The 60,948-nt window shown below is 36.4% G+C and overlaps 2 protein-coding genes across 2 annotated transcripts; both read right to left on the reverse strand.

Annotated features, from left to right (window-relative positions):
• Nucleotides 1-15,280: 15,280 nt before the first annotated feature.
• On the reverse strand, nt 15,281-25,089 carry LOC120776163 (protein yellow-like). The gene is made up of 2 exons (XM_040106769.1): nt 24,707-25,089; nt 15,281-16,705 (listed from the first exon to the last, which is right to left on the reverse strand). Exons 1-2 carry the CDS (start codon nt 24,951-24,953, stop codon nt 15,471-15,473), a joined length of 1,482 nt encoding a protein of 493 aa, XP_039962703.1. The 5' UTR covers nt 24,954-25,089; the 3' UTR covers nt 15,281-15,470.
• A 3,755-nt stretch (nt 25,090-28,844) lies between these two features.
• LOC120776162 (protein yellow-like) lies at nt 28,845-47,509 on the reverse strand. Its single transcript, XM_040106768.1, has 2 exons — nt 47,063-47,509; nt 28,845-30,259 (listed from the first exon to the last, which is right to left on the reverse strand). The coding sequence occupies exons 1-2, from the start codon at nt 47,307-47,309 to the stop codon at nt 28,845-28,847; spliced, it is 1,662 nt and encodes a 553-aa protein (XP_039962702.1). The 5' UTR covers nt 47,310-47,509.
• Between the last annotated feature and the right edge of the window lie 13,439 nt (nt 47,510-60,948).

Genomic DNA, 60,948 nt, shown 5'->3' on the forward strand with positions numbered 1-60,948 from the left:
AGGATTTATATATTTTGTAAGTCAGGGTCTGGACAGATAGATTTTAATCTACTATAGCATGGGACCACGTAACTTGTGGTCCACTCTCTGTGTGTCTTAAGGCCTGAGTAGGTCTTAAGATGGCTCCATCCATAGCATGTATTACAACTGATCGAGGTGAAGTTTGGATGGAGCTCTTTGGCTCAAACGCAGTATAAAAATTCCTCCGGTCCTGGGTTGGACTCAATGCCAGCACGAGTCATATGAATACGGAGTTGCTCCAGTGACGACAAGCTTAAACTAAGACTTACCGATCTTAACGGGGTTTACCATCAGACAATACATCGACCAGACTTCTGATGCAACAAACTTCCGACAAGTACTCCGTTCTAGTGAGTGGTGTACTCGGAGTCAAACCACCACCCATTGCAGACGAAGAGAACGAGTTGTCCTAGTTAGCCAGAATAGACCCCGGCATATGCAATATATGTCCTTCGTGTAATGACTCTCCACATGACACTGGCCACCTCTTTGCATGCTCCACCAACCCCACTCATCTGACACCCCTCTCCTTTGTCCAACCCCGTCGAAACAACACGTTTCTTGGGCCTTCCATTGGATGACGTCGACGACAACTTAACTAATCCTTACCATCCTAACGGGGGCTAGATAGCCGCTAAAACAGCAACAACAACATCTGATGTGCCAAGGTTACGAAGTTTCGATAAAAAAAATCTGCGGAAGATTTGTGGTCCTTTGCGCATTGGCAACGGCGAAAGTCGCAGTCGATGGAACAATGAACTGTACGAGATATACGACGACATTGATAGAAAACACTCCAGCTCTGAGAATATTCAACGCAGTGCCCGCCGGAGGAAGCAGAGGAAGACCTCCACTCCGATTGAAAGATCAGATGTAGAAAGATCTACACTTAGAATCTCCAACTGGCGCAAAACAGCGAAAAGGAAGAACTGGCGCGCTGTCGGCAATCAGTTGAAAATTCCGCTTGATAAAAAATTTATGCAGTCTTTTGAAAGTATTTCACACGCCATTTATCGGTACAAAGTGTTAGAGTATATGCTAATTGACTGTAACTTGATTTAGCCCTTTCTAAACTATTTGTCTACTCTTTGCTATTTTTTTTGTTGTTTTTTTTTTGTTATTTTTTTATTGAACCGGATCTAGCATCGAGACTGAATGGGCGACTTTGCAATAGAACTTTTACTTAATAGATTCTAGTAGTTAGCACCACACCATTAATAGACGCAAATTGTTCTAGTTCCAGTTTTGAGATTCTAAAACGATTCAATTAAATTAATGCACTTTTTATTGTGTCACACATTTTTGCGCAAGTGTAGCGCCAAAGGGCCTTAAAGTGACTTTTGAGTGCCAACCGCACTTAAGGTGAGGCGTCGACACGACTTTAGCCACTTTGCCACGCAGCCATCAACGGCTATCGCAATTTCAGCACTTTGCCGCTGAAAGCCATTTCATTTGCTTTATTATATAATGAAATTTACATATCAGCTGCAGTAGCAGCAGCCGCCGAACTTGTTTTACACTCATTTTTAATGCTATATGTACTCGTATGTATATATATTTATAAGCATATGTATGTGCTTATGTATTTATATACGCTTTTATTATATCGCTTGATAAATGAATTTCCTCTCCTCTCTCATTGCAGTGTCTTTCGGTCGGGCGCGTGCAACAATAATATTATATCGGCAAACGGAAATCCACTTTACAACCCGCTATGTCCGACAAGAATTAATCAAATCCTTAATTGATTTCAACACAGAATGCGTGATTTCAATTTGCATAGTCAATCGCGCTCGAAATGTGTTTGTTTGTGCCGCGTAAGATCACGCATCAGCATAAAATTCGCTCGCGAACTGCCACATTGCGTCCAGCAAACGGTTTAACCGTTGCCGCGGCGATAAAAACAAAAACAAGTGCTATAATTTTCACTGCCGTCGTAACATTTCAAGTTTGACTGCCCGACATTTCCCATCGTTCGCGACGCACGCAAGACGCATCTTTCATTTCGGGAGCCACAGAAGCCGCCTAAATGCGCCTGTCACAGACATTTACGTAAGTGCGCTTTCAGTTAATTTATTTATTTGTTATTTACTCAACGTTTAGGTATGTTATGTAGGCATATAATTTATATAGTACATACATATACATATATATGTGTGACTCAAAGCTTTGGTTGCGTGCTGCAATATTCCTCTTGGTGTGAAAATTCTACTTTGCTTGTTAGCTTATATAATATATAGTAATACCTGGGGTAGTCGAAAAAGTCTTTCGCATTTCTAATCAAACTTCAAATTATTTTTTTTTATATTAATAATGAACTTTAATGAACCAAATATGTACCATTTCGGTTGTAAGTCATTTTCACTGGCTTCTCTTGAAGCCAACTTAACTCCATTAAGGGAGTTCTGCATTGACCAAAACAAATGGTAGTCCAATGGTACAAGGTCAGGGCTATAGGCTATGTGGTGGATGCATCAAAACTTCCCAGCCATGCACTCCCAGTTTTTTCCGAGCCATCAAAGATATGTGTGGTCTAGCATTGTCCTAATGGAAGACGAAACCCTTTTTGTTGAAGAGGTCTGGCCGTTTTTTCGATTGTTTGCTTCAATATCAGCAGTTGACAGTATAATGTAGAATCAGACTGGAGCAGCACATAATGGATGATTACTTTTCAATCCCACTAAACACTCAGCATAACCTTTCGAGGCGTCATGATCTTTTTCAGGACACTATTGTCGTATTTGATCCACTCTTTATCTCCTGTTACCATTCGCTTGAGAAATGGTTCGATTTCGTTTCAGAAAAGAATCGCAGATGTTAATTCAGTTCATTAAATTTTTCACAGACAATTTATGTGGTACCCAAACATCGAGCTTCTTTTTGTAGGCAGCCCATTTTAAATGGTTCAAAGCCGTTTGATGATGAATGTTGGCTGCCTTAGCGAAGTCCTGGATACTTATGTGACGGTTCTGGTCAACCTTTTCCATAATTTCATCGGCTTTTTCACCAAATCTGGTGAATACAGTGGTTGATCGATGGTATTTTCATTGCGTTTTTGGTTTTAAATTCGGTCACAATCATAGCTCGATGCGATGGTGCATTATCACCGTGTAAATCCATGAATTTTTCTTCCACAATTCCGGCCGTTTTCGAGGGTTCTCACGCAAATACCTCAATAGGGTCAAATAGAACTCCTTATTGACCATCTGTCCCTCCAGAACAAATTCATGATGCACAAAACCTCGAATATCGAAAAAATTCGATGAGCATAAACCTTGATTTTTGAGCGGCTTTAGCGTGATTTTGTAATTCTGACACTTTGCATGAGCAGTAACCATCCGCTTAATAAAAAGCTCGATTTTTTTTTTTAATTCAACAACAACTCTCAAATATAGAAATGAGGATCTTTTTCGTTAACTCTTGCGATCGATCTTCATTTTGTATGTAGCATTATTTAATGGCTCCAAACGGTTTTTCTGTAAGGCTGCTGGACAATGAGAGCAATACTCACTTGGCGTCCATTATTTTATCGATAGTTTCAAGCGTTTATTTTCCAGAGCACGGTGCATTTCTGACATTAAAACTGCCGGAACCAAATCGAGGAATCAAAAATTAGACACTTCACTTGCCTTTATAGGAGAAAAACTGAAAATGTTGCCTATTTGTTCATAAGTAGTTTTTTTGGTATTATTAAGTATCATCCGTTGTTAGCGCCATTTAACGCAACCGAATCGGCCTTATACAATGCGAGATACAGATTACTTAAGCCCCCTATTGAGAGAAAATAACGGCTTTCTTTTTACTAGACCTTAGGAGCTATTCTCCTGGTATCACAAAGCGGTCCAAATGCTATCCCCACCATATTGAGGATCAGTCAAAAAAGCACATCATCATATTTAGACTGTTTTATATAGTCCTTTGTGAAGCCAGACGAAAATCTCTTGTATCTGGATATCAGTTGCCAGCAAGAATGGCCTGAACCCATCACAAATAGGCTGAAATGTTTTATTTATATTTCGAAGTTGCGACTGCACAGCAGCTGGTAGTTGACCAGCGCTTGCTAATTTGATCTGAGGCTCAATGGTTTAGTAGTAAACCAAACCAGAAGCCAAAGGATTTCCTAATCTTTTCCATTCCACAGTTATTGAGACTGAAGTAACTGTCCCAGCAAGCTCATCAGGCATTAAAACCAATCTTACCGTAAAATCATTGCTTAAATATCGGCATTAATCAAAAAATCTATGAAACACTAAAAAAAAATCCAACAAATATTTATTGCGTTTTCAGCAGTCCTTTTAAAGCTCACTTAAAACGACTCTTTACGTAATTTATGAGTCTTATAAATTTTAATTATTACAAGCATGTAATAAGTTGAAGCCATAAAGTTTTATGAATGGCAAGATAAACGATTTCAGCGTAAACTGGGAGCATATATTACTTGACTAAAGGCTTAGCAAGCAAGTACAAAGCTTTCGAAAAAAATCTGAAAGTAATATTTATTCGGAAATATTTTAAAAGTTTAGTTTTAAAATTAAAAATAATTTAAATTAAATTTATAAATCATCAAAGAATACTAGATTATTTCAACTAGTTACATTTTTTTTATACATTTTTAGTGTTTAATAAAAATTCTATGTACTTAGCAACTTGAAATATCGAAAAATGTAAGTCACTATTACTCGCCACTTACATATAAAGCACTGAAACAATTAAATTCTATTTAAATTATGACAGTATCTAATCGTTTAACGCTTTCATCCGCCAAAGCTCAAAATCTTCACGTTCATTCTTGCCGTCAAATCGCGCTCCAATTTTGCCAATGCTTTTAGTTATGTTCAAAACTCGTACTAAGGTAATAACGTGAGCGAGAATACAGTTACTGCAATGAATTCGCAGTTTCCAACTCCGTATGCAGCGCCCTCAACTTCCACTGCGCCACCAGTAGAGCTTTTCCACCAATCAAGTATTAGTGCTGATAATATTCCGGAAACCCGCAGCGGTTTTATAATGCTTAGTTGCTGGGGAGTGCTGATTGTGCTCTCAATGTTATTTTTATTCTTTTTATTTTTACTTACCTCCTGTAAGGGATGCCCTTCCTTTCCTGTTGGAGTTATAATATGGCGAGTTTGAAATAAAAGTCTAAGACATGTAGACCGATACTTCAGCAGTCGATAATTTAATACTTGTGTCTGTTTTATAATGTCATTACCGTTACACATCATGAACAAATTCATGCCAAATCTCAATACTATCAGAAGTGTTAGTCAAAAAACTTTCAAACATTTTATGTTTTATAATTCAAACGATTAATCTTTTGATCATTTATGTTCTCAACAAAAATTAATTCAGCAAATCCGTGGTATTTGTCTCGCATTGTCAAGTTTACACTATAGTTATGATACACTTAAGGAGATATTCAGGTTGAAACTCGCGTCAAGCACAGGCATCGTAAAGGATGACTACTCTTTGTGAACCTAGTAACTGAACTCCATCTACCAAAACTGGACTACAGGTATGTGGCCTACCAGACGATTAATCGGCCGAATATCGTGGTCAAAAATCAAGGCTATGTTGGCAGTTTTCTTCAATTAGCGAGGTGTGGCGCACTCCGAATTCTTTCCGATCGACCAAACTATCAACAAGGAATGCATACTAAGTGGTTATAAAACGGTTATATATTGGTTATCATACACTCTTATTGAAAGAAAATTTGAGTTATATATTGGTTATTATATAAGACAACGATTTTAATTTTTTTTTGTTGATACGTTGTTTTGCATTTTAAGTATTGTTCGTCCTTTGCGCGAAGATATTTGAAAAACGAGACCAAAATTATGGGATGACAACTCTTGGTTGATCGCATACTGCATTGATTCTTCGTGAGTTTATCGCCAAACTTTCATTCAATATCGTGCCGCAATCAACGTAAACGCCTGATTTAGCTCCTCTTATTCAGCAACCTCAAACCGCTCTGTGGGTCTGTATTGAGCCATTTGAAGACATAGAACGTTTATCGCTAAGCGGATTGAAGGCTAATCCGAAGACTGACTTTAAAAACTGTTTCGAGGATTGGAAAAAATGTTGGCACAAAGATATCGGGGCCAAGCGGGACTCCTTTGAGTGGGACGATAGAGCTTTTGATATAGGCACTTATCATGCCAAATAACATAACATCATTTTTAATAAGCTTACAGGCGAAAGACGACCCACTCACATTAAAACAAAATTTGAGTTTTGGTTATAAAGTGGTTATAAAACGGTTATATATTGGTTATCATACACTCTTATTGAAAGAAAATTTGAGTTATATATTGGTTATTATATAAGACAACGATTTTAATTTTTTTTTTGTTGATACGTTGTTTTGCATTTTAGATGAAAATATGTAAATTTGTGTTTCTCTGTGAACTAACTTTGTCTTTTTCCTCACGAAGTAACATATACTGAAAAAAAAAGTTTATAAACATTATTTGAGGTGTAATATCAGATTGCTTACTAATTACGGGTGCATATTCATGTCAATATACTAATTTTTAAGCTTCTCAAAATATGCTAAAAGAGATTGAGCTAGTCTAGGCGTTAAGGTGAAGGGTTACATAAATGGTGATTTTTTAAACAAGTGAATATGTGCAGAAGTTGGATTTTGTAAGCGCAAACCAAGATCCTTTCGCAAATCTGCCATAAAATGGATGGACTCAACTCTAATTGTTGCACGCGATGGCGGAAGGACTCATTCGGTTATTCTTCGATACTCTGCTCCATAACAGCGCTCCTTTTACACAAGTATTTGTAATTATCCACATGTATGTGGCAGAATATAACTTATGGGGCCCATTGGCTTGGCACAGAAATCACTTAAAGCTAAATTATTGAATAACGATTGTGGCTCACGTACTCGCTCAGCGCTTGCAACGCGCGCCGTCCAGCTGTTTAAAGCTATTTGCGCCAACTTCTAAAACGCACTTAATTAGCACAGACTACAAGCAACAGCCGCTACTAGCCACTACTACTACTATTGCAACAGCACTAGCTGCAACATGCCATAAACTTCGCTACTCCTACTTACAACTCAATTTCGATACTTTCGAACTTCGTGCCGCCACTTGGCCACTACGCACTGCGAACACCCGCTGCCTTTGGAATAGCGCTAGTGGCTTTATTTTATTGACCGTTATAAGTAGTTGCTGCACATATTTCACTTACGTGAAGTGGTAATTTGGCGCTCGCCTTGTGGCGAGTAAAATATTTGACGACGCACGCAGTGGGCGACTGCAACGCGCCGAATGAACACATTAACAATAACTCGCAATTACAAAGCGCTGCGATGATATGCATTCGTGCATGTGTTGCCGTACTTTTTGCCATAAATGTGATGCCATACTGTTTCGCCGCAGTCGCTGACAGCTTATTGAAGCCGTTTACATGGCTGTCTTAAGCGCGTGTGTTTAGTTATTAAAGATAAAATTGCTTGCAGATTATAATATATGAGTGTGTAAAGTGGACTGTAATAATTAATGTCGTATTACAAGGTCAAGGCAACGTGGAAGGTTTAGTAAAATATCCGTTGATTTGGATTAAATTGAGGGTTTTATTTAAATTAGTTAGAATTGTTAAATCCAGTTAAAAATGCACCGTTTTATTCGATAACTTCTTGCCATTTTGAAAATAATTTCATAATCTCACTGGCATAGAAATATTTGTTCTTGTTGGCAAAAAACTGGCACTGCCGATCCTCCCAAGCTTCTATTGAGTCTAAATTTGCATCTGCGTAATCATTTGCCTTTGACAGCAACAAGTAGTAATCACTTGGTGTCAGTTTCGGACTATAGGGTGAATGCATTAACAGTTCCCAGCCAAGCTGTCAGAGCCTCGAGCGAGTCCCTATCGATGAGCGTAACCTGCTGCTGTCCTGATGAGATACAATTCCTCTTCTATAAACCAAAACTGGCGACCGTTTTCTTTAGACGTTCCAATTATTGAAAGCAACGTTCCGAATATAAAGTTTGGAGTTTGGTCATAGAGGAAGTGCTTATAGTAGATGTTTCCACCAAAGACATAGAAAAACCCTCCTGGCCGTCAATCTTAGTTTGAGCAGCGTTTGCGCCTGCTGACCGCGATTCCACCTGGATTCCACCTCGATCTCCTCCCACTTTTCATTCACTGAAACCCAACATTGATAGATTTTGTTGGAAGTCGCAGAAGAAAATTCGGTTCATGAGGTCCCAGTGCTGAAAAGTTCTTCTACCATTATTATCACTGTTCCAAACGACCAATGAAAAAAGCATTAGTCAGTGACATTATTTTTTAAACAAAGTTGTCATGTGTATGAATATTGATTTGAATACTTGCTTCATCTAAAGACTCCCCCATTAAGCTACGTGCAATTTATTTAACAATTGCTTAGTGGTGCTACCATTGTTATCGAACTCTCTTATCATCTCTCTAACACTTGCCTGACGATTTTTAAGCACCGTATCTTTCATTTTTAAATGATTTTTATCAGTTGAAGAGGTCGAGGGTCGTCCAGCATGAGTCATATCTTTAACGATCTCTCGGATTTTTTAGTGGTGTCACCATTGTTGTAGTAGTCTAATGCATCAGTATAATAACTTGTGGGTCAATAAAAGACTTTTAGGACTCGGATCATGCCAAGACATCAAAGATTATTAGGACCACTGCTGGTTTGAAATGAATTGCTTAATTAGCGGAATAGTTTGAGGCTTGCCTGATTGTGGTTTTCTTACCTTAACAGTTAACTCTCACTAGGATGAGATTTACTGCAGCTTATGTATAAAAAATAACCTGTTATATATCTCCATTTTCTCTGTCAGCTCACCCTTGACAGGTATGATCTCAAAGGTTCAAAGATGGCCGTTGCTTACCAACCCATTTTGCTTTCGAAAAAATCCAAAATAAAATGTCTAGACCGTACTTTTGCTTGCGATAATTACCACACCTACTAAGCCACATTTTTCAAAAACACACAGGTTGGTTTATCTTGTTAAAACCATGCACAACGACTTTATAAAGATTATATATGTTACTACTAAATTTGATAACGTCTTTTACGGCTGCCAATCTTTCAATTTAAAATATGTTGGACACCTAGGGTGAAAAAGCTCAGGTTTTTATATGGGTTTAATTGGTTACTTTAGAACAAACTCGGTCCAATGTTGGCTTAAGTGCGATAATCTCGTCTTCCTTTACACACAACCTAACAAAGGTTCATTAACCACATACAAATTATTGTCAGAGATGTCAAATTTATGAAAGAGATGGCATTTATTAGAAGCATGTGGACTATTTGAAAATGATGCAACTGTTATGACACGCCGACATTAAGGAAATTTTTTCGAATATCATAAACTATTTAATCGACTGGTCCTTCTCCACTTGGTCTTTCCAACGGAGTAGAAATCTTGCTTTTCCGCTGCTTTCCTCAACGGGTACTGCGTCGAATGCTCTTAGAGCTGGAGTGTTTTCATCCATTCGGACGACATGACCTAGTCCTTCGAACACTCCTGAGCCGACTCATAAGATGACGTTATTGTTCTTGTCTTCGCACTATATAGCAAGACGAGAATGTTATAGGAATTTCCGAGTTGGATCTAGAACTGCTCGGAGGGGTTCCTCCTGACCTAGAGGAAGCTTTTGATGTTGTCTAAATTCAGATTTTTTTTCGTGCCGTTGAATGCGCCTTTAAAATTGTATGTGTCGAACTTCTTTTCAAGAGAATTTTCCAAGATTTAGCGCAGGATTAATATCTGATCAATAGTAGATTTTCCTGGTCTAAAGTCACATTGATAATGTAGAATCAGTTTGTTGACGATGAGCTTTAATCTTTCACACACTACGCTCAATAGGTCCTTATATTCGATATGAAGGAGTCTATCCCACGGTTATTGATTATTGGTTCCCGGACCATATCCTGCAAAGCAGATGATGCCTGCACCTTGCCAGTTCTTCGCCGCAATATTTGAATAGTTCGGCCCTTGCCATTCTTGTTGTTCTTCAGGCGGGTGATTGCCATTATATTTCACCGTCATCACTTGGGGAATCGGGTTCGCCATCTCCTGATGTTGCACCTTCACTGCCGTTCCGCAGGTTTCAGAAGTGTTCCCCTCATAAATTCAATTTGCTCCGGACATCAGCCACTAGATCATCTCTTTGGGTCCTAGAGATAAAAGATAACTTCTGTGAATCGCACGATCTTTTCATAGAAAACACCGGGCATTCGGATGTATGCGTTTAAAACGTATTCCTTAATAAGTTTGCAGTGGTCGGCATCAAAAGTGTAGTCTTTCATCCGACGTTGTTGTCAATTTTTCATTGCAGGTAATTTCAACTTGGCGAGTGCCAAACGTAGCGTATAACCTCGCTAGGCGAGTAGTATAGAGTTTTGAGCAGATTTACCTATAGCGAATCGCTTGCGTCAAGATTGACGCCCGCTCGCAGCCGCATCTCAAGTGAACAGACGCTGCCATTAGTCTTCAGCAATCACTTAAAAATTATTGCTAATGCATGTTTTATCATGTTTTTCTCGGTTATCCTATAAAATACATATATATATACATATATACATCGGTATACACTCAGAATAGTCTCTCAGTTTTTGATGTATCAGTCTCAAATTATGCGATCGTATTTTGCTATTCAGGGAACTGCTTATTTTTCAAAGCCTTTGATATCAGACTATAGTTGACATTTAATGTGACCGATCCAAATTAAATATTTGCATATAACATTTTTTTGTTTGGCAAGATATCTTCACGAAATTCGGCATGGATTATGTTCGACGCTGAACAAATAGTTGAAATAGGACCACTTTATCATAAATCAAAATAATACTCTTTTAATTTCCTTTTAAGCTTTTGTTCGCACAATTTTAAAAACAATTTTCAAGCTTTTTTCTTTTCAAAATACCAAGAAAGCCAGGCTCTTCTAGTTTGAATCCACAAAAAAAAATGTGGTTACAAAAATCATAAGAAAAAATTAATTAAAATAATTATGTGAATCTTTACTTCAGCGATTTATTCAATTTTCTGCAATTAGTTTTGAAACTTGCAACAACAACGCAAACAAACAACACTTTATAATAAACTACAAAGAAGTTCGTTTCTTAAGTCTTTCGTTTCGTCTGCAACAAACTTTCAGCGCACAGTCTATCAACACTTGCCCTTAATTTCATTGTCACTTTTGGCAGTTGAAATCTTAATATAAAACCAACAACAAATCAACACGCAGCAAATTGGCCACTTTACAGCCATAAAGCGACTAGCAAAGCCACAATGATTAGCGACAGGATAACGCTTCTTAGAGCCGTTGCAGACTTACGCAGCATCCGTTTGCGCCCTCATTTGGCATGAAGCTAATTTAGTGCTAGTGTTAGGTAGTAGCGCTTACATTTATTGTATTCAAATGCGTCAGGCGCTTGGCAGCCCAGAAGGGTCAACAACCAACCGGTGCGAGGGCATAAACCATAAAACCAAAAAAAATCAACTAAAATTGCTGCGAACCACTAATGATGGGGCTAAGCTACGCATCAGATTAGAATGTGCCAGTTTTGCGGCACAAACTCATCGCTCTTAACGCCACGCAGCCGCACAGCGTATCCTTTTCTGCCACAAAAGTGAAAATCTCTATAATTTGCTGCAATCCAAAGCGAAGGGCGGCGGCGTTGAATTTCTGTTTATTTATTTCAAAGCTAAGCTGTAGTTGATTTAAGCGCAGCAGACGCGCTTGATTTGCATGTAAGCCATTCGGCAACCGCAAATTAGCGCATGGCTCTTGTTTACTTGCAACAAACATGTCTACATAATGTTGTACGTGCGGCTCGTTGCAGTGCAAACAAAAGCAAACAAATTTGCCGAGTATTTACTTTAACAATAGCGAGTTGCCAGCAACTGTGCGTTGTTGTTGTTGTTGTTTCCGCAGCGCTAAAATATGTTGCAATAAATTTTAAGCAGCCGCTGACCACCAGCAGCCGGCTAAGCGTGCGATGAGCGGTTTGAAGGGCAGGCGGCGGGCGTGCGCAGGTTGCTGTCGGCTGGCGGCCGGTTGGCCCAAAAAATTGTTTGCGGTTAATTTGGTTGATTTGTTTGTTTTTCGCTTCATTATTTATTTTTATTTCTTTTTTGGCTCTTTGACGCAGCGCTTAAATTATAGCGATTGTTGTTGCAGCTACTGTTGGCTGCCGGCTGCCTGGCTACCTGCTGCCAGTTGCCACCGCGCTGGCGTTGAAGTGTTGCCTCCGCCACTTGTGGCGTTAAATTTTGCATCTCCTTGATTAGGTGTTATGTGTTGTGGTTGCGGCCGACGCGGCGGTTGAGGAGTGCTCAAGTGGAAGTGGGCAGCGACGGCCAGCGACGTGCTACAGCAACCGACGAAAGGCTGCTGCCGTTGCTCGTTTGCCTTTTTATTTCTTTGCTTATTGTTATTGTTTTTAACAGTTCATTAAAAATGCCCGCTTGCGCCAGTTAAGCAAACAATTTGAACCTTAATAAGCGCAGACACACAAACATGCGCACTAACTGCTGCTTAACTTTCGCCTTTGTTTGCCTTACGAAAGTACGTACATGGTTACGCCCACTTTGGCGTGTAAACTTTTTCGCCTGTTACTTTGATATAAATCACAAAGCGTGTATTGTGTTGTGGCAAGTATTGATTGAAAAGCCAAAACAAATAATAAAATGCGTGAAATAAACGCCAGCAACGCAGCGTTTTGCAAGTGATCGTTAACTTGCAGATTTTTGGAAAATATTCCCCTCATGCTTTGCCGCCTACCCACGCGACTGGCGTTGGCTATGCTGCTGGTTAATTTGGCAGGCAACGCTTGATTTTATCAGCTTCGGCCTGTAGATGTTGCAGGGCTGATAGCAAGCAATTTGCACATAATTTAGTGTGAAACTTGACAGTTACGTGTGTAATAAATTGGAAGTGAAAGGGAAATGGGGTCAAAAATATATAATGGGGAAAATAAAGCGAAATGTTATGTACTTACATATATTTTCTCTACTAAGTATTTCATATTCTATATTCCTTAAGTCATTTTTTTTTTGTTTATGAAACAAAATTATTAGATGGCAGTCAGCAAATCCATTCTATCAATTAAACCTATATAGACTTATCTAAGTGTCCTGCTTTTACTACTATACATACATATAGTTACGTATTATGTTCTTATAAATTTTGAGTTCATCGGTAAGCAGCAATGATCTTAAAAACGACGCCTAAAAGCTCACAAAAAAATTACTCATTACACATCTTTCAAGTTTTATCTCAACTACGAGCGCCTAAGGGTATGCAATATTTCTATGTTACCCTGTGCAACTTTTTCTTTATATTAGGTGGTTACCAGATGACCAAATTGGGTATAAATATGCAGTAATAAATATGTATATAATCTCGCAGAAATGTACGAATACTCCCAATCGCATCAATCAAGGATAATATGATTTCTTAGTGTTGTTTCGGTAATTTTTAATATGTCATGTTTTGTAATTATTTGTTCATTATATTCAGTAATGTTAACAATTTCATCATGGAAAAATATATGGAAGAATTATTTAATTCTGTTCAATCTTGCTACATAAATACCGATGCGGCTCGTTGCAGTGCAAACATAAATACCGATGGGACCGTGTCTCTTATGAGCATGGAAAAGTAAGCGAAGAGTTCCCTAGACCTCTTCCGATTTACCACAGATCAGAAGGATCTTGTGACTGCACAGCTGGTGGGAGTTAACCAGCGCTTGCTAAGCTCGCCTGAGTTCCCGATAATGTACTTCTCAACCAACCCTCCTATAAGCTTTGATCCGTCCGTAAACAAGCTCACCGCCCCTCTTCTACAGCGAGTTCAACTCTCCTTTCCTCCCTTGAATGTATGTGAGCAGAAAAATGACGGTCAGTGCTTGGTTCTGTAGCATGTTAGTCCTTAAAAGATATCGAAGTCAGTCATCTAAGTACGCAGCTTCTCTGAACTTGAGGGCAGATGTAGTGGCCATACATCTTGAGCTATATCCACCGGTGCTATGTGCAGCTTGGCGGTAAGTGCTATGATTGTTGGGGCTCGTAAAGCTCCGCATGTACTTATGAGAGCAGCACGTTCATGCGCCTCTAGGATTTTGTATTCCTAGTGAATAAAACCAGTTCGGTTTTACTAGGGTGACCGGTTTCATCAACTGAGCTGCTTACGATGTTAAGGTACCTGGGAGTTACCCTGCACAGGGTATTCTAAAATTTTGTCTCAACCATGAGAACTACACCGACGGCATAGTCAATCATCCGGCAATTCCCCAAACTTTTCAAGAAGATTTTAACCAAGATCCAGAGAAGTGGCGAGAGAACCCCCTTTGAGGGGCCCCGCACGGCCCCACTCTGCCACTATAGTTCTGTTTGATTCTTCGCCAAATCTATTTGCAGTTACAATCACCGCTTTCGGCAAAATATTGTTGAATGCTCCCTCGATACTAAGGAATGTCGGTTCGGCAAACTGTTTGTTCCTTATGCTGGTTCCGTTGCAGTTGCGCTGGTATAATAGCATCCGGCCCAGGGGAAAGTCCAGCAGCGTTCCCACCCTTTAAGTACCTCAAGGATATGGTGTTCCTTACGAAGATGCGTCTGAACCTTAAATATTCATAACAGCGTTCTATCTTTCTGCAGAAGGCCTTCCGTGAAGACCTCATGGTCATCCTTATTTCGGACTTATAGATTGTGAGCCCAGTCTTACACACCGCACAGTCGTTAGTTGCCCCACTTTTCAGGGCCTTCTTAAAGAATCGTCTGTCCATAATTCGGATTTCCGAGAGTTCCAATGTTCACCAGAGGGGTTTCTCTCTGCCGCTCGGTGAAGTAACAATATATTCCGCGCGTTTGCTACAGAACCAATGATAACACCGGTTTCTCTTAGCCGTGCTTCCTCTAGGGACTTTCACAGCACCATGGAAGGTGGTTCCACCTCATTCGTGCGGCATATAGTCCGAGATCAATAAGAAACTTCCTTATTTGTCGACTACTTTGGTGGTGATGATGTCAAGGCAAAAGAAAAACTTTTAGCATGTTCCGTACTAGCAAGCAAGCTCTCATTCTAATTGAAGACGGTTTCGCCAATTGACAATACGCCTTCATCGCTGGTTAAATTGGATCGGACCGAGTGTACCTCCATGGACCCTAGGACTTCTTCGTTATTTTCCTCTATCGCACTAAGGCATTGAAATATTACTATCTTCATATGCTTGGAAATCATTTGCAAAACGATCATCTTAATAGCTAAAACATTGACTCTTTACCGTATATTTACTTGCATGAATGTGAAAATAATAAGAATGAGTATTTATTTACAAGATTATAACATAAATTGCACTAGATGAACTAATCTGTAAGAGAAGAAGGATCCGTGGTTGGAATTGGCAGATGAGAAGAGAAAACACAATGACTTGAAGCAACCACAGCTCAGTGACGCACCCACCAGTCAGAATTACGTGTGGTAACAGAATTCTTCAAACTCTCCGAATGTCGTGGGAATAGATGTGGACCACCACTACCGATCTCATAAGACATACCATTGTTGAATACATAAGCCTTGGCTGGATCGGTTCCACTATAACCGGTACCCACAACTGGTGTTAAATAATTGCGGCTTGACGGCGCAACATGTGGCACATCTGCTTGACGGAAGAGGGGCGGACTATAAGCATTGTTACGTATATCGCAGACTGTGTTCTCAATCAAAGTACTTAATGCTGCAGTATAGATACGGAAGTTCACATCATTGTAGTTCAGCTTGGAGAACAAAAAGATCGGCATGCGATCGGATAGTACCCAAACATCCCTATTCTCATCGATCTTCACATCGACGGGAAACACCAAACCAACATCATCACGATCCACAACACCATGAAATTGTGGCTGATACGGCATGGACGAGTGCCAACAGCCGACCGCATTCTGATCTATCAAATTGAACAGCTCAATGCCATCATCGCTCATAACGTGTGCTGTCGTATGCGAGTTGGGGCCACGTTCATCCAGCGCCACAAAATCGTGGAAGCTATTCTCAACGCGACTCTCATCACGCAGAATACGTGTCGACACCGCAAACTGGCGATGACTTGCCAGTGGACTGAAGAACATGGTACGATAACCATCCGAACGTATGGGTGAGAGTGACATACCAAAAACACCCTCATTACTCCATTGGTAGTTCACGCCGCCAATGTTGAAGTCACCACGCAGTGGATCGGGAAAGAAATATGAGTGTCCCGAAAAACGCCACGATTTATTTTGCTCCCACGAGTATACAATTAAACCATAGCCCAGTTCATCGGTAAAATAGGCGAATGCATCATCACATGATTTGCCAATATCAACGGCAATGTTGACAATAAACGTATTCGCATTAATGTCATCCGAACGCAGCTCATAACGGCGTATGCGCCTGTTCGTTTGCAAGTCAAAGACATTCACGGCATATGGGCATGGATAGGTGGTGGTGTTGAGGAGACCAAGAGTTCCGGCGTCAAGCACCCACAGGCGACCGCACTCATCCGCTTTGATGCGGTACGCCGTGGTGATGCTGTTCGCACAATCGCCAGCTGTGTTGCTGCGCCAGTTAGGGTATGGTATCAGCTCTGGAGAACCCGTCGGAGTATGATCCATATTGATATAAGTCAATGTAGCCGGTATACCTGAAAGGAGTTAAATAAATGAACTAATTAGTTGTTCTTATATTGGTTGTCAAATATCTTCCTTCCGCCTTTTGGCTTTTGAATTTCGCGGCTATGTATAAAGCGCTACAGAGCTCGAATCCGGCAATACTATACATCTTGACATAACCTACAAAACGACGCTATGTATGATTAGGCTGGATATTGCGTTCAACAGTTAAAGATGTGTAAACATGGAGTTCACTAACGCCGAAATTCGCGCTAATTTAAAGTTTTCCTTTGTTAAAGGCAAATCCGCTAGAGAAACGTTCCGTGAGATTAATGGTGTTTTGGGGGATGGTACTCTATCACTTTGAACTGCGGAGGAATGGTTTCGACGATTCAGAGCGGGTGAAAACGACACCATGGATAAGCCAGCCGGCGGAAGACCTGTGACGACGAATACCGATCAAAACAAGGAAAACATGAGTTAGACCGGCATGTGGCATCTTGTGACATCGCCCAGAAGATGGGAGTTAGTTTGAAACCATCTGCAGAAGGCTGGATACACAAAAAAGCTTGGTGTTTGGGTGCCGCATGATTTGACGCAAAGAAACGAACTCGACCCATTTTTGAAGCGTATGGTGACTGGCGACGAAAAATGGATCACATACGACAATATCAGGTGAAAACGGTCGTGCTAGAAGGCCGGTAAATCGTCCCAAACACTGGCCAAGCCGTTATTGACGGCTAGGAAGGTTTTGCTGTGTGTTTGGTGGGATTGGAAGGGAATCTTCCACTATGAGCTGCTCCCATATGGCCAGACTCTTAATTCTACCATCTACTGCGAACAACTGGATCGCTTAAAGCAGGCGATCGACCAGAAGCGTCCAGAATTAGCCAACAGGAAGGGTGTAGTGTTCCACCAGGGCAGCGCCAGACCACACACTTCGTTGATGACTCGTCAGAAGCTACGAGAGCTCGGATGGGAAGTTTTATCGTATCCACTATGTAGGCCGGGCATAACATTATCAACTGTTCCTGTACATGGCGAACGCCCTTATTAGTGTAAAGTTGAACTCAAAAGAGTCTTGTGAAAAGTGACTGTCCGAGTTCTTCGCAAATAAGGAGGGGGGCTTCTACGAAGGGGGGTATTATGAAGTTGCCGTCTGGATGGAAAGAGATTATCGAACGAAACGGCGCATATTTGAACTAAATCCGATCACTGTAACACTTTTTATAAAGCATTGAATAAAGAGCAAAAAAGCGGAAGGGAGATATTTGACAACCTTACTTTTGCCAATCCATGAAATATCTTACATATATCATGTTCTTACTATTAGTGCGACAAAACGACTGAATTTTGTCCCATATTTTCGTGGTCATACATTTGTTTAATGAAAGATCCCGCCCAAGTACAAAATCTTAAAGGGATCTCTGTAAATGATTCCTTTCAATCTTGTATTTTATCGAGAAATATTTATTCCATTCAGTTCATATCTTTTATGGTTGGTTCACATGACCCCTGGGTATGAAGAGGTCCTACATAGTTTAGTCCGCCTCAAAATCCTTATGCAGTTTACAAAATATTTTTAAGTATTATATGTCGGAAGTAGAATTGAAAATCCGACCTTGAGTGCTTGAAAAAACGTTATCTATCATTGTATGTTTTTATCGCGTTAGACATGGTTCGGAGTTAAATGGAACCAGTTTGCTTTGACAAGGCGCTAGCACCTTAAATTCTTCTACGAATTTCGTTCTTTTTTATTGAGTTGTTGGGAGACAGGACCACTTAGATTGGGATTAACTAAAGTATCCAAATTTTTGTAATTTTCAAAATCATTTCTTTTCTGAATTTAACGTTCTTATTAAAAAATTTTTGGTTTCCTTATAACTCATTAATATAAGAGATCTTTCAAAGTTAATTTCGTCTCCATTCTGTCATTCACTAACTCGAATATTTTTCTTAAATTCCTTAATTCACAGTTTCTGCGTTTAGCTATTGCTTGGAGCAGACTCTTTAAGGCTCCGACCGGGTACACTTAGCCATTTCATTAAATTTTTCTGTAATTCTCATCAAGTTTATAAAATATTTTGATGATCACTAAGTACTTAAAGCTTTAAAGTTTTATAATGAATGTAAGCTTACTAAACTGGGTATTAGATATAGTTTGGCCAGTGGAATTATTGGAATCGGCTTATAGCCAACACACCAATGTACAGTTAATGTCTCATACAAAAACACTACACCCGCTTACGCATTAAGCTTCTGATTTTCTTAAACACCGTATGTGAACCGGCTAAAATTCGTTTAAATTTTCAATTGAAATTGAGTTATGTAAAACGAGTAATTTGTCAAGATAACGTTTAATTTATGTAACAAACAAAAACTTGTCTTGCAGTAGCCACTAATTTTATCTAAATTATTTAAATACATAAGTCAACTGATTTTAATTTGAACAGGCGTTAATTGCTTCATTTGTCAACAGGCCTCGTGTACGTATGTTCATCACATATAGACACACCTCAATCTGAGCTTGACTATGCGGTTAAATATTTTTAATTCAATTCAATAATTTTAAGACTTCTTTTTTGCACAATTGATATTTTTCGCGAATATATTTGTTGACAAGTTGTCGAGTGTTAGTTTAACATATGTATTTGTTGCAACTACTGGTTTTTTTAAATTAAATAAATTATACAAACGCGTGCTCAAGCGCATTCAGCGTGTAGTCCCCTGACGCGGAGCCCCCTTGGCTTTGTGTGTTGATTTCCCATATAATATATGATAACTTAATAGCAAGCAATTTGCGGTATAATGGCTATTCATATGCTATATTTTAAATTTATTTGATGGCTTATACATATTAATATTATTTATTAAATAGAGTGTCAGTTAAATCAGGTTCGGGTTAAGTGTTGATGTAGGATATGTATTACTCTGCATAGCGATAAGAAATTTTAATTTATGCTTTATTTAATTGAATTTAATAAATTAAAAATAATAGCAGCCTTTAAAATAAAATATCATAAATTATTGAATTTACTGTTGTAGACTAGTTTTTGCAGATTTTTATGGTAGTAGCGCGCTTAGGGTTGATTCTAGCTTTGCTAGTTCAGATTATGTTTTATTTGTACTCTTCGTTAAATTTAAATAAATGTATACAGAAAATATAGTTCAACATTTTTCTATTTTACTCCTTTTGCATTTCGGACATTTTGTTAGACTTTGGTAATGAGACCGACTATCCACAAAGTGGATTTCCTGTGCTGTCTACGCAGAGTCAAATTATGGCAGAATAGTATGCTTAAAACCAATTTTTTTGTAGGTATAATTTGCTAAATTAACCAATTATATACTTTACTAGAGGACCCGTCCACGCTTCACTGTGGCTGACACATAAATAATACTATTAATACCATCTATATAATTTCTATTATTTAGATTATGACTATAAGTTATGGAGATATAGCGCTTATAGTGAACCAACTTGTGTTAGTTTACAAAAAAACATTTCGTATGTTAATAAAGCATTGTTTTTGGGGGAAAATACTGTTGAATTTGGGCTCAGGGAAATCCACCAATGAAAAGATATTTGCTAAGTTGGAAAGAGGCGAAATGAGCACCGAGGACAATGATGCTCTAAAGTGACGAAAGCTTTGTACAAAGTGGGTGCCTCGCCAGTTCATAATCCAACAAAAACAACGAATAACTGATTCTGAGAAGTGTCTGAGTGCTCTTTTATCGTTTTAAAACAGAATTTTTGCGTCGGTGTGTGACAATAGAAACATAGCTCCATCATTTTCCACTGGAGTCCAATCGACAGTCAATCAGTGGTCTGTATATGATGGACCGGTTCTCATGCCTGGAAAGACCAAAAAATTTGGTTGCAAAGGTTGTGACATCAGTCTTTTGGGATGCACGTCATATAATATATACTCAGCGATTGATTACTGAGCCAGTTATAATCTATATTATTTCACTGCGTATTCGGTTGCAGTTCTTTTCTACTATTCCAAATACTTAGCAATTGTATTATTTTTGAGAAGAACTCTGTTAAAAATTATACGCATATATTCAAATGATTCATACAAACATGAATTTTGAACAAATGCTTATGATTTGAAATATATTTTTTGTATAAATGAGTTGTATTAAATTTTGACATAAAGAGATAAATCTATATCTTTACCCTGGTTCTGAGCTACCTCCCCACCAATTTTCAGCAAAATCGGTTCAGCCGTTCTTGAGTTATAAATGGTGTAACTAGCACAGCATTCTTTTATATACATATATAGATTAGTATCTAACATATGATCCATGTTTTTTTGCGGAAATCCGTTATTACTCTCATCATACATAAAACACTGATTCACGTTGGTTAAGCGATGGCCATACGCTGTATAGCGTTAGAAAGACAAAATTTCGTACTAAATAAACTTCTCAAGCGGGTTTTTGATTGCTTGACTCAATCTTGTTTAAGCATGTATTAAAGGTAGACACCAACAGGGATAAAATACGCCAGAAATTTCAGGTTTTCTTCGCTAAAGGCGAAAAATTAAGGCAGAAAGCTGAAAATGAGAATGAAATAGTAATTATGAGCTTGATTCTGTAATAGACTAGAAATAGAAATTTTGGTTTCGTCTATTCAATTTCGAAAAGAGGGAAGGGAGATCGAGGACAAGTCCTCCAAAGTCCGCAGTTTTCAGAGGATTCCGGTGATATGCAAGAAAGTTTGGCCAATATTTTTCTCCAACAATCATCCGCGGGCCCCACCTTTCTCTAAACGGCACTGCGTTTCATTTTGACGTCAAAAATACATCACCCCTATCCAAGGCCAATTGTCGAAAGCTTTCATACAATAAGAGAAATCGTGGAGTTCGACCATCATGTAAGCACTATTTTGATTACATAAGAACTAAACACTGCACGAATATCTATTTGAAACCATATTAATAAAGAAGGATATTAAAGGAGGTTTGACATATACTATATATTTTCCATTAGAGGTAACGCAACAAAATCTCATGGACCGAATGTGCATCAGCGAATCGCTACAGATTCACAACAAAATTTATCCGTTTCTAACGCGGCTGGTTTCTCGTGGGAAAAATGTGCTTTTGTTACAACTTCAAGCGAAAATGGTCATAATCATATCGTGGTCAGCCCGCACAAGGATTGGCAGTGAGGAAGATTTTGCTATGAGTTTGGTGGTATTGGCAGGGAATTATCTGCTTTCAGTTACTCTCCAATGGCCAAGCTCTTTTCTTGTATATGGCAAATGAACATGCTAATGAAATATTCACCTCAAGAGAAGCTGCATTTGATCGATTTTTTTGACACTAAATTACTTTTGAATAGGAAATAATTATTGGTATTGATATGAACTTCATTTCGTCTCGTTAAATTTCTTCTCAAAACTGTCGGACAGATTTTTTTTGATACTGTCCACTCAAAGAAGTTAACTGAGATTCCTTAATTTAAACCGTATAGATTAGATAGCTAATCAAAGATCGCACGTAGACTGCTATATTTAGTCTTTGTGAAGTCATAGAAAAGAAGAACTCCTGTGTTTGAAATTATAAATTAGCAAAACGCTTAGGAGTCAAAACAAATTTGCAAAGGCGTTTAATCTCCATTCCCGCCAGTTCGGTGGGATGTCTGAAGGTATGCGGGGTTGAGTCTTGACCTCCAAACCCGAGACAGTCAAGAAGGAAGTATTCCATACCGCTTCTGCAGATGGCAAAGATATCACTAGATCTCATGTGATCGTTTTTGGGCCAAAAGGCTTTTGCGACAGCGCATGTACTGATTGTGTGCCAACGCTGACCAAGCTTACGTGAAGTCCAGCTATTTAGTATTTACGTAATAAACTTTATTTTGTTCTTGTTTTTCTTTTTCGTAACTTCAAATTTGTCGAAAAGAATTTTTTGATCCTGCTCCTCAGAAAAGTTTATTGAGGTTCGTTAATCCAAAGTTCTCACCAGATTTAAAAAACCACAAGAAGACATCATGACTAAAGTACAGTCCATCTAATTTTCAAGAAAAAAAATCTAAAAGCCTTTTTGTGTACCTTCCTGTCGCATTTCCAACCGCTTCCGATCCTTTATAGATTTAATGAAAAAATTGTAAAGTCACATTTTTTAATGGAAAAATTTGCAATGCAATGTTACGCTTTATCTAAATTGTCACCCATTTAAATACAGTCAGGTACTCAAAGTGCTCGGCTACGTCGGTGGCAACTCTTTAGTTTAAACTTCGAATTGCTTAGCGCTTGCTGAGCAAAAAGACATTAACCATTTACGTCAAAATTAATTTGTCGCATGTTTTCAATTCCTGTCAAACATAAACTACATAATTGCTGCGTGATTAGTAAGCTAGTGACTAGTCGCTACTACTCTCGTAATTCGTTCAACACATTCAAACTCAGTTGTTCGCTTGACAGCAACTTGTCGAGCTTTTCCTGTGTGTGGTTGGCAAATCGCCTGGGGATAATCCGTGTATCGCATGACAGCTTAACTCATGTTGATTTAAAAGCATTTAAGGCAACTAAACTCAGATTTATTTAATATGACAATTAACACATACAAAGATTGTATGATAAAAATGTCAAGCGTAAAGGAATTGAACCATATTGTGTGCGTGGAGCATAGGTCAGAGTATATTTTCTGGCCCTTGTAGCATTCTTTTCGTATCGAAAGCATTGCGTTCGCCTGGAAGATGTTCTATGGTTTCTTTTCATTCTACCACTTGACGACTTATAGTATAGTTGTAATTATATTGTGTTATATGTTACATATTAGTCTGCTGGCAGGAATGCTAATTAATCAGTGACCTTTTAGCAATCCGACTAGAGTTCTTTGATGCCATGCAGGCAATTGTTGAGCAAGTAAGGAATTGACTTTTCCGAGATCCAGCTATATTTCCAACATGTGTGTCGTTTAAATATCTGCAAATAGCCAGAGGCATATGAATTATTTTTTTTTTTTATGGCGTTATGGCGTCTAATTTTCGTGGGGTGCCTATTGTTAGTTCATTGGCTTCACAGTTAACAGTGACATCACCACATATGTTCTGAAAAAAATTGCAGGTTTATCGTAAAATAGAAAGTTAGATGGATGCACGGACTATTTTCCCAAAACAACTTTGTACAAATATTAATTTGGAGGTATGTCACTTTATGACTAAAGATTGCCCAAATCAAACTATAAGTCTTCAAGCCCACAGATACCGGAAATGTGGATCCCACAGCTTAAAGTTGGCTTTTTACTGAAAATATCCGTCAATGTGTGATATACATATATTATAGGAATTCGGTAAGAATCATTTCATGATAATTGGTACTCGGAATGCCCAAAGTGGGTTAAATTGGGTCAATACTTCACTCATATAGCTCATATAAAGATTTTCGAACTCTGGCATGACTTTATACATCATCGGCCAATATGTGATTTATCTCACTGAAAACGAGGGAGCGTGTTTTGCTCATAACTGTGTATCTTTGCGCCTAAAATGGATAAAATCGGGTGAAAACTTGACCTAACCCCTGTATAACTTACATATATCAAGATTTTCGAACAACTGACTGACTTTATTCGATATGATTGGTGTTGGTATGTTAGCTATTTTAATGAAACCCAAGGAGCATTTATTAGTATGTAATCCAACTCCCATATTTTAAGAACTTAATTTTAATTGCTCAGTTTGTATGGCAACTATATGCTATAGTGGTTCAATATCGAAAATTCCCCCGAATGAGCACCTTCTTGAGGAGAAAAGTACTTTATAAGGTCTCCGATATGTTCTTTTGTGTAGTAAAGATATCGTGGCAAGGTTACTCATCTCATTCTCAAGTCAACCTTTACAGCATTGAAATGTACAGGGATCAGACTTATAACTGCAGAATATTTATTCCGTTGTTAATAACAGAAAATTGTCAGCTTTTCTTTTTCTAAATCACAGTATATGCCTTCATAGTAAAAAATTACAGCACACTTAACAAATTGTCCTTTCACGTCCTTGCATTTGACGCTTGCACCTACCATCACGCCAACGTGGCACGGTCACAAACAACCGATTGCCCCAGTGTTCCATGCCGACAGGCAATGCATTCTGTGGTATATAATCACCGCTGGCGAGCGCCTGTTGCTTTAAACCAGGACTAGGAAATGCAAAATCCAATTCGGTCCAACTATAACGCTCCTGCAGTTTGTATGTGGCCTGCGCAAGCGCAACAAGGCACAGCAAAGCAGCCAAATTACAAAGTGTTGAATGTAAATTCGCCAGCATTTTGTTACAATTTTGTTTATTTTCTCTTTGGCTTTGAAAAAGGATATGCGTATCCTTATTTTTTGTTGTTGAGTATTTGAAATAAAACGTTCGTACAACGGCACAATGACACGCGCACGCTCGCACACCAAAACGCGCTACTCGGTAATAATAACTGTATGCACCAACGTTGGCGGCGCTAAGACACGACTATTGTCCAATTGGCAAAATGTTGCGACTTTTATAAACTTCCACAAAACGACAACGCAGCGCCGACAAGCTTCTTTGCACCTGTCACAGCAGTACGTGTAAGAATTTAAAAAACGACGCCTAAAAGCATGCCATACTTTCCTTAGTATTTATATTCCAATATATTTAAAAGACAAATTTTGTAAATTTACCGCATATAGTATAGCAGAGAATATCTCAGTTATCATTATATATTTAAAAAAAGTGTGTTTTTCTTATAATAATGTACCTTTATGCTGAAAACTGTCCTAGCCCCCATATACATAAGTAATACCAAAATTTGCAAACGTCCGGCTGACTTTACTCCATATGATTAGTGATGGTATGTGAGGTGTTTTAATGAATCTCAGCGAATATTTTATTAGTATGTGGATATATACAAGGTCCGTCGCAAAAGAAACAGGACTGTTAAAAAAAACAACAAAAAATTAATATTTTACAAAAGTTATATTTTTTATTCAAAGTAGTTTCCTTGTGCCTCGATACAGCGTTTAGCCTGGTCAATTAGCATTTCAAATGAGTGTTTAAGGTCAGTTTTCGGAAAGCTCTTGAGAATATCGGTAGTGGCCTTTTGGATAGCTGAACTGTCCTGAAACCTGTGTCCTTTCATGGGCAAATGAAGTTTTCCAAATAGGTAAAAATCACAGGGTGCCAGATCAGGTGAGTAGGGTGAGTGATTAATGGTTAATATGGAGTTTTTCGTCAAAAAGTCAGTGACAAGCGTCGACCGATAACACGGCGCATTATCGTGCAACAGGCGCCAGGACCCTGCCTCACGGTATTGTGGTCGAGCACGACGAATGCGTGACAAAAGACGCTTCATAACACCAAGGTAAAACATAGCATTAATCGTTTGGCGAGGTGGGACGAACTCTCGGTGTACAATACCCTCGGAATCGTAAAAACAAATCAGCATTGTCTTTATTTTTGACTTCTGAAGACGACCAACTTCTGATCGTCACAGAGGTCTTCACGACCTTCTTGGAATCGCTTAAACCACTCATGCACATTACTACGGGATAGGCACTGATCACCATAAACTTTTTTCATCATTTGAAATGTTTCAGTAAACGTTTTCCCACGTTTAAAACAAAATTTAATATTTGCTCTTTGCATTTTGCGACCGATGACCAAAAGCTGCTATCACTTTTTGATCGATAACATCGATTGTAGTTATCCAATTGTCTTAAAATTTTTACGAAATGTCAACAAGAGATCAAACTTTTTATTTCATATACCCATATATATCCTCTGGTTGCCGTTTTGCACCTTAAAATAATACCCTGGCTTTGATTCTTGCAAGTTGCAAGAGTATAAAATGCTCGGTTGCACCCGAACTTATCCTTTTTTACTTGTTTATTTTCATCACAGTAAAAGAAGAGAAAAAAAAAATTGGCCTTTTATTTTATTTTAATTTATACAAAAAATTTAAAACAAAATGTCTTGGGGTAGCCGCAACTTTTATCTAAATTGTTTAAATTCATGAGTCAGTCAACTGATTTTAATTTGATCGGGCGTTAATTGCTGCATTAGTCAACCGACGTCTTGTATATGCATGTTCATCATATATAGACACGCCTCAATCTGAGCTTGACTATGCGGTAAATGCCGTTGTGTTTAAATATTTTAAATTCATTTCAATAATTTAAAGATATGTTTTTCGAACAAAAAATATCTTTCGCGAACATATTTGTTGACAAGTTGTCGAGTGTTGGTTTAACGTTTTTGTTGCAACTACTGGTTTCTTTAAATTAAATAAATTACACAAACGCGTGCTCAAGCGCACACACTGTGTAAAACCCTGACGTGGCGCCGCCTTGGCTTCATGTATTGATATGCAATATAATATATGGTAACTTAATAGCAGCAATTTACGGTCTAACGGCAATTCATATGCTATATGTTTAATTTATTTGACAGATTGTGCATATTAATATTATTAATAAAGAGTGTCAGTTAAATCATGTTCGGGTTAGGTGTTGATGTAAGACATTACTCTGCATATTGATTAGAAATTTTAATTTATGCTTTATTTAATTGAACTTAATCAATTAAAAATAATAATCTTAATATTGGGTCTTTCACTGAGTAATTTCGTTTTTTAGTGCAACTTTAAGATGATTTTTTGTTGTGTAAAACATTTTATGAAGTTATATGTATATTCTCCATTTGATCCACCTTTTGCCATCTTTCGGGCAATGACAGGTAATAATCCGAATTTGCCAAGTATGGGAAATATGGTAGGTGTGGTAGCACATACCTTTCAAGCTGCAAAATCTCTTGGCGAGTCATCAAACTTGTATGAGGTCTCGCATTGTCCTGGTTTAACACTAGACCTTTTTCTATTAATCACTCTCACCTCTTCTGTTTGAGGTTATTGGCTTTCACTTTCTTTCTTTAAAAACTTGAGGAACCCATACATACTATAATTTTTGCTTCATCTACTTGTGAGCGGTCACGTTGGCAAACTTTCATAACCTTTGGAGTTGTTATTCGGCAGTTTGTATCTACAAACGACTTTATTTTCTTCATATCGGCTACAAGATGTCTTCCAAGTCGTGGTGCAGCCATAAGATCGAAATTGCGGGAACGAAATTTTGAAAACCAATTTTGACATTGGCGTTCGCTCAATACATTTTCTCCGTACACATCATATGATTTTTTATCAAGGAATCGTCTGATCATTCATAACAGCCTTCGACCTTTCCGCCTTCTTGGCCTTTTTTATTTCGGACTTATAGATTGTGAGCCCGGCTTTGCACAGCGCGCAGTCGTTAGTTACCCCAATTTTGAGGGTCTTTTTAAAGAGTTTTCTACACGGAGCTTAGATTTCCGAGAGTTCCAGTGTCCACAAGAGGGTTTTCCCTCTACCGCTTGGTGAAGCAATTTTGTATTCCGAGTGTATGGATCAGAATCAATCATAATACCGGTCCCTCTATGGGAACTACTATGAGAGGTGATTCCACCTCATCCTCATGCGGCATTTAGGCCGAGATCAGCCAGGAACCCACTTCTTTACCGTCTACTTTCGCGGTGACGACGTCCCCTTCACTGAAATTAGGCAAGAGAAAAACTTGCGGCCTGCATCGCTGTCCGCTAACAGATAACAGCTTTTCGACTTCAATCTAGAAATTCCTTAACTGCTCAGCCACGGTTTCTAGATCAAGACGACTTCGACTCCGTCTCTTACCCGACGGATCTTCATTCCATCCTTCCTCCATCGCACCAGGGGTTGAAATACTACTATTTCCCAATTGAAAACCCCTTTGTTTTGCTACATTCTTTCAATTAAAACCAGATTCCTCTTTTTATCAAGTTTTATTTGGAAACCATTTTGCAAAACGATCATCTTAATAGTTATAACAATGACTCTTTACCGCTACAAATTACCATAATAAATTTGTATACTATATACACTTGCATGGATGCGAAAATAATAAAAATGAGTATTTATTACAATATTATAACTGTCTCAAATGAAATAAAAAGCAATTACTAGACTTTATTGCGAAAGTGTAGCCTTGCCTCAGGTTACTTAGGTGCACGGAGATAAAACAAAGACACAAATTGCACTAAATGAACTAATTTATAAGAAAGACGAGGATCCGTGGCTGGAACTAGCATATGACAAGAGAAAACATGATGTCTTGAAGCAACCACTGCTTAATGTTGCGTCCACCACCCAGAATTGCGTGTGGTAACATAATTCTTCAAACCCTCCGAATGCAGTGGGAATAGATGTGGACCACCAATACCAGTCTCGTAGGACAGACCATTGTTGAATACGTAAGCCTTAGATGCATCGTTGCGTTGTGTCGTACTGTAACCGGTACCCATAAGTGGTGGTAAATAATTGCGACTTGGTGGCGCCACACGTGGCACATCGGCTTGAATCACAGGTTTGGTGGCTAAAGGCGGTAAATATTGTTTGGTGAAGAGCGTTTGAGATTTCGGCAGACTCACTGGATTTGGCGGACCGTAAACTTTATTACCAACAAAGCCCAATTGTGTACCAAAAACGGTGTTCGTACTCGTAGGCGTTGCATAGAAGCTGGTGCTGCCCACCGCATTCGATGGACCATAGGCGCTGTTACGTATATCGCAGACTGTATTTTCAATCAAAGTACTTAGTGGTGCAGTGTAGATACGGAAGTTCACATCGTTGTAGTCCAGATCGGAGATCAAAAAGACCGGCATGCGATCGGATAGTACCCAAACATTCTTATTCTCATCGATCTTCACATCGGCAGGAAACACCAAACCAACATCATCACGATCCACAACACCATGAAACTGTGGCTGATACGGCATGGACGAGTGCCAACAACCGACCGCGTTCTGATCGATCAAATTGAACAGCTCAATGCCATCGTCGCTCATAACACGTGATGTCGTATGCGAATTGGGGCCACGTTCTTCCAGTACCACAAAATCGTGGAAGCTATCCTCAACGCGACTCTCATCGCGCAAAATACGTGTCGACACCGCAAACTGACGGTGACTTGCCAGCGGACTGAAGAACATGGTACGATAACCATCCGAACGTATGGGTGAGAGTGACATACCGAAGATACCCTCCTCACCCCATTGGAAATTCAAGCCGGCAATATTGAAGTCACCACGCAATGGATCGGGGAAGAAGTATGAGTGTGCCGAAAATCGCCATGATTTATTTTGCTCCCACGAGTATACAACCAAACCATAGCCGAGTTCATCGGAAAAGTAAGCGAATGCATCATCACATGATTTACCAATGTCAACGACAATGTTGGCAATAAACGTATTCGCATTAGTGTCATCCGCACGCAGCTCATAACGGCGTATGCGCGTATTCGTTTGCAAGTCAAAAACATTCACCGCATATGGACAAGGATTGGTGGTGGTGTTGCCAATACCCACAGTGCCGGTATCAAGCACCCACAAGCGTCCACACTCATCCGCTTTGATGCGGTACGCCGTGGTGATGCTGTTCGCACAATCGCCAGCTGTGTTGCTGCGCCAGTCAGGGTATGGTATCAGCTCCGGCGAACCCGTCACACTATGATCCATGTTGATATAGGTCAATGTAGCCGGTATACCTGGAAGGAGTTAAACAAGTGGTTATAAATTATTTCAAAATTAATCCCTGAAAAACAATAAAGGAAAGGATTATCGCCGAATTTGCATTATACATCTCCACTTTGGCCGATATTTGCGGTTAAGAGTCAACTATAAGTACTGAGTCTAAATATTCGGTAATTAAGGGCTTGGATTTGGGTAATTTTTAGTCAAAAGTTGGCATACTTCAAAGGCTCTATTCGTGTTTTATACCGTTAAATTAATTGCTTCTTGATTTGTACACTGGAAAGGTAAGTGGCAGATGGAAGTCCAATTTTTGCGCTGTTACATTGAAATGCGAGAAGAATGCCACATATTCAATTTTTTTTGAAATCGGTCGGGTCCCGTGATATGCGTTTTTTCATTTTCAATTGACGGGTTTGTTAATCGCAGAAATTGCCGCCTTTGGGGTTGTGGGAACTCACATATGATTGTCGAAAAACAAATGCAGTCACAAGTGTCACTGTTTGATGTGGATTTTGTGCTAGAGGCATAGTTGGACCATACCTTTTTGAAAACGAGGTGATTTAACTCCATTAGATTTCTTTTTATGGAGTTATTTGCAATCACAGGTCTTTTGTAACAAGCCAACAACCACGCGTCCTTTAAAGTAGGAAACTCAAAGTTTCATCAATGAGATTCAGATCGACAGACTGATAACTGTGTTTCCTATTTATGTAGTTCCAATCTTGATCACCTTTTATATGGTCCACATTCCACCAAGTAAGCAATAAGGTGAAAGCTATGTTTCCAGATAAAAAAATCCACTGAGATCAATGGCCAATTGAACCAGTTGTTCTTATAGAAGGCTGTAAATGAGTAAACTTATGTAAAGTTACTACCATTGGTTCCAGAAGCACTGACTTAAGCCTCGGCTCTACGTTTTTGTGATCGATAAAGTATACTAGTTTCAAAAAAGGATACTTTAAAGTACATAATCAGAAACGAATCTCTAAAAATGGTTCATGGAAATACTTTTTTGTCAAAAAAATAGTTTGTTGTTTGTTGTATCGGTAAAAAACATCTCTAAAATAATTTGGAAAAATACTGCCAAGTTAACAGTCCGTAACCGGATAGAAATCCGAGTTCGTTCCGATTACGTAGTAAGAGAAAAATATGTCTTCACTACCGCTTAAATTTTTTCTAAGTGCGCGCTTGTATGCTGTCTGAGTCAGAAGCGGTCCTAAAGGTTTTAATTGCTTTTACATTGAATGATAAATGTTTTTTTGCCGGAAATATTAGTGGTTGTTCGACAATAACGTTAACTATCACATTTTATTCGTTTTCAAGGTCTTATGGAGGCAGTATGCCCTGATAACAAAATTTTTCACAAATTTCCAAACCATTTCTTTGGATGAAACTACTCTTTCCATATTATATACCGATAACTCATTAATATGAGCAATATTTCAATGTGTATTTCATCTCCATTCTGTCATTCCAGTTAGTTGCAGTAAATGATTTTCCAAAATTCCAAATGCCCAATTTCTCAAAACTACATGCTTGCAAGTCAGTTATTGATTGGAGCAGTCCCTTTAAGGTGCAGTGCTCATACATGACGATCTTTAAAAATATAAAGCGTTCTAGTTGATATATTTAGTGATTATTCTAGCGAAGCGCGTTCACTTATCTATTTCACTCAGCTTCTCTTTAATTCTCCATAGGTTTATAAAATATTTTATGTTCACCAAAGCTTGAAAGCGATATTTTCATAGCAAGGGCTTAAAGCTTTGATAGTTTTATAATGAATATATAGTAATCTTACTCAACCTTGTACTAGATATAGTTGGGTGGAATTATAGAAATCTGTATATAGCCAAAACAGCAGCAATATACATTAGTTTCATATACAAAAGTACTGCGTCCGCTTCCGCTTTTCTTTAAAACCATGTGTGAACTGACTAAAATTCCTTTAAATTGTCACTTAAAAATATCACACGGGAAAAGACCAATTTGCCAAAATAAAATTTAATTTGTACAACAAAAAAAAAAAATTTTAAAAACTTGTCTAGCAGTAGCTTCGAATTTTATCTCAATTATTTAAATACATAAGCCAACTGATCTTAATTTGATCAGGCGTTAGTTAATTGCTTTATTTGTCAACCGGCCTCATGAGTATATATGTTCATGATATGTAGACACACCTCAATCTGCAGCTTGGCTTGGCGGTAAGTGGCGTTGTGTTTGAATATTTTAAATTCAATTCAATAATTTTAGGATTTCTTTTTTGCACAATTAATATTTTTCGCAAATATATTTGTTGACAAGTTGTCGAGTGTTGGTTTAACATATGTACTTGTTGCAAATACTGATTTTTTTTAGCTCAAGCGCATAAAGCGTCTAATCATTTGACGCGGAGCCGTCTTGGTTTCGATAATTGATATTCAATATAATATAGCAGTTTTTCCAACAGGGATAATATGATTTCTAAGTGTCGTATCGGCCATTTTTAATATGTGATGATCTGTAATTTGTATCATTTTCCAAATAGATTGAGTTGTTCCATAAAAAAAAGTGATGCACATCTACACATACACTGAATTAGATAAGTTAGATTTAAAAATTGTATAAAAAGGCAAGCAAATCAAGAAATCAAATAGAAATCAGAATGAAAATATTCTCACTCAGTGAAAGGTCTCTACTTTCCGAAATGAATTTCAACCAAAAGATGTCTTTAATTGAATATTAATTATGGTCCTGATTCCATAGCAGACTCTCGCGGAATTTCAGTTGGTTGGTTTCATCTATTCTGTTTAGGCAGTAAAGAAGAAAGTGGAAAAGATCGAAGCCAATTCCTCCAAAGTCCGAAGTTTTCTGAGAGGCCCGGTGCTCTGAAACAATGTTTTGCAGACCTTTTTCTCCAAAAGTTCAGTGCAGTCATCTTCAGCCCCTGGTTTTCTCTCTACGGCACTGCGCTTCAGTAATTTTTATGTCAGAAATACACTACGCTCTGAAAGCCCAATCGTCGAAAATGTTGATAAAATAAGAGAATAAGACAAATCGTCGAGTTCGACCATTATACTTGATGTAAGCACTGTTTCGAGTACCTGGAAGCTCGATATGCGGATGCCTCACAAGTTAACGCAAAACAAACTTAGGGACCAAAGTTTCATAGGCGAATCACTGCTGAATCGCAACAAAATCTATATATTTCTGAAAGATCGTTATTGGTGATGCCCGCGAAAATAATGGCCAAGCCCGGAGTGATATTCAGGTAGGTTCTGCTCTAGGTTTCGTGGCATGGAAAAATCTTCTATCAGTTACTCCCCAATATCCAAGTTCCTTTAGATCTGATTTGTCACCAATATAACCGTTTGAAGGAAACAATCGCCTATAAGCAGCCAGCTTTGGTCAATAGGAATTGTGTTCCAACAGGACAATGCAGGGCCATAGACAATAACGCAAGATAATAACTTGCCAGAAGCTCCAGGTTGAGATGTTCCTGTGTATTCACCTTTTGGTCTAGACACCAAGTAATTTGGACTTGTTGTAACTAGTTAGGACAGATTAATCGAAATTTTTAGGCTCTCAAATAATTTTGAATGGAAATGAATCATTGGTATTGATGTAAAAGGCTCATTTTTTTTTTGGCAAATTTCGTTTTCGAGAGAAAATTTTTGATCCGGTTCATTTAGAAAAGTTTATTGAGGTTCTCTAATCTGAAGTAGCTAAATATCAGCAAAGGGAGTCAAGTGCATACCTTGAACCTTGTGATACAGTTCCCACTAGACTTACTAAAAGAAGACATCAAAAAGTCATTATGTGTCCCTTAGAACTGAAGCGAAGTCAAAACAATCAAGGATATATGTAAATATGATCGATTTTCCTAGTTATCAAAAATTAGTTTTAACGGTTCTGATCTGTTAAGGATTTAATGAAAACCTTTTCAAGTCAGAAGCGGAACGTTTTTTTAATGGAAAAATTTGCAATGCAATGTTACGCTTTATCTAAATTGACACACACTTAAATCTAGTCTACGTCCTGGGCTACGTCGGTGGCAACTCTTTAGTTTAAGCTTCGAATTGCTTAGCGCTTGCTGAGCAAAAAAACATTAACTTTTAAGATTTACGTCAAAATTAATTTGCCGCATGTTTGCAATACCTGTCATACTTAAACCAATTGCTACGTGGTTAGTAAGCTAGTGACTAGTCGCTATTACTCCCGTAATTCGTTCAACACATTCAAGCTCAGTTGTTCCGCTTGACAGCAACTTGTCGAGCTTTTCCGCTGTGTGGCTGACAACTCGCCTGGAGATAATCCATGTATCGCATGACAGCTTAACTCATGTTGACTTAATTTCTTAAGACTTGTCAACTCTGATTTTTTAATATGGCAATTCACACATACAAAGATTGTACGATAAAGTGTGTGCGCGTAGAGTTTAGATCAGAGCATATTTTTTGACGCTTGCAACATGTTGCAAGTAAAACTTGAGATATCTTGCTGAATCTTGATATACGTGTTTCCTGCTACTTTGAAGAATGCTCAAGTTATGCTAAAGAACGTATTTTTGCTACAGTTTGAAAAGAGATGAAGTCGTTTATAACCACGCCTACTTTCCATATAAATAAATTAAAATTTAATTCCTTCAGATTATATTATTTAAAAATATATAAATCGAGAAACAATGACAATATCTGATTAAAATGTTGCACAGATGGTGCCATCGAGATTTGGTATCTTTCGTCTAAAAATTGTAGAAATCGGACTATAACTTTTCAAAACTCCTTATACCGAATTCGCTGGTCTCAGTGCTTAAGGTTAATTTCTTACTGAAAATATTGGTTAATCTGTAAGAAATATTAAAAAATCATTTTCAGATAATAATGTACGGTTTTATCAAAAATAAAAAAAATAATTCAATATTTCTATTAAGGTGCCAGGATTTGTGATACATTGCCTGCGGTCAGCATATAGCTTCTAGCTGTTTCCTAAATCCTCATATTCTAACACCTTACTTAAGTTCCAATAGTATCATATGTTAGAAACTTCATCCGTCTCCCACTTTTTTCAATCGAAAATAACTGAATAATTGATTAATAGTGGTAATTCAAATTATGGAACATTACAAACCTTATCGCTCCACTTCATTTGATATTCAGTGTGGATTTTCATTAATAGGCGTTTATATAAATAATGTATCAGATTCGTTAGTAATAACATAAATACGCCAATAAAATTTAAGCACCGTTCACACATTTCTGCCACACCTACTGCTCCGTATGCCACACATTTTATCGCACAAGGTGGTTTCCAAAGTAAACAGGACTTTCTGAATCTAGCGCCCCCTGGTGGCGCCATCTATATGTCGACTGGTGCTATCTTTATCGACTGTCCAGTGAGAATTTCATGACATTTCATTGATTGGAAGTGAAATTATGTGTTTCAAGTGTCAGTATGTTTGTGTTATCGGTGCGATAATGAGCTTCGAACAAAGAGCCAACATTAAATTTTGTTTTAAAATTGGTAAAACTTTTACCGAAACATTTCAATTGATGAAACAAGTTTATGGCGATGATTGCCTATTCCGTAGCAGAGTGCATGAGTAGTTTCAACGTTTTCAAAGTGGTTTTGAGATCATAAATGACGATCAACATGTGGGCCAATCAAAATCCGTGATCACCGGAAATTCCATCGAAACTGTGCATGAATTCCTCAAAATCAGCCGAAATCATCATTGAAATTCATGGAAATGGAATTGAACATTTCCAAAACATCGATTTATCGGATCTTGACTGAACATTTGGGCTTACGAAAGGTGTGTGCACGGTTTGTTCCGCACAAATTGACTGACGACCGAAAATTGCTTAGAATCTAACATTCGAAGGACATCATTGTGACCGATTATTTGACTAAAAATCACATTTTAACCATTAACCACTCCCCGTATTCACCTGATATTGCATCTTCCTTTTCGGAAAATTGCATTTGCCCATGAAAGGAAAGCGTTATGCAGACGTAGAGGCCATACAAAAGGCTTGCACCGGCATACTGGCGGACATACCGACCAACGAGCTAAAACACTCATTCGACATGCTTTTGGATCGTGGAAAAAGCTGTATTGAAGCAGAAGAATTCCTGTTTACATTGGAACGCACCTTGTATACATGAGCAAATACAATGGCTCAGTCAATTACCCACCCAATATGGGCATACTTTTAATATCTGCTACAAACATCTTGTCCCGCAATGATCGACGGCTAAACTAAAATAACTGAGCTTGCACAATAGAGAGGAAAAACAAGAAAATTAAAGAAAAAAATAATCGAGTTATTGGAAAATTGTAGTTTAATAATAATAGTATTGGCAGTACGTCCATCATGGTCGAAACAAAATAGTGTCCACGCCCATGTACTTATATTTATGACAGGTTTTTTTTGGGAGTTGATTCAATTTATGCGCTGACTTAACGGTGGATAATAGTAGTAACACTGTGGCGTCTATGTTTAAAATCTTATGCCATCGTAAAAGAAGGTGTGTGGTCGTAAACCTACGAATTTGAGGAAAAGGAAAAACTTTCGAGTTTTTTGTGAAATAATTTTTGTGATCATTTTTTATCTAAAGAGGTTTATAGATATTTGAACGACGAAGTTTATGTGCTAAACTTAGCAACTATACTTAAATAATTGAAGAATTTGAATCTATTTTGGATGTCTTTAGAGTTACATGGGCCGGATCAGTCCATATAAACAAATCAATAAATCTATCTTTCCTAGATTGGTATAATCCTTTATTATGTTTGTCTGAGGTTTTAACTTTATATATCAAGTAGTTTGTGAAACTGTTTGTTTATGACGCGATCCTAGTGATTTTTATATATTTGATCAATGGACTCTTGGCCGGTACTACAAACCGGATTTTTCACTTTTGAAAGCAAAAAAAAATTACCGGGATCCAATTTTGGCAAATATGGTGGGTGAGCTTTGACTTTCGCTTAGTGTTTGAACACAAAAATCATACATCATCTTTTGATACGAGTTTGGCAGCGACGCGTTTCATACCCAAAACATTAACCAAAATGTTTGAGTCGCTCCAAAAGGAGATGTTGAGATTATCTGCTATATATCTGATGTCAACATAACCATTTCCTTTCTGACTTTCTTTCTTTGAGGCAAGTTTTCGATGACATCACCACTTCAAATACATGTTTTTGTAATAATACAAACTCCCGGAAGCTCTTCTGCAACTTTTTTAACGTTCCACATTGGAATTCTATTGGAAACACAATATTCCAAGTAAATTTGTAGTTCATCTACGAGTGTTTAAAGTTCTCAATTTCACCAAAAATTTTCTCAGGTTTTGACTTTCTTTAACATGCTTCTTTTCAGATCGTCGTATAGACAATGCATGGATTTCGCAATGTTGATCACGTTTTCGCATATTAGCCGTATACCATTCTTGGCAATCTCATCCGCTATTTCATTTCCCTTGATAGTTTGTGGTCTGGCACTCGGTAGAAATGAGGTTACTTGTTTCTGGCAACAATTTCCACTGCTGCCCTGCTTCCCGAGACACGATAAGAGGTTACTGCCTTGATTGCTGCTTAGCTATCTACGTAGATGTTGACTCTGGAATGGCTTGCTGGTGCATTAGAGGTCAGCTCTTCGGCTTTTGCAAAAGCAAAGACCTCAGCTTGAAATATATTGCAGTGGCCTGGCAACTTAAAAGGCTGCCTTTTGCCTAACTCTGGACATATTCTCGTACCACGAGATCTAAGATTTCGTTATCGTTCTTCTAACTATTAATGTGTTCTGGAAGAGATTCTGTCACAGTTCTAAGCGACGGTCTTAAATTTTTACTACTACGGATTCTTTATTAACAATTTGTTTACTGTGATTATCGATGAATTTAAGATTTCCTAGATCTATCCGTGGGTTCCGAATGCGAGAACCGGTAATTGATTTGTGATTGGTAATTCAAATATGTTAAATTTGTATACCCTGTATAGGGGCGACGAGCTGTATCGATTTAGTCACTTTCATCTGTCCGTTTGACTATCTGCATATAAGCAAACTAGTCTCTCGGCTTTGGAGCAATCGAACTGAAAATGTATACGTTCTTTTCATTTGTCCGAACCGCCGATATCTGACCACTATCTAGTTGATCAAAATCAAGCACTTGTATGGAAAGCTTTCTCTTTTGACAAGATATCTTCACAAAATATGGCATAAATTATTGTCCAAGGCAACGCTACAAACTTTGAAGACATGTTTCAGATTCGATCACTTTAATCACTTGGCAACTATATACCACTCAAACGGACCAATCAAAATCAAGATAAAGATATCTATGTATACCCTTTTATCCTATAAGAAATGCACTTTTGTACGGTATTTTAGCTATTTTTATTTTGAAAGTAACGTGTTTCCTGTTTTCACCACCTTATTTATCACTTTCAACCCACTGTGCTGCTGCATTTTCACATCATTATCCATTAATTGGCCATCATCAGCTCTAACTGTTGAATCATTTACCAGTTTGTTTGTAAATATTTATTAAATGGCTTATCAGCCACGCTGTGGGCTGCTCGTTTTGCACATTTTCGTATTAACACTGCTGTTTGTCGCCGCTTTTCTTTGGTGGCTTGTTTTTAATTATTGTATTTTCATACAATTAAAGCTGTGCTTTTTTGGACTTAACAAATTCATTTATACAGTATTGCTGTTACTTTACAAAAAGTTGCATTTGTCATTTATTTTAAGTCTTGTTTTGCTGCTACAAATCAATACGCGTCATTTTGTCTGGCTTGTTTAGCATTTGTTGCACGAATCGAACACACATTCTTTTTGCCTGCCTAGACTTGTAGTATGAGCAGCTGAGTATTTTTGTGCATACTGACACATCGCACAACCGGCTCTAATGTGTAAATATTTATATAAAAAAATTAATTGGTCAAATTATAATTTATATTATTTGCTTTTGCTTTTTTTAATGAGATTTGTTCAAGCAATGGAATGCAATTGTGAAAAGGGAAGTAATTATGGAGGTTTTTCGAGGAAACTATAAATTGTGAATATCTTAATTAATATAGCCCATTAAGGTGTACAATTTCCTAAAGCAAAGATAACCGAGTTAAAAGTTTTTGGTTCTACACTTCAATAGCTATCAGCTGAGTGGTAGTGAGGTGAATGATTTCGGCAAAATTGTGTAATCGAGGTTTGAAATCAGCGCTTTATTGGAGCAAACTTTTTATTGGTCGTTAGGCCACCTAATTTATATACCTAGCTTCAATGCGTTTTGTAGACATGCGTTTAGTCATCTGGCATCTTTTTAATTATTTTGATTTTTTTTAAGTCATTATTGAATATTTCAGTACTTCTAGACCAGACCACTGTATCCGACAAAATGTTCAAAACTGACAAAACGAAAAACAGTCGTCAAAACCTCTTAATTAAAATCCATAAAGGAAATCCACGCATTGCTACAACATTCTAAAATTCTTCACCAAAAATATACGACAAATTTTCCTACGTGCCCCTTATATGCAGCAAATTGGTCGACGACATTTGTGGCAAGTTGTAATGCTGTGCTTTGATTACAAAAATAAAAGAGTGCCTGAGAAAAACTGAAATTGTGAAGTAATCATAGAATAAAAATTACTAAAATTAAAGTCGAAAAAGAAAAAATTACATTTTCAGTTAGTATTAATTTGACTTGTGATTAAATTTAATGTAGTAAATTGAATTAATTATTTAATGCAATAAATTGAATTATTTCGGTTTTAATGGAATTTAATTGAACTAAATATTGAATTATTCTTTGTTTTATGTAACTTGAATAAAAATTACTTTGAATTGATTAGAAATTATGTGAACTGATGTGACTTGCTTTGTATTGATTGTAAACTTTTTAGGTAAAATAAAATAAATTGTGTGAGAACGAGGTGGCTTTAAGGGTTTACATTTACGGGTTTCAAAAAATCGATTTATTGTCTTATTAAATTCTACAACTCCTGTAGAATATTGTCTTAAATTATCAAGCTGATCCGAGTAATAGTTTCGGAGATACAGCCCTAAGAACTTGTACGCCCGAGGCTAGCTAGGCTAAGGTGCCGTCTTCAAACGAGTTTTTCTCCAAACTGTGATTTTGAGGTCGGTTGACAATATTTCTCGAGAAGTACTCAACCGATTTTCATGAAATTTTACACTGGTCTTTGAGATACAATTCTCAAAGACTTCGGTGAAGGATTTTATTTTCGATTAAAATTATTTTAAAAGTAAATATCGCGGAATTGTTATTAAAATTTTAACTTTTTTATAAAAGTCCAAGTTCTAAACTAAGGTTTTAACTAAAACACGTATTTTTTCAATGGAAATGATGTCGCACTGGCCGATTTTTAAATATTTTTTTTCAAAAATTTCAAATTCTAATAAAATATTTAATTTTTTATAGATATGAGAAAAAAAATGTTTAAAAATGCTGTTTTTTTACCCGAGGAAACCCATCTAACCCCTTAAAAAAGTCCAGAGACTCAGAGTTACTTATCAGTTAAATCATTATTAGTTAAATAGGTAGGTAGAGTGTATGTCTGACGACGCTCCTAGGCCTTGAGGAGGCTTATTGTGAAACACCGGGATTAAAAGCTTCTCACTCTATTTGATCTCTCTGCAATCCCTGTGCTTCTGTTGAAGTTCATTAGTACTAAGAGTTGTATCTGTGAAACCGCTGAAACATCGTCAAGAAAGACTCTACCGATAGTTGTAATACTTTTCCTCCTCTTCTTCTACCCCATCACAATAGTCATTATATGGTATACTCAGTCTGCTGGCATGCCAATTAAACAGACAGTGACCGGTTCTAGCGTTCTTATGTCATTCCTTTTGAATTTTAATAGTCGGTATGTACAGACGTCTAAGTCTACGCCAATTAAGAAGAAGAAGATGTGCAGACAATTTTCCTTTCATGCCACGCTTGCCTGCTTGTTGAGCAAGTTAGGGAATGACTCCACCGAGACTCACCTATTTTTATAATATGTTTGTCGATTGAATATCTATTAGTAGAAAAAGGCATTTAAATTCCCCATTTTGCGAACTAATTGTCGGGTAGTGTCTGCTCTGGCTAGTTCGTCCGATTCGCAGTTACCAGGAATATCACTATGATCTAATATCCATTGCAGGTTTATCGTGAAATTGGTATTCGAATCAATAAAATATCTAAAAATCTAAGATATCTTACTGGATTTGAAAGCCGCCTGGCTATCTGTATAAATGAATAAACTCTTTGTTGTAAGCACATTGCATATCAGAACAAGGCGACTTTCTTTAACAGCTGTGATCTCAGCTTGGTAGACACTACAGTTTGTTGGCGGAAGGCGATTTTGATATCTAATTTTGATGAAAAGGCAGTACTTAATAGTCGATTATATAGTTTTCAACTTTCTGTATAGATGCGTATCCCTGCGTTCCAGTCCACCTCACTCCTTTCCCACTGTGCTTTGGTAGAGAAGGCAATATTGGATACCGATTTTAAGTTTAATTATATAGGATCTCGAAAGTCCGTGGTAGTGGGTAGATATAGGAACTAAGTATTTTAGAATATCCCTTCCCCTGGTTTCGCTACCAATGGCTTACTGAACAGGATACAAGTAGTACCTTTCTTTAATCACTAAATTTTGCTGGGAATTTGAATTAGTTTGTGATCTATAAACTTAAATGTTATTGACTTGATTTAGGTAAATCGGTTTAAGTTACATAATTGAGTTGATTTTAATTGACTCAAGCCGAATTTAATTGAACCTCCGAAGCTTCTTCTTGGATGTTACAAACTTCATGTCAAACTTAAGATACCCTGTCCAGGTTAAAAAAATTAAATAGAGATAATTAATAGGAAAAGCAAATAGAATTGATTTGACCTACTATATATCGACTTTACTTGAATTGATTTCAATGCTACCGATTTAGATATGATTGAATTTGCCTTAAGTCAACTTGATTAATTTTAGTTGAATTACAATAAACTGCAGTAGCTATAGATTTTATGGATTAAATAAAATAATTTGAAAGAGATGAAAAGGAACTGAATTCAATAACATTGATTTAAATACTTTTAGTTTGATGTTAAAAAATGATTTTCAGAAATCAAAACCGAAAATTTTCGATTAATTCTTGCAATAGCTCATTCAACACTTCTTTCACCCCTCTTCAAGCAATTTTCAAGCCAAGCTTTCCCAAATCAAAGGCTTATATTAACAACCACTTAATAAGAAGTTTAAGCCGATTTTGATCAGCATTTAACAGAAAATTGTTGTCATAGTGATTAAAGCTTCGGCCAACACCACGCGCCATGCTGTTGAGCGACGATTTTGTTATGATATGTTACGCTATGCTCACGGCAAAATTTTGCGTAATAACGTATTGAGTTCGTTTTTGAGTTTTTTTCTCACCTCTTGTAACAACATTTTCATTCATGACTTCGCTGTTATTATATGCAAATTATGAGTTATGAACGCTGCTATTTGAACATGCCACATGTTGCATGTAGTGTTTTAAAAAGTGTGAGGCTTTTGATGTTGTTCCAACTGATATTTATGTGCGATTATGGGTGATTAGTAGCTATGCATTTATCTGGCGCATAATTGAATAGCCGCAAAAATAATATTAGATTACTAAGCCGCCACCGTCTCCCCTTGCGAAAAATAAGTCGGTAAACTTTCGGGTAATATCATTTTGTCGTTTTGTTTGATTTCGAATATTTTGTTGAATTGAATTGTCGTGTTTTTGCCTACAATTGTTCTTTTTTTCGGCTGCAAACAAGCTTTAATTGTTGAAACGGAATATTTTTTGTTGTTGTCTAGTCTATTTAATATATTACATAGCCGTATGTCTTTTGTATACAAACAGTTAGACATTTGGTATTATGTATGCTCAGAGTTCATTACTGCTCATTAATAACCAGTTTATAACGAAAATTCACAGCCATTTGTTTAGCATTGGTGTAAAAAGTAGTGATTGCGTTTGTAAATAATGAAGTGATTGATTAATTTGACTTGAATCAATTAGGTTGCCGCCTTACAAAAAAATTAAAATATGTCAGAAAAGAGTTATTTATTTTTGGGTAGCAGTTTGAGTAGACAAATTGACAAAGATCAGAAAAAAATAGACTCACACGTGTCAGCGAAGCGTATTAGCATTTCATTGCAAATAATTCAAAGTCTTTAGAAAATAAACACTTCTTGAAAAAATCCCCGTTTGTTTAGTGAAAAGAACTGGTTAAATTTTTGACACCTTTTATCTTACTGGGTTTTATTGAATTTGCGTAGAAACCACAAATATTATGTTTACTTCGTTCTTAGCGAACAAAAAAATGCATTTGCTTTGGTTTCTCTTTAGACTATGCCAACAACACAAACCCAGACAAAAACTAAGTGACGTAAAGAGATCAAATTTCACACGAACATAAAAAAGTTCACACCAATAATCAAAAAAAAAAAAATTATGCATTCGGTTTTCACTAGCAGTTTCAGTGTATTATATTAGATATCCAAATAAACAAAACTTCTACCTATTAGTCATCGTCATATGAGGGTTTTTCGCAAATTCTTTTCGTTGTTAGAGCATGCTTTCATAGTAGGAACGATATAATTACTAGGCTAACATGCACCCTCGGTCGTTCTATTAACAATTTAGGTATTAACAGTAATTAAAAAAATCCGTATAAAGTAAATATAATAATGTTGAAAATGTAACAAGTAATATATTTCTTAAGAGGGCTTTGTCCGAAAATGTAATATGAATAAGTTATTATTCCATATGAATACACTATATTGTATATGTAACATATATAACTACTGAAACATGAAATCCATTTTGTAAAATAAGTCTTGAATAAACTGTTGAACTGAGAACTCTGCCAACAAATAAATACGTTGAGAATTCCAGTTAATGCTCCAAACAAATCTGTACTCTGATTGTGTTAGGATTTTACAGCCAATATTACGTTGCAACATTTTCTTAAGCTCTTTGAAAATAAACCATGCGTCAACATCTGTAGAGCGGTTAATATATTAGTAATGTCTGATATAATTTTCTGAGATTTTGAAATTTTAATCCAATTAAAAATTGGATATGACTTTCTACTTAAAAGAAAACTTGAAATTGTCCAAAAAGGACCGTGTAAGCAGCCGTGAAAAGTTCAATTTAATGAGAAAGAAAGGTCTTTAAAAAAAGAACATTTTAACTTCCCACCGAAAAATAGGCAAACTATTTTTAATTTTTTTAATATATTTATCATATATACCGCCTCAATTGGACTTTTCTGTATATATACTGCGTGCTTCTTTAATAAATAATATTTTCTCCATGGCTAATAATACTGATTCCATGATTGTTTCGAGAGATTTTAATTTACCGTTTGTATCATGGAAATCGATTGATTATTACATTATTCCTGCTAATGCTCACATATGCTTTAACTTAGATGAAAAGTCGAAGTTGGGTCTTACCCACGAAAAAATCAAAAATCAAATTTCACACGAACATAAAAAAGTTTACACCAATAATAAAAAAACAAAATGCATTCGGTTTTCACTAGCAGTTTTAGTGTATTATAGTATATATCCAAATAATCAAAATTTCTACCTAATTAGTCATCATTATGTGAGGGTTTCTTCGCTTTTTATCTCAAAGTTGAGTTCAACGATAAGAAATTCTTTCTGGTGTTAGAACATGCTTTAGGTTAGCATGCAATCTTGGTCGTTCTCTTTAGAAATTGGGGCATTAACATTAGCATTGAAAATTCTTATAAAGGAAATATAATAAATAAGTTGAGAATTCGACTCAATTTACCAAACAAATCTGCATTCTGATTGTGTTAGGATTGTATATATTCCGTTACAACATTGCCTAAACTCTTTATAAATAGACCAAGCATCAATACCTGTACAATCGTTAATAAAGTAGAAACTTCTGATAAAGTTTTCAAAAATTTTCATTCAATCAAAAACTGATATGACTCCCTACAAAAAAGGAAACTTGAAAATTCAGTTTAATCAGAAAAAGTCTCAAAAAAATGGAATATTTTTACTTCACTACAAAAAAGAGGAAAATAATTAATACGTATATTTTTTTTTAATTATTATATTGTAATCGGACTACTGCTTTGCCCACAAAATACCATTAAATGAAAATCTATACAGTACCATTACTAGGCACTAACTCAAATAAGATATAGAAGGCACGGAGAATCACAGTAGCAAAAAGCAACTGTAAACTAAAACTCTTGAAAAAAATGTGCGTAGTTCCGCCCTCAAAGATTATGCAAATATATCCTTAAGATGCAATATCAAAATTTACTCATCTGAAAATCGATGAAATCGGGTGACAGCCTCGCTCACTACGAACGATGAGCTTGGCACAGAAGAAAATCCATATCTCAGGACCCAGTCGAGTTGGTCGAACAAATTTAGTGCGCAAATAGTGCCTCTGCAGTATGCCATCTCAGATTAAAAGACTGACAAAATCGGACCATAACTGTTCAAGCACCCTGTGCGTATGTTTGACGTTTTGTAAAAATCTGTCAATCTATGATATATTTTTATGGAGCTCAAGGAAAATGGTTCTTTGGTAATAATATACCCTTATGTCAAAAATGGGTAGAATTGGGCCAATACTGCTCTTAATCTCCACAAACCTAATGTAAACGTTCACGACGTTCAGGTGACTTTATACCTCATATATCAACCAATATGGCAATAAGGGTGGCCAAATTGTTTGATATTTTAGTAAACATTTATATCAATCTTAACGAAATTTGTCTTGGTCAAGACCTCATATCCCTAACGTGATGAATTTCGATTCCTTGGTTGACGTTTTTCTCATTTACTCAATCTATTTAATTTAGCCTCTTTGGTTGGGTTCTTATCACATTTATCCCGTTTGAGGATCATTTAAGTATACTTTTCGCTGACGTGTCCTAAATATAGTAATTTAACTAAGCGGTTTTATTTCAAAATAAATGAATTTGGCACCAAATTTGGGTGTAATCTGTGCATGATTTCGTCGAACAATGAAGTTGAATCCTTTTGTTACGCTTTTTAATATTGTTCACAACTGAAGTAATATCTCAAGACTTGATTCTTGCAAGTTGCAAGAGTATAAAATGTTCGGTTACACTCGAACTTAGCCCTGCCCTACTTGTTTTGTACTATCTTTATTATAATTGTAATGATATCATTCCAAAGTTAATAATAACTAAAATAGAAGCTAAAATAAATAAATGAAAGCTATGTATATGCCATTGTGGTCCGATATCGACGATTCCGACAAATGAGTAGCTTCTTGGGGAGAAAAAGACGTGTGCATAATTTCAGTTCAATATCTCAAAAACTGATGGACTGGTTCGCGTGGACGAACAGACAGACGAACATGGCTAAATCGACACAGCTCAGATCTTTTATATATTTACTTTATAGGGTCTTCGACATGTCCGTTCGTATGGTACATATAATATAACCTCTACAAAGTAATGAGTGTAAACACAAGATCTCCCGCCTTCACCAAAAATTAAGCATTTACATGCAGAATTCAATTATGAGTTGACGTATGAGGTCTTAAACTGGAATATCATTAGGAATTATCCTCAAATATCCTCATCCTCAAGTCAGCTTTTATAACATTGAAATGTACAGGGATCAGACTTAAAGCTGCAGGATATTAATAATATCCACTCTTATTCTAATAACAGAAAATAATCAGCGATTCGCTTTCTAAATCACAGTATGTTTAAAAAATGACAGCACACTTTTCAAATTATTCTTTAACATCCTTGCACTTGACGTTTGCACCTACCATCACGCCAACGGGGCACGGTCACAAACAGACGATTGCCCCAGTGCTCCACGCCGACAGGCAGTCCATTCTGTGGTATATAATCGCCGGTAGCGATCGCCTGTTGCTTCAAACCAGGATTAGGAAAAGCGAAATCCAATTCGGTCCAACTATAACGCTCCTGCAGTTTGTATGTGGCCTGCGCATGCGCAACAATGCACAGCAAAGCAGCCAAATTGCGAAGTGTTGAACGCAAATTCGCCAGCATTTTGTGACAATTTTGTTTATTTTCTCTTTGGCTTTGAAAAAGGATATGCGTATCCTTATTTTTTGTTGTTGAATATTTCAAATTTAACGGCACGTACAACGGCACAATGACACGCGCACGCTCGCACACCAAAACGCGCACTTCCGTTTCCTTGCGTACAACGCGCTACTCGGTAATAATAACTGTATGCACCAACGTTGGCGGCGCTAAGACACGACTGTTGTCCAATTGGCAAAATGTTGCGACTTTTATAAACTTCAACAAAACTCGTTCGTAAGGCTGGCTAACTGACTGGCTGGCTGGTTAGCTGTTGCTGCCGCAGTAGACAACGCAGCGCCGACAAGCCTCTCAGCACCTGACACTGCACTACGCGTAAATAGTTTGCATATACATGTGTGTCTGTGTTTTGGTGTTTTATTTTCGCAATTTTTTTTGCCTTTTTGGGCTTCCGACGCGCTAATGTCTCGCTTGTTGCTTGTTTTTAAGGTAAATTGAGCGCCCATAGCTGTTAATTTCTTATTTTTGGCACTGCTTTTGTTGTTGTTGCCACAACTGTCTCAGCTCTAGTTGATAGCTGATATGAATATATAAATACCAATCTAAATATTTTACTAAAACCAAAATCTTATGACGTGTTTGAAGGCATGCGGCATCTGCGTCTGAGTAGAAAAATGCCTGTTTAAATTTCGGCTACAATTGCCACTTGACAGTGGGCGTTCAACGGTCACTAAGTGCCCCAGTTTATAGCTTCGTGGCACGGTTCGCATTGCAAGTCACTAAAGTATTTACTGAAATACCGTTTTGCATATGCGTTTGCATTGGTCCATATGTCTGCTGCCCACTGTGTCGATGACCTAAATTCGCTTGCGCAAATGCTCACTAATTTTATTTCAAACTTTTTGCAACTTTTTCTTATAATCAGCTAATTCTTTTTCGTATCTGCGACAACTTTACGTACGCAAACGTGGACGTATGCAATTTTTGGAAAAGGCAATTAGAAATAGTATACAAACATATAACATTTCCACATCAACAGTATCACACTCGCAGCACATTCGCGCAAATCCTTTAGCTTTTGAAGGAAAAAGCAACTTCGGTTTCTTTGATGCCCTTTACAAATAAAAAAGTGTTCGTACTTAATATTGATTGGGGCTGACAGCTCGAGAAGACTGCAGGAAATGTCTAGAGCAAAGCACTAAAGAAACAATGGTGCAAGTAAACACGTTCTTGTCCTGCATTGGCAAAACTACGCTGTAAACATCTGGAGTCCCCACTTTATGATACACTGAAGGAGGTATCGATACTGAGACCACAGAGTCTGACAATTCGCGTCAAGCGCTGGCGTCTTAAAGGATTACAACTCCTTATGAATCCAGCAACTGAGCTCCATCTGGTATCGCAAAGGATCAAAATATTGGTAGTCGAAAAAGTCATATTTTATAATCAGCTTTAATGAACCAAACATGTACCATTTCGGCTGACCACTTTTTGCTATTGTTCCGCCAGAGACATTATTCTATCAGTGTAAAACTTTTCTGGTTTCTCGGCGAAAAACTGCGACAAGTAATTTTCACAGGCTTCTCTTGAACCCAACTTTACTCCATTAAGGGACTCCTGCATTGACCGAAACAATGGCTAGTCCGATGGTGCAAAGCTATACGGTGGATACATCAAGACTTCCCAGCCAAGCTCTTCCAGTTTTTGCCCATCAAAGATGTGTATGGTCTACCTTTGTGCGGATGGAAGACGAAGCCCTTTCTGTTGATCAGTTCTGGCCGTTTTTTCGATTGCTTGCTTCAGTCATCAGTTGTTGACAGTTAAATGTAGAATCAATTGTTCGAACAGGTTGGAACAGCTCCTAGTGGAGGATTCCTTTCCAATCCCACCAAACACTCAGCATAACTTTGGAGGCGTCAATCTTGGCTTTGCGATCATTTGTTGAGCTTCACCACGCTTGGATCATGATCTTTTTCGCACACTATTGTCGTATTTGATACACTTTTCGTCTCCTGTTACCATTCGCTTCAGAAATGATTCGATTTCATTTCGTTTCAGCAAAGAATCGCAAATGTTAATTTGGTCCATAAGACATCGAGCTTCTTTGTGTTTCAGCTTTTTTTTTAAATGGTTCAAAACCGTTTGATGATGAATGTTAAGTTTATTAGCGATGTCATGGCTGCTTATGTGACGGTCCTGGTTAATCTTTTCCATAATTTCATCGCCTTTTTCAACGATAGGTCGACCAGAGCGTGCTTCTTTCACATCGTAATTTCCAGAACGGAAGCGAGCGAACCATTGTTGTGCTACACGAACTGATACAGCATCGTCTCCGTAATCTTCACAAATTTCATTGGTGGCTTGGTTTACATCCTTCCCTTTTTATAAAAAATTTCAAAATAATTTTTTCTTTATTTTCACTCATTTTTTGGTTAAATGAAGCTTAAAATCTCACCTTTCTAACACTATATGATGTAACACATTGTTAGTGGTAGCACAAGAAATATCCGATAGCAACGACATCTATTGACAAAATACGAAAAGACATTTTCGACTACTTTATATATACTTTATAGTGTCCTCGACTTTTCCTTCTGGTGGTTCCAAACTTCATGGCAAATTTAAATTACTCTACATATTCAGGGTATTAAAAAAACGCTCGCATTTACCGTTGTATTTAAAAAAGCCTACTCCCTGCGCTCCCAGTTGCCTCTATCGAATTTTGTTGCATGTGAAAAACTTGTTATTATCTCCCTGTGCTTTCATGTACTTGCGTACTTACTCGCACGTCCCACTACATGCCAGAGATACCTTTTTCGTGTCTTGCATCGAGCAATTTGTTTTTGTTTTTAGTTTTTCTGCTAATGCTTTAAACTGGATTTGAAAGAAAATTTAGTAAGCATGGTCAATGCATTTCCCCAACTGACTCTACCCTACAGAAGCGATTGTTGTATGAGAGATTTGTTGTAAAAGCAACAGCTGACGAGGCTGAGTTGCATTGTAATTTACTGTCAATTAAAAAATCAGGAACCGTTTCATGTTTGACCAACTGTTCAAGTGGGACATTGAACAATTTATTGTAATATTTTTTTAACGGAAGCTTTGACAGCCACTTAGTTAATTTTTAAATTTGAACCATTAATTGTTACTAAATTTCTCATACTAAAGTGCAAGCAACTATTTGCTTATCAGTGCAAAGTTGTCAATAAATTTACACTATATTAGTTTATCTAGGCGTCGAAGGCATATTTGAGCGAGCGTGAAACGGAATATGCAAGTATGAAGTGCTAATGTTAGTGATAAGTGCACCTTACTAATTTCATGGCAATTCAGATGTGACAAAATCCTTATCGAATAGCTACCGAGCAAACATTGACCAACCAGATTCCCAAATACCTGAAAAAGATTTATTCTATTGAAAGCATGATGAGCACTAGGCTCTCACGTTTACCACCATGATTCCTAAGTTGTTGTGCGGCACAACTGTCACAGGCTCCCACTCATTCAATATATATACATATGTATACATATATATTATAAGTGGGCTCCAATTCTTTTAAATTCTTAGGCTTTGCATTTTTTAGCGATTCTCTTATGAGCCGAGACATGGAATTGTATTTTTTTAGTGATCGCATTTTTTTCATGGATAATACTATAGCAGTCAGATGGACTAGAATTAAGTTGACAAAGATCTCACGACAGAAAATTCCGTAAACGATTTTCTCACTGAGTGTCGAGCCATCCGTGAAGAGGACTACTCCTTTTCTTGTAGAACGCCGGAAGCTATCTTGATGAAACAATGAACTAAATAATCAGATATGGAGTAACAGTCCTCCGAAATTTCAGACTTCTAAGATGTAAATACCTAACTTCGTGCTTATATGTATAAGTTAGATAGCAATTTTCAACTGAGGAGCATAGACAACAAGTCAAATCAAGATGTAATCAAGTGCTGATAAGAACAACCTATTTGTATGGACTAATTTTATGTAAGGAAATTAGCAAGCTTTTATTTAGAATGAGTATATTAAGCTAAAGTTTGCTCTACGTTATGTACGGACACTTATGATGAAGCCAGGTTTCTCCTTTAACCTAGAATTTTTCATATTTTTATTCAATGTGCAGTTAATTTTTTCAAAAAGGCTTTCTGAATGAAAATAACGAGGTGTTATGCTCACTGGCAATGGCTAAAAAGCTGTGGTCACATTACTCGTTTTTCTCCGCAAATTCGATTTTACACAGCTTAGCTTCGGTTAGGGTATGTCTCAGCTTAGACGATCTATTACTATGAGCAAAAAATAGAAATACCTTGTTTAAAATTCTTAATTTATTCTGCAAAATATATGCGGTCCTCCCCCCAAAATAATCGCCTTTGGCCACAAAACACTTGGGCCGACGTTTTTCCAATCCTGAAACAGTTGTAAGTCAGTTTCCAGAATAACCTTCAATGCGTGGAACAATTTACGTTTAATCCCTTCACTTGACTGAAAACCGTTTCCCAGGAGCGGTCGTTTGAGTTTGTTGAATAGCCAGAAGTTACACGGAGCTAATTCAGGCAAATACGCTGATTGCGGTACGACATTAGTTGAAAATTTGATTGGCGATTTTTTTTACGGGTTCGGCTCACCTTTGCCACGATATTCTTTCGATTGATTGTCTGTTTCCGGGTCGTAAGCATAGATCCATGACATATTAGTAGTCGGAAAGCATTGTCTGTAAAGACTTTAACGCGCCGCTGTTTTCGAAAAAACTGATCTTTCAAAATAGTTTTCACTGATCCTTTTATATAATATAGCATTAATGCTTGCCATAAGGTTCTGACAGTCCTTTTCACTAGATTTCTCAGTAAAAATAACATAAGCATATTTATTGTACTGTTATACATATGTATGTATATACTCGTATTTGCTTAAGTTATGTCTTCACACATGTCTACTAGTCTTACACATTTACCTTCATTTGTGGGTTTTTTGAAGATCATTATCATTGGCGCAACATATGTACTGTATGTAGTATGTATGTATATATGTACATTTGCACTTTTGTAGATTGCTAACACTCCACGATTTCACACTCGATTATGAATCACGTTGACATATCAAATATTTAACTATGGAATTGTTCCATTATATTGAAATCGTGTACAAGCTTTTAGTGCCGCTCAGTGACTTTCTAAAATCCAGCGAATAAAGCGGATTTCGATTACTTGTTAATTAGGCGGAGGTAAATGGATTATGAATTGACAAGAGAATGGATCATGGATTGTAATCAAATACTTGAGTATAAATGAATTAGTTATTATTAAAGAAAATGCAAAACTATAAAAACGAATCAAATAGACCAATTTCCTGTATGATGTGTGCTTTTGACCCTGAATTAGTTGTCTTAAATTTTTTTTAACGCAAGGATAATTTAAAGATATCGTTCTTTAAGTACCCTCTGGGTTTACCGATGCGTCTATAACATTTGTCAAGCGTCTGTTTGCGGCAAGGTTTAATTATCTTAGAGTTCATGTGGAAATAGTGTCGACTAAAAGATTGCCACCGAAGACCTTACCTACGAATTTATTTTGACCGAAAAGCATTAAAAATAATATAAAACTATTAAGTGAGTACAAAAATTTATGACTTAAGTATGTCCGTACATTATCCATTAAGCACATGCATGTGATGCAACATGCAGCAATATATCACAAATATTTCTGTATTGTGTAATACAAAAACATGTTTGCCACATATTCAATAAACCATTATGATACATCCATGCATCCTTCCGTGATTTATACGTGTCGATTGTGTAATGGAAATGATTACTCGCAAAGCGTCAGAAAACTATTAGAAGCTGTAAGCATGCAACACGCGATCTTGCATAGCGTGCCGCTTGCAACACATGCAATCACATAGTTACACATACATATGTTTGCACATTGTCTATATATGTCGTGACATGTGTTTTTAACCACCTGTGGCTAAGTGCAAAACAAAACTCTGCTCCCATATGTGGCAGAGGAAGAAAAAGTTCGCTTCATTTAGCTTAGGTGAAATGCCAAATTTGAACGTCGCACATCAGCAGGCAAATGCAGACAAGTGTGTCTACTTTATATAATTAAACCAAACGCATTAAAAAATAAATTTAAAAATATATTACTTCTCTGCTTTGTGCTTATCTTTGCCAACTTCAAAGTCAAGTTCAATGGTAAGACCAAAAAAGGTCGTGCTGAAATGGGGAAATGAATGCTACGAACATATTAATGAGTTTGTCAGCTTACTTGCCCCAAGGAGTATCAATGCAAGTTACCTAACATAAAGATACTGGAAAAAGCATTAGTTGACCAACAAAAGGAAGGAAATAAAAGTGTCCATTTTCATTTTGCTTCGTAGAAAATTACAATAGTAAATGCAGCAATGGGCGTGTTCGATTCAGTACTTGCCTGTTTACTTTTTTTGAGCCTCGCTATCTTACCAAAGAAATGTGCTTTTGAAAGCAGCCATGAAGCTGACGGGTTGAAGTCAATATGAGGGAGTATGTTGAGTTCTAAGAAGCCTCTGCTTAATCAGATATTAAAAAACCAACGCATGTACCAGTGGATTGTTCTACTTCACACTCTACAAAGTTGGGCCAATAGCAATATTATGAATTTTCGTTACCTTCAATAATCCAAAACAATCCAGTCGCTGTTATTGAAAATGAAAAATAACTTCAAGATAGACAATATGACCTTTCTACAAATCTTTTTTCACATGTCTAACCTCAAAATGTTTAGCAATTTTGACACCTTCTACTAGGGCAAATGTATAGTCACAAATCGCAATTTTATCTTGCATAATAACAGGCTAACCATAGAAAGCCATCGATTTCTTAACTTTTTAAATCAAAGTTTGGAGCAAGAAAATCGAAAATGTAATACCTTTGCAGCCCAGAAGATTCATCAAATTGTTTTTACAGTAATCCTTTGAAAAAAATGTTTAAACTTAAGTTATAATACCTTATATTTCAGCTAAAGGTAGAAAATTACCTTGGTTTCCTGTAGAGTGCTTACTCGACACGGCTTCACTTTTCATCTCATTAAAAGCAAGTTTATTTTCAAACAATAAAACATCATCAAAAACTAAAATTAGCGAAAATGATCAATTTAAAAAATAAGTGGATGTGTAGAGTTTGTAGACTTTTTTAAATTGTTTAGTTTTTTTCGTTTAAAACATTGTAAATATTCTACAAAGCAGTGATTGTGCAAATCACGTAAATATTCTAAAATATTTTTGTAGTGTAGAGTTTGTAGACTTTTTAAATTCAGTAGTTTTGTTGATTAAAACGCTGTAAGTGTTAAGCAAAACACTTAATGTGCAAAATTTGTATATAGTGAGCAATATTGAGATAGTGTAGAGTTTGTAGACTTTTTAAATTTTGTATTTTAGTTGATGAAAGCACTGTACATAATGTATAAATAACTAGTTACATGTAAATTAAATAACATTACGTTAGTGTAGAGTTTATAGATATTGAAAATAGAGTAAAGTAGAGAGTAGTTTTATAAAACAGTTCCTATAACAAGTTTCGTGCATTTCACTATTTCTGGATTTGTTGAAAAGAAATAATTCTCCGATGCGCCAATTGGAGATTTAAAAAGCAGCCCGGTTCTTCTCCACTTGGTTTTTCCATGGGAGTAGAAGTCTTCCTCTGCTTCCCAAATCAAAATTAGTTATTTTAACAAGTTGTCGGACTTAATTCAATTAACAAAAAAATCTATTATCTTAAAGTAAAGTCTCAAAAAAGGCCAATATCTATATCATTATTTCTTCCTGAAATTCTCCTAGACTAATTTTTATTATCATAATCTGAGGTATTAGTATTTCAACTATTTTATAGAAATTTTCAAAATTCAAAATCAATTCAGTATATATTTTGCTGACACAAATGCTAACTTAAAATAAAAGCTGTTTAGGCTAAAAACCGCTCGTAGTAATATAAAAAATAATGTAAATACAATAAGATATAGTCACAAATCCACTTTCTGCTCAAAATTGAGCAGTTTTCGTTTGGCTTGCAATTCAAGCCAAAAAAATTAATTTGTGCGCTTGGGTATAGCGATTGTCATCAGACTTTACCAATCAACGTACCCCAGGGGTCACACTACATTATTCATTTAAGATATTTATCTTCATTCTCTTTGTGTTTGCACATTTTTAGATTTCATATGGACACTTGTTTGTTATGTTGTTGTAATGTTTATTACGTTAACTCGCCTCGTGCGTTATACTTATGCTTGCGGTGGTGTGATAGAAACTATTCTCAAGCTGAAATTTAATGAGCTTTTGACAGCTGTCAAACCAAATATGACAAAGTTTGGCCATGATGTAAATGTAACCAATATTGAAAAATTTGTCTTAAAAATATAGACTCATAAATAAATTTTTACAGCTATGTATTAAAGGTATGGTTTTAGACTAAATAATATTTGTGAAGTGACTAATAATTTGAAGTGATGAACAACTTGAAATATAAAACACATGGCTCAAAAATACAAGTTGCGGATCCTCAATTCTCATCTCTGTACTTTAAGTTGAAATATCATTCCTGCGAATGAATACTTCCTAAAGTGTTTACCACACAAGATGTAGAGAAAGCTCCACATTTAACTAATCAAATCAAAATAGCAAAACTAATGACTACTGTCATACGCACACAACTTATAGTTGTTTTCCTGTTGATGACGACATTGATCCGGCATTCACGATTGACTTAAATAATGTAATAAGGCTGCAATACTCATTAAATTCATTTTGACGAAGATATACAGGATCACAGTTAAACACCGACAAAAAGTGGTTTAAGTAAGAACGCATTTGATTCGGGCAGGCTCCACTATTTTGTTACCTCAGCAAGCATTTTTTGAGCTTACCAAGGTTATCTAAGCAAATGACACTGGGTAAGGGGTAACTAGTATCACAATTATTCAGGGCTCATGAATCAATCCGAGCTCTTCCTCTACAATTGATAAATCTATTTCTACCCCAGTTCATACGTAAAAGTAAATCTGATCGTTTGAGAATACCTGAGAGGCAGTTGTGCAAGTATATGTTTCTAAGAAGCGATCTGTATGGATGGTCTCTGTGAACCCGTAAATACATATGTCTCAAGTCTATTCGTGGCTTTTTCCTGCGGTTCGGCTTAGTAATTAATCTCATTCTTGAGAATAATAGTATTACATTATAGGTGCCTATGTAATAGGAAGCATTTCTAAAAAAAATATTGAAATTTTTTGGACACAAAATTTGGATAACTTGCACTTGAAAGTAGTTTTTGAGAAACGGTACCCCTAATTTAATTTTTTTATTTCAATGATTTTGATAATCTAGGAAATTTTTTTTTCAAATGTGTATTAAATTAACGTTTTCAAAGGTTTGTTTGATTTTTTTACTAATTAATTTATGGAATATAATAAAATATCTTTTAAACTAAAAGGATTAAAAATTAATAATGTTAGAAATATTTTTGAGAAAGTTTACCACTAATGCAATCCTTTGAAAAATAATAATGCAGAAAATCTTATTGTGTAATTGCCACCTGTTTATTTTTTTTTTAATTAAATAAAATTCTAGAAATATAATAAAACGAATATCGAAGTAAACGGGCTAAAAAAATGTTGCCAATATTTTTGACAAGTGTTGCCATTTGTTTAAGTTTTTAAAAAATTTTGATTAATGAAATATAATAAAATGTGTGTCAATCTCAATCATTTTGAAAAATAAGAATGTTGAAAATATGTTTTTTAAATATTAAGCGGATTTAAAAATAATAATCATGAAAAAAATTAAAAGTTTGTCATCTTTTCATGTTTTTTTAAATTAAATTTGATGAAGGAAATATAGTAACTAGAGTTTTGATCATAGGGGTTTCAAAAGTAATAATGGTGGAAGTATTTTTGGAAAAATTTGCCAATTGTTTTTAAAAATTAAACTCGGGCAAGAAATTTTCAAATTTGAGTACCTAATTAGACGGGCTTAAAATAAATTTTTGGGAAAGGTTGCCACCTGTTTAACTTTTTAAATAAAATTCAACTGATTGGTGTGTACATGGCGGGTTATAGAAATAAACATTTTGGGATATTTTTGAAAAAGGTTTATTTTAAATTTGATTTAGGAAATAAAATAAAATCGTTGTCAACTTACCATTTTTTTATTTCCTGAGTCGAATTAAAAAATAAATTAGGTGGACACCTTTTTCAAAAATTTAATAGTTTAGAAAACAATAATGTTGGAAATGTTTATGGAAAAGGTTGCCATCTGCTAATTTTTTATTAATTTTGATTCAGGAAATATAGTGAAATGGATGATCAACATACATGTATTGAACAAATTATGACGTTTTGATGTATTTGAGGAAGGTTGCCACATTCTTATTATGATTTTTTTTTAAATTAAATTTGATTCAGGAAATATGTCATAATAAAACTAGTATCTAATTAGACCGGATTAAAAAATAAAGAGTTTTTAGAAAGGTTACCTTTTTAAATTTTTGAATTAAATTTAACAAAGTATTGAAAAATCGGTGCATGTTTAGACGGGATATAAAAAAAGAAGTTTGCTATATTTTTAGAAAAGGTTGCCACCTGTTTTTTTATTCCGGAAATAAAATGAAATGGTTGTCAAATAAACTTATTAAAACAACAATAACGTTAGAAATAGTTATGAAAAAGGTTGCCACCTTTTTGTTATGATATTCTTAATTAAATTTGTTTCAGCAAATATATTATAATAAAACTGGTATCTAGTTACTCGGACTTAAAAAATGATGATGTTTTGATATTTTTGAGAAAAGTTGCCACATTCTTATTATGATTTTTTTTTAAATTAAATTTGATTCAGGAAATATGTCATAATAAAACTAGTACCTAATTAACCGGATTTAAAAATAATGAGATTTTAGAAAGGTTGCCACCTGTTTAAATTTTTGAACTAAATTTAACAAAGTATTGAAAAATCGGTGCATGTTTAGACGGGATATAAAAAAAGAAGTTTGCTATATTTTTAGAAAAGGTTGCCTCCTGTTTTTTTATTCCGGAAATAAAATGAAATGGTTGTCAAATAAACTTATTAAAAAACAATAACGTTAGAAATAGTTATGAAAAAGGTTGCCACCTGTTAAATCAATAAATAATACATTGGGATATATTTGAGGAAGGTTGCCGCCTTTTTGTTATGATATTCTTAATAAAATTTGTTTCAGGAAATATATTATAATAAAGCTGGTATCTAGTTACGCGGACTTAAAAATGATGATGTTTTGATATTTTTGAGAAAAGTTGCCACATGTTTAATTTTTTGCTGAATTTGATGCAGGAAATATAATAAAAGTCCCGTCTAATCGGACGATTTCAATTATTTTCTTTTTATTAGAAATGTTGCCCCATGTTTAAAAAATTTATTTCGTAAACAATTATCAAAAAAAAAATAACTGTGTCAAATAAAATTTAAAATATTTTTAGTACACCTACTTGTCACCTACTTGCTGCACACACAGTATCAAAAAGTTCGAATTATAATGGAGACTGCGCCCATTTAAGGTGCTAACATATTCGACAGTTACTTGTAGTCATAGTTATAGTTCGTATTGTGATCATAAAGTATCGTCAACTTATTGTACGCGGGTATCAAAAAGAAAAAAATTAATCGGCATGAAATTCAATCATAATAATTCAACTTGTTTATTTCGCTTTGGACATGTTGCAGCCTTCTTGATGTTAAAGGAAAATACATTGCCGGCTGTTAGTGGCCACATTGTTGCCAATAATTATATTTATATGTGCAGACTACTGTCTTTGCACAATGCGGGAATGCCAAAGTCTATTGCAAGACCAAAATAAATATATATATTTATATGTACATACATATATACAATTATATATAAGATAAACCAAACTAGTTATCAACAGCTGCACGCAATGACTGATTGTGTCAAGAGCAACAAAAATGTTTTCAATTATATATTTGTATATGTGTGTGCACTTATATAGTATAAGCGCAGAGCTTTGTTGCAATATAAAGCTGTGCATGTTGCATCAACGCCTGGCAAATTGGCTTAAATAGGCTAAATGCCTTTACTATGAGACAGTAGCATGAGCAATTGATCACACATATATTATATACCCATGTCAACATATATACATAGAAGCATATAGGTATATGTATGTGTGATTGTTAGCACATATTAACTGCTTGCTAATTGGTTATTAATTGTGCGCAGCCGCCGCTTGCAGTCCTTAATATTGTTTGCTTTTGTTTGCAGCTTTTTTGCCATGACTTCTTTTAGGGAAATTGGTTGAGTTTGGCGATTTTTAGTAATTAACAGAGTCGCTAAATGCTCTTGTAAGACAAAAAATGTGGTCAGCAAGCCATATATATGTATGTATGTAAATGTTTCGAAAAAAAAATTAAAATAAAAAATAATAATAAAAAATATAAAAAAATCATTCGCAATCGAATTTGCAACAAAAGTGCCAACTGTACATTTCATGGTCTATAATTTGGCATTTCATTGTCGATTCGTGCGCGTTGCGGCAATAATTTGTCTGTGTCTCAATTTAATGCAAGAAATCGAATATATTATATATACAAACAGCTGTATAGACACATGGTTACACATTCACTATTTCGCCGCCTGCCACGCTTGACTCATTTCCAGCACCTTTTGTTTTGCGATTTTTGTAGGCACGAAATCTAATTCACTCACTCACTCACTCACTCATTCGTCCATTCATTCATTTGTTCGTTCGTTCATTGTGTGAATGATTTAATGTTTCCACCGCTTTTGTTGGCGTTATTGTTTGCAGTTAATAAATTTTGTTTATCTTGTTGTTGTAGTAAGTGTCAATCAGCTGTAAAATAATTAATTGCTTTCTGCAAGTAGCTTTTTTGGACTGTCCAAATGCTTGCATACATTACTCGTAATAAATTCTTGTTGCTGCTGTCAGTGGCACGTGGAAGTTGTAAACTGTACAGTTTATTTGGTCAAGACCTTGTCAATAATACTGTCATTCTTTCCATATCCGCATGGTGCCTGCACTCTGGTTTTAGCTTCAGCTGTTGCACGAGTTTTTTATCTTAAGAATATTTTATATCAGATATTAGCTAACTGAAAAATTGTCATATCCAAGAAGCAGAGTAAACTTTTGGTCTAAAATGTCTCTTGAATAACTTTGATCTCGTCCTTTTATTCCAGTAATATTGTTTATTATTGCAATTCCGACTTATTTTGATGTTTCCGAATCCAATACATGAGTTAGAGGTTCTTTGTAGAGTCAGATGAGAGGTTCAGCGAGTTGATAACTAATTCTCATACTTTATCCAGGGCCTTTAACTGCGAAGGTCCTAGATTTCTGAGACGAGTTCTATTAAAAACTGGACCCACTGGAGTTGGCGCTAATCTCGGCAATCTGACTTAGTTCTATTCTGTATTAAACTTTCTTTAGCTTAAGGCGCCTTTATTCATGCTATGATTGCGGCCTGTATTCCGGCTGCTTTCAGACTATTATCGATTGGAGATATTATTAAATGCTCTGTATTTAAGGTTAACGATTTAAGTGGAGTGTTAGTGGATCTACCTTTCGTAGAGGCCTTGTGATTTCGAGAGATTAACCGTTGGA

Source organism: Bactrocera tryoni, chromosome 4, assembly GCF_016617805.1.
Source record: "Bactrocera tryoni isolate S06 chromosome 4, CSIRO_BtryS06_freeze2, whole genome shotgun sequence".
Lineage (NCBI taxonomy): Eukaryota > Metazoa > Arthropoda > Insecta > Diptera > Tephritidae > Bactrocera > Bactrocera tryoni.

What these genes read in the sequence shown, in the direction of transcription:
- LOC120776163 (XM_040106769.1), bottom strand. Translation starts at nt 24,953, where the DNA reads ATGCTGGCGAATTTACATTCAACACTTTGTAATTTGGCTGCTTTGCTG. An exon ending in CGTGCCACGTTGGCGTGATG is followed by an intron (nt 16,706 to 24,706) that starts GTAGGTGCAAGC and finishes AACTCCTTTCAG; the next exon opens with GTATACCGGCTACATTGACT.
- LOC120776162 (XM_040106768.1), bottom strand. Translation starts at nt 47,309, where the DNA reads ATGCTGGCGAATTTGCGTTCAACACTTCGCAATTTGGCTGCTTTGCTG. An exon ending in CGTGCCCCGTTGGCGTGATG is followed by an intron (nt 30,260 to 47,062) that starts GTAGGTGCAAAC and finishes AACTCCTTCCAG; the next exon opens with GTATACCGGCTACATTGACC.